At 41.8% G+C, this 72,089-nt stretch overlaps 1 long non-coding RNA gene and 1 pseudogene across 2 annotated transcripts; one reads left to right on the forward strand and one right to left on the reverse strand.

Annotated features, from left to right (window-relative positions):
• Nucleotides 1-995: 995 nt before the first annotated feature.
• Nucleotides 996-45,757, reverse strand: LOC112208007 (uncharacterized). Of its 2 annotated transcripts, XR_008540033.2 has the most exons (8): nucleotides 45,608-45,757; nucleotides 44,781-44,918; nucleotides 44,198-44,313; nucleotides 19,352-19,469; nucleotides 15,894-16,064; nucleotides 13,256-13,398; nucleotides 12,014-12,141; nucleotides 996-1,914 (listed from the first exon to the last, which is right to left on the reverse strand). It is a non-coding gene; the product is annotated as an uncharacterized LOC112208007 (long non-coding RNA). The 2 variants fall into 2 exon arrangements; XR_008540032.2 differs by lacking the exons at nucleotides 996-1,914; nucleotides 12,014-12,141; nucleotides 13,256-13,398; nucleotides 15,894-16,064 and having other exon boundaries at nucleotides 18,457-19,469; nucleotides 45,432-45,712.
• LOC112207973 (actin-related protein 3B-like) lies at nucleotides 23,442-24,808 on the forward strand (annotated as a pseudogene).
• Nucleotides 45,758-72,089: the final 26,332 nt, after the last annotated feature.

The raw sequence follows: 72,089 nt of genomic DNA on the forward strand, positions 1-72,089 counted from the left end.
TCGAACTCCTGGCTGCAAGTGATCTGCCCACCTCGACCTCCCACAGTGCTGGGATTACAGGCGTGTGCCACTGTGCCCGGCCAGGAAGAACTCATTTTGTTTTCCTTATCATCTGCCACTATCATTATTAAGAAGGTTCCAGCCATGTCTCACACAGCTCAGAGCATCCTTTAGCCTCTTCAAGGTGATTTGGGATACTGGGATACTCCTGTGCAGAGAGCAACTTCCCTTCTCTACCTCCAGGGATGTCTATGCAACACTTATTGAATCCACATTACCTCTGACATCTTGAACTTCTCACGCTGGACCTAACAGCTCTGTGCCATCTCATTTTCTAGGTGGAAATGTTTCCTTCAGAGATAGGGTATGTCAACTTTTGCCCATAACCTCTGAGCTCCCAAATTCCAATTTTCTTTCATTCAACAAATTCATCTTACAATCTTTTATTGTGTGCCTACTATATATCAAGTGCTAGGCTTTCTCCTTCTCAGTAGGTCTGTGCCAATCCATAACCCCAGAACTTTTTCTCATTTTGCCTCTTTTAATTTGGCAAAAATTAAAAATTAAATTAAAGAATTAAAAAGAAATTAATTTTTTTTAAAAATTAATTTTTAAAATTTTAATTTTAAAACACAAAGTATCTAAGAACAAAACTGTGAAGACAGTTTATACTTTTATAAAAATTGTGAATATAATAATATAATAATTAAGATAATACCTGAATACTTAGAGAGACATTTCACAAGTGTGAACTAAAAAGCCCCAATTTTACCATTGCCCAACACCACGCCTGGCTAGTTTTTGTGTTTTCAGTAGATACAGTGTTTCACCATTTTGGCCAGGCTGGTCTTGAACTCCTGACCTCAAGTGATATGCCTGCCTTGGCCTCCCAAAGTGCTGGGATTATAGGTGTGAGCCACCATGCCCAGCCAAAGCCTCAATAATATAAAGATGTAATCTCTCCCCCAAATGAATTAATCAGAGATACACCAATCAAAATCTTTGCAGGGACTTTTACTGAGCTTGACAAGCTGATTATAAAATTCATTTGGAAGAATAAGATCTTAGAATGAAAGATCAAGTAAACTTAAGAAAACCAGACACTGTTTTTGTAAAGGTGAAATAGTTAAAACTGAATAATAGTGACATATAAATAGACAAAATAAATTGGGAGAAAAGAGAATACAAAGTGTGGAAACAAATCTATGGGATTTGTTACATCATAAATTGGTATTTTAAATCAGTGGGAGAAAGAAAGAAATCTTTCACAAATGGTGTTGAGATAACTATTTATGTGGAAAGGAATATAGATAGATCCTTACACATAATAAATGTTAAACGCTCAAAAGGAAAAGTAGTAATAAGAAAATGTAGTGGGCTAGGCGTGATGGCTCACACCTGTAATCCCAGCACTTTGGGAGGCTGAGGCAGACAGATCAGGAATCTGAGACCAGCCTGGCCAACATGGCAAAACCAATAGCTGGGTGCAGTGGTGCATGCCTGTAGTCCCAGCTACTTGGGAGGTTGAGGCAGGAGAATCACTTGAACCTGGGAGGTGGAGGTTGCAGTGAGCTGAGATCATGCCACTGCACTACAGCCTGGGTGACAGCAAGGCTCTGAACAACAACAACAAAAAGATGTAGAATAATATATTTGTGATCATGAGGTAAAAAGGACCTTTTGAATGATACATACAAAGGCATTAGACATAAAAAGAGATTTTGATACATACAAAGGCATTAGACATAAAAAGAGATTTTGATACATTCAATTATATTAAAGTAGTACTTCAAAAGCAACTTCAAAAGTACTATAATAAAGTACTACTTCAAAAGCAATTCTGCTCTTTCTCCCCCTTTTTCTCTTTCTCATTTTCAAAGTCAAGTGAACGGTGTTGTGTATTGGCAATTCTGTCTGTTGAAAATAACAAAATACACTTCTTAGAGTGAAAAAAACATCACAAACAAAATTAAATATCTACTGATATTTGCAGTACATATAATTTACAAATGCATATAACAGATATAATTAATAAAGAAGACCAACTCAACAAAAAAATGGACAAAGATATGAACAGGCTAGTTACAGATAAGGAAAAGCTGAAGGACAACACATATATAAAAGATATTCAAGCTTGTGAATAATCACAGAAATGCAAATTAAAATAACAAAAATATGCCATTTTTTCAATTATCAGACTGGAAAACATTATAAAATTTAATAATATCAAGGATTTGCAAGGATTTTCAAGAACAACAGGTATGCTCATAAGCTACTGGTATTAGGGCAAATTAAAGTGGCCATACCGAAAGGATTTTGGCTGTATATATCAAACTAAAAATGCATGTAACCCAGGTAACTATTCTAGACAAACTTATATTTATGTAAAATGAGACAAATAAAATGCTATTTTTGTTATAACATTGTAAATAAAATCTGCTGTTGACATACAATGTAATCTTATACAATTAAAAGGAATAAACTACATGTGTATCCATCTTGAGATGGATAAACCTCGAGACTATTGTTGAGTGAAAAGAACAAATTGTAAAGTAAAATTTTCTTGGGTATGATTACATAAAAATGCACAAAATAATACTCTTTTTTTCTCTGGGTTCACAAATACATTTGTTAGAAGTCCAGAACATTATTTTTAAAGCTCTAGAATGATAACATAAAATTCATGAAGATGCTGCCACTCTGTCTCCAGCGGCACATGAGTGCACCCCACAGCACCATTGCCCCGGCTGGCACGTGCAAGTATGCAGAACACCCCCATCCCACTCCTGCCGGCACTGCACCCCTGCCAACACATGCATACCTGCTGTGTGCTGCTGCTGCTGGCACATATGTGTGAGTGGGGACCTTGCTACAATCACTACAGTGAAGCACTTTGGCTGGCACACCCCATCAGAGTGTTGTTGCCAGTGGACTGGGAACACCTTAGTGCTTAACATTGAAGGGCCAGACAACAAATCTGTGGGTATGGTACCAGACTTGCAAAGTTAGAGCATGCAGTTCAGGAGTGCTGAGCTGAGCCTTTGCCCCCTGAAATCTTCCAGAAATGAAGCCATTTGACTGAAACTACCTTGTGCCACAGTCAAACCCTCAAGGGCATTAAAGAATATAAAAAAGGAAAAAACTCCATCCAAAGGACAGTGAGTCAAAACATTAAAGGAACCTTAGCCCACACAGATGTGAAAGAACCAGTGCAAGAACTCTGGCAATGTAAAAAGCCAGAATGTCTTCCTGTCTTCAAGCAATCATACTAACTCTCCAACAATGGTTGTTAACCAGGACTAAATGACAGACATAGATTTCAGAATCTGGATAGAAACAAAGATCATTGAGATTCAGAAGAAAGTCAAAATCCAATCCAAATAATCTAAGGAATCCAATAAGATGACATAAAAGCTGAAAGATGAAATAGGCATTTTAAGAAAGAACCAAACTAAACTGATAGAGCTGAAAAATGCACCTCAAGAATTTCATAATGCAGTAACAAGTACTAACAGTAGAACGGACCAAGCTGAGGAAAGAATCCCAGATCTCAAAGACCACTTCTTTGAATCAACTCAGTCATATGAAAATAAACAACAAAAAAGAATGAACAAAACCTCTGAGAAATCTGAGATTATGTAAAGAGACCAAACATATGACTCAAGGCATCACTCAAAGAAAGGGAGAAAGAACAAGCAAGTTGGAAAACATATCTGAGGATACTGCCCACAAAAATTTCCCAAATCTTGCTAGAGAAGTCACCATTTAAATCCAGGAAATGCAGAGAATCCTGTGAGATACTATACAAGATGACCATCCCCAAGACAGAGAGTCATCAGATTCCCCAAGGTCAACATGAAATAAAAAAATATGAAAGGCAGCTAAAGTGAAGGGGCAGGTCACATACAAAGGGAATCCCATCAGGCTAACAGTGGAACTATAAGAACTATAAGATACTCTACAATCCAAAAGAAATTGGGGGCCTATATTCAGCATTCTTTTTTTTTTTTTCGAGACGGAGTCTCACTCTGTTGCCCAGGCTGGAGTGCACTGGTGCTATCTCGGCTCACTGCAACCTCCACTTCCCGGGTTCAAGCAATTCTTCTCCCTCAGCCTCCCAAGTAGCTGGGACTACAGGTGCACACCACAACACCTGGCAATTTTTTGTAATTTTAGTAGAGACAGGATTTCACCATATTGGCCAAGGTGGTCTCAAATTCCTGACCTCGTGATCTGCCCACCTCGGCCTCTCAAAGTGCTGGGATTACAGGTGTGAGCCACCACGCCCGGCCTTCAGCATTCTTAAAAAAAAAAAAAAAAAACTTGGCCGGGTATGGTGGCTCATGCCTGTAATCCCAGCACTTTGGGAGGCTGAGGGGAGCAGAACACAAGGTCAAGAGATCAAGACCATCCTGGCCAACATGGTGAAACCTCATCTCTAATAAAAATACAAAAATTAGCTGGGCATGGTGGTGCATGTCTGTAGTCCCAGCTACTCGGGAGGCTGAGGCAAGAGAATCACTTAACCCAGGAGGTGGAGGTTGCAGTGAGCTGAGATAGCACCACTGCACTCCAGCCTGGGGACAGAGCAAGACTCTGTTGCAAAAAAAAAAAAAAAAATATTCAACCAAGAACTTAATATCCAGCCAAACTAAACTTCATATGTGAAGGAGAAGTAAGATCCTTTTCAGACAAACAAATGCTAACGGAATCTGTTACCACCAGACATGCCCTACAAGAGGTCCTTAAGGGAGTGCTAAGCGTGGAAGTGAAAGACTGTTAACGGCCACCACAAAAATACATTTAAGTACATAGACCATTGACGTTGTAAAGTAACTACACAATCAAGTCTGCATAATAACCAGCTAACAACATAATGGCAGGACCAAAGCTATAAATACCAATATTAACTGTGAATGTAAACAGTATAAATGCCCTGCTTAAAACTCACAGAATGGCAGGTTGGATAAAGAAGCAAAGCCCAACTGTATCTGTTGTCAAGAGACCCAGCTCATATGCAACAATACCCATTGGCTTGAAGTAAAAGGATGGAAAAAAATCTACCAAGCAAATGCAAAACAAAAAAGGGTAAACAAAATAGACTTTAAACCAACAACAATCAAAAAGACAAAGAAGGGCACTACGTAACGATAAAGGGTTCAATTCAACAAGAAGACTTAACTGTCTGAAAGATAAATGTGCTCAAAACTGGAGCATTCACATTTGTAAAACAAGTTCATAGAGACCTATAGAGAGACTTAGATAACCACAGAATAATAGTGGGAGACTTCAACATCTCACTGATGGTACTAGACAGATCATAGAGACAGAAAATGCACAAAGATACTCAGGACTTGAAGTCAACATTTGGCTAAATGGACCTAACAGCCATCTACAGAACACTCCATCCAACAACAACAGAATATATCTTCCTCTCATCTGTACATGGCATATATTGTAAAATTGATCACACTATCAGTCTAAAATTATTTTCAATAAATTAAAAGAAGCCCCTGAAATCATGCCAACCACACTCTTGGACCGCTCAGTGTAGCAAAAATAGAAGTCAACACTAAGAAGAACTCTCAAAACCATACAATTACATGGAAATTAAACAACCTGTGCCTGAATGACTTTTGGGTAAACAGTGAAATTAAGGCAGAAACCAATATATTCTTTGAAACTAATTAAAACAAAGATACAATATTCTAGGCTCTCTAAGACACAGGCAAAGCAGTGTTAAGGGAAAAGTTTATCATGCTAAATGCCCATATTGAAAAGTTAGAAGGATCTTAAATTAACAACCTAATATCATACCTAAAGGAACCAGAAAAACAAGAGGAAACCAACCCAAAGCTAGCAGAAGAAAATAAATAACCAAAATCAGAGCAGAATGGAATGAAATTGAGTCATGAAAAGCCATACAAAAGATAAATGAAACTAAAAGCTGGTTCTTCAAAAGAATAAATAAATTTGATAGGTCACTAGCTAGACCAATAAGGAAAAAAAAAGAGAAGATACAAAAAACACAATCAGAAATGGTAAAGTGAACATTACCGCCAACCACACAGAAATACAAAAAACTCTCAGAGACTAAGATGAACATGTTTATGCAAACAAAGTAGAACACCTACAAGAAATGGGTAAATTTCTGGAAACATACAACCTCCCAAGATTGAACTAGGAAGACACTGAAATCCTAAACAAACCAAAAATGAGTTCTGAAACTGAATGAGTAATAAAAAGTCTCTGAGCCAAAAAAAAAAAAAAGCAAGCCCAGGACCCAACAGATTCACAGACAAATTCTACCAGAAGTGTAAAGAAGAGCTGGTACCAATGCTACTGAAATTATTCTGAAAAAATGAGGAGGAAGGATCCCTCCCTAACTCATTTTATGAGGTCAGCATCATTCAGATATGAAAACCTGGCAGAGACACAACAAAAAAGAAAACTTCAGGACAGTTATCACTGATGATCATAGATGCAAAAATCCTCAACAAAATACAAGCCAACTGAATCCAGCAGCATATCAAAAAGCTAGTCCACTATGATCAAGTAAGCTTTGTTGCTGGGATGCAAGTTTGGTTCAAGATATACAAACCAATCAATGTGATTCATCATAAAATAGAACTAAAAATAAAAACATCCCTTCTTGATATAAACCCTCAACAAATGAGTTACTGAAGGAGCATACCTCAAAATAATTGAAGCCATTTATGACAAACCCACAGCCAACTTCATACTGAATGGGAAAAAGCTGGAATATTCCCTTTGAGAACTGGAACAAGACAAGGATGCCCACTCTCACTACTCCTATTCAACATAGTGCTGGATGTCCTAGCCAGTGCAATTAGGCAAGAGAAAGAAACACAGACATCTAAATAGGAAGAATGGAAGTCAAACTATGCCTCTTCATAGGTGAAACACTTTTATACCAAGAAAACCCCATAGTAGCCTCTCGAGAGCTCCCAGATCTGACAAATGACTTCAGCAAAGTTTCAGGATACAAAAATCAATGTACAAAAATCTGCAGCTTTTCTATACACCAACAACATCCAAGCTGACAGCCAAATCAAGAATGCAATCCCATTCACAGTAGCCACAAAAAAACTACAAAATACCTTGGAATACAGCTAAGCAGGGAGCTGAAAAATCTCTAAAATGAAAATTACAAACGAGTGCTCAAAGAATCAGAGACAACAGAAACAAAAGGAAAACATTCCATGATCACAGATAGGAAGAAGCAATATTGTTAAAATGGCCATACTGTCTAAGGCTATTTACAGAGTCAATGCTATTCCTATCATATCACCAATGACATTTTTCACAGGATTAAAAAAAAGCATTCTAAAATTCATTTGGAGCCAAAAAAAAAGCCCAAATAGCCAAAGCAATCCTAAGCAAAAAGAACAAAGTCAAAAGCGTCACACTACCTGACTTCGAACGGTACTACAATGCTACAGTAAGCAAAACAGCATGGTTATGCTCAGCAAAATAAATAATCAGCAGAGTAAAAAGACAACCTATACAGTGGGAGAAAATCTTTACAAACTATGCATCCAGCAAAGTACTAATATCCAGAATCTATAAGGAACTCAAAAACAGACATAGACCAGTGGAACAGGTTACAGAACGCAGAAATAAAGCCACACACCTATAGCCATCTACTCTTCAACAAACTTGACAAAAACAAGCAATGGGGAAGGGAATCCCTACTTGGAAATTGTGCTGGGATAACTGGCTAGCCGTATGCAGAAAATTGAAACTGGACTCCATACGTTTCACCGTTTACAAAAATCAACTCAAGGTAGATTAAAGACTTAAGTGTAAAACCCAAAACTATAAAAACCCTGGAAGATAGCCTAAGAAATACCATTCTGGATACAGGCCATTCTGGACATATCCTAGGAAATTTCAATTCTGGAAAACACTTTATGACAAAGATGCCAAAAGCAATTACAACAAAAACAAAAATTGACAAATGGGACCTAATTAAACTAAAGGGCTTCTGCACAGCAAAAGAAATCATCAACAAACAACCTATGCAATGGGAGAAAATATTTGCAAACCATGCATTCGACAAAAGTCTAATATCCAGAATCCAAAAAGAACTTAGAAAAATCAACAAGCAAAAATCTAACAACCCCATTAAATGCGCAAAGGACAGGACAAGACACTTCTCAAAAGAAGACAAACACGTAGTCAACAAGCATACGAAAAAATATTCAACATCACTAATCATTGGAGAAATGCAAAACAAAAGTGCAATGAGATACAACCTCACAGAAGGCAGAATGCCTATTATTAAAGTCAAAAAGTAATAGATGCTGGCAAGTTTGGGGAGCTACTCCCAGCTCTTTGGAAGGCTGAGGCATGAGAATTGCTTGAACCTGGGAGGCAGAGGTTGCAGTGAGCTGAGATTGGGCCATTGCACTCTAGCCTGGGCAACAGAGCAAGACTCCATCTCAAAAAAAAAAAAATACAGAAAGAGAAAGAAAAACCCACAGCCAACATTATACTGAATGGGGAAAAGTTGAAAGCATTCCCCTGAGAACTGGAACAAGACAAGGATGCCCACTTTCACCACTTCTATTCAACATAGTACTGGAAGTCCTAGCCAGAGCAATCAGCCAAGACAAAGAAATAAAGGGCATCTAAATCAGTAAAGAGGAAGTCAAAGTGTTGCTGTTCCTGATGATATGATCATATAATGAGAAAACCCTAAAGACTCATCCAAAAAGCTCCTAGATCTGATAAGTGAGTTCAGTAATGTTTCAGGATACAACATCAATGTACACAAATCAGTAGCACTGGTATACACCGACGGTGACTGAGCTGAGAATTAAATCAAGATCTCAACCCCTTTTAAAACAGCTACAAAAAAACCAAAACAAACAAACAAAACCAAAGAAAAAAACCCCAAGCAAACCAACTTAGGAATATACCTAACCAAGGAGGTGAAAGACCTCTACAGTGAAAACTACAAAGCACTGCAGAAAGAAATCATAGATGACACAAACAAATAAAAACACATCACATGCTCATGGATAGGTAGAATCAATATTGTGAAAATGACCATACTGCCAAAAGCAATCTACATCATCATTCTTCCCCGAGCTAGAAAAAGCAATCCTAAAATTCATGTGGAAGCCAAAAATAGTCTGCATAATGAAAGCAAGACTAAGCAAAAAGAACAAATGTGGATGCATCACATTGCTTGACTTCAAGCTGTATTATAAGGGTATAGTCACCAAAGCAGCATAATACGGGTATAAAAATAGGCACATAGACTAATGGAACTGAATAGAGAACCGAGAAATAAAGCCAAATACTTAAGCCAACTGATCTTTAACAAAGGAAACAAAAACATAAAGTTGGGAAAGGACACCATATTCAACAAATGGTGCTGGGATAATTGGCAAGCCATATGCAGAAGAATGAAACTGCATCCTCATCTCTCACCTTATACAAAAATCAACTCAAGATGGATCAAAGACTTAAATCTAACACCTAAAACTATAAAAATTCTAGAAGGTAACATTGGAAATACCCTTCTAGACATTTGCTTAGGCAAAGACTTCATGACCAAGAACCCAAAAGCAAAGGCAACAAAAACAAAGATAAATAGATGGGACTTAATTAAACTAAGAAGCTTCTACACAGCAAAAGAAATAATCAGCAGAGTAAAAAGACAACCTATAGAGTGGGAGAAAATCTTTACAAACTATGCATCCAACAAAGTACTAATATCCAAAATCTATAAGGAACTCAAATCAGCAAGAAAAAACCAAATTATCCTATCAAAAAGTGTGCTAAGGACATGAATAGACACTTCCCAAAAGAAGATATAAATGGCCAAGAAACATGAAAAAATCCTCAGTATCACTAATTATCAGGGAAATGCAAACAAAACCAAAATGCGATACCATCTCACTCCTCCAAGAAGAGCCATAATCAAAAAATTAAAAAAAATTGATGTTGCCATGGGTGTGGTAAAAAGGGAACACTTTTACACTGCTGGGGGGAATGTAAACTAGTACAACCACTGTGGAAAAGAGTATGAAGATTTCTTAAATAATTAAAAGTAGATCTACCATTTGATCTAGCAATCCCACTACTGGGTATCTACCCAGAGGAAAAGAAGTCATTATATGAGAAAAACACTTGCACACACGTTTTTTGCAGCACAATTTGCAATTGTGAAAGATATGGAACTAGCTCAAATGCCCATCAATCAATGAATGCATAGAGAAAATGTGGTGTATATATATGTGTGTATATACACACATATGTGTGTATATACACACATATATGCGTATATGTGTATATGTGCATATACACATATATATGTGTATATGTGCATATACACATATATATGTGTGTATATATGTGTATGTGTGTATATATATACACACACAGACCATGGACGGAATACTACTCAGCTATAAAAAGGAATGAAATAATGGCATTCACAGCAGCCTGGAAGGAGTCGGACACCATTATTCTAAGTGAAGTAATTCAGGAATGAAAAAACCAAACATTGTATGTTCTGACTTATAAGTGGGAGTTATGCTATGAGGATGCAAAAGCATAAGAATGATACAATGGACTTTGGGGACTTAGGGGGAAGAGTAGGAGGAGGGTGAGGGATAAAAGACTACACCTTGGGTGCAGTGTACACTGCTCTGGTGATGGGTGCACCAAAATCTCAGAAATTACCACTACAAATATTTTCCATGTAAACAAACACCACCTGTTCCTTAAAAACTAATGAAAAAAATAAAAAAGACATGAGATCAACCTAAATGCCCATCAATGGTGAACTAGATAAAGAAAATGTGGCACATATACACCATAGAATAATACACAGCCATAAGAAAGAACGAGATCATGTCCTTTGGAGCAACGTGGATGGAGTTGAGGCCATTATGCAAAGTGAATTAACACAGGAACAGGAAACCAAATATCCCATATTCTCACTTATAAGTGGGAGCTAAACACTGAGTACACATGGACAGAAAGAAGGGAACAATCATCACTAGGTGAATTTGAGGGTGGAGGGTGGAAGGAGGGGGAGAATAGAAAAACTACCTATTGGGTATTATACTTACAACCTGGGTGACAAAATAATCTGCATACCAAACCCCTGTGACATGCAATTTAGCCATATAACAAGCCTGCTCATGTACCCCTTGAGCCAAAATAAAAATTGGAGAAGAAAAAAACTCCTAAGAGTTGTCACTTTGGGTAGAGTTATGGGCATTATGATTTGAAGGCATAGTTTAAGGTCATTCCTCCTTTATTTATAAAGTTCTAATTTTTAAAATAAAAGTGCATTTGAGTATTTAATCATAAACATTAATTTAAAAATTCACTGGATTTTGTAGTAACTATGTAATGGATGAACTTTGCTATGAGTGTCATTGGAATGGATAAGCAGAGACAAAAGTTGATGAATTAAGAAATGAAAAGGAGTTAGGATCTAGAGACAGTAGCTATAGACTTATTTTGAGGAATTCAAACATAAGATAAATGGATGGTAGATAAAGATGGATGGGGCATTGGATATACGGCAAGAGTTTTTGTTTGCTTGCTTTCTTTAAAATGGGAGAGTTTATATTTATACACCTATGTCTATATAAAATGTTTCTCATATATATATACACACACATACATATATATGAAATGTGCAACTGTATTTACATATAGCTATGAGGAAGAGGCCATTAGATAGACTAAAACATACAGATACGTTATAATACAGATGAAAAGGAATAAATTGATCACGTGAATTTTCTTTATGATAAACATTTAGGGGCTATGAATGTTTGTTAAAAAAATTTCGTGCAATTTGGGACATTCTCTGCTTTTAATCAACTGCTTTCCAAGGATTTTAACACTGTGAAATGAATTTTAATAGAGATTTTCTATACAATATTCTGAATGTTTTAACAGTTTTAAACAAGCATCCTTAATTGAATATTTTCATAAGAAAAAATGAGAAAGAAATTACCCTAATAGAATTGCCCATTGCCAGGGAAATTTCATAATGAAGTGGGAAAAAACAGCAGCAGCACTTGCCTCCATGAGGCATGGACCTACAGCCAATCTGAAACAAACCACCTTCAAATGTCTCAAAGCCTGAAACACAAAACAGTCACATTTGATGCATTTACAATGGCCAACAAGAAAATTATTTTAACAAATGTTGGACTATAAAGTCTTTTTTCATAAGAAGCTTTCACTAAACAAAATCTCATTTCAACAGATTGTCCCACTGGACTTTGAACTCTATTATATTTTATATGTCATCATAGCTTGGATTATAAACAATTTCACCTTTTATAAAATATTATTGTATTTTAATTATTAAAATATCAATTTTACTGTGATTAAATAGCTAATGCTACCTTCCTGAACTTTCCTAATACATAGTATAATAATAGTGTCCTAGTAGTGTTTTCCCATTAACTTTTTGATATGAACTCTTTGATTAACTTAATAAGTATAAATACAATACTAACATGCCAAAGAAAATAACTTAAAAACTGCATAATTCATTTTAAAAGGGAGAACTTTTCAATTTTCTCCTTGGTTCATAGTTTCTGCTGGAGAATATAATCTCATTGGCTATAATTATTTATGCTCTTGAGCTATTTCTATTAAACCACATTTGCCACATTTATTTGAGTGGCTGTCATATTCATGAATAGTCATCTTCTTATAGATGGGATTTATGATCCCTAGAATGTAATATTTTAAGAAATGCTTTAAAAGATTAGATTTTACAATAATGCAAAGATAATCAGGAACATAATCCTGTAGAGAAAACGTCATAAAAAATTACGAAATCCTTAATCTCCCTAAAAAAAGAAAAAGAATTGTATAAGGTTTTTCTTATAAAATGTTTGTTTGTTTTGTTTTGTTTTGTTTTTTGAGACGGAGTCTCACTCTGTCCCCCAGGCTGGATTGCAGTGGCACTATCTCAGCTCACTGCAACCTCTGTCACTCAGGTTCAAGCGATTCTCTTGCCTCAGCCTCCCGAGTAGCTGGGATTACCAGGTAAATGCCACCATGCACGGCTAATTTTTGTAGATTACAGGCATGAGCCATCATGCCCGGCCTTTTTTTCTTTATCTTAGGTGTGTTTACAGACTCCGCTTGGAACAGGTAAATAAAATTTTTGCTTCTTTTTCTTTCTCACCATCCTCTAATATTTGAAATAACCTTACTCGATTTGTAATTGTAAATCTACCTGCGGATCGAGTCCAAGCCCAGCTTGTATTAGAATAATGTTAAGGGCAATGCTTCTTAAAATTGAAGACCATGCGTTAGGAACATGGACATGTTCACTGATGAATGGAACATTCCTAACTGTAAACCCAGCCAGTAACATCCCTTAAAAGAAAGAAAATAAACATACATGACAGTTCATTTTTCTGAGAAAGAAAACAGAAATGTTTACTTTATTTTATAATGCACTATGTCTCTCATTATTTTGGTAAAGGGCAGGTTACAAGCAAGTAGAGAAGGCAGCATGAATAAAGGAATGGCGATAAGAAACAATACACCTAAATGGGGTTCAACAAGTAATTTAGTGTTGCTGGAACATACAGGGCAAGGAAAGGAGGGAGGAGAATGAGCTTGGTGGGCCAGATCATAGAAAGGTCTCCCCCCACTTTGGCAAAGTAAGGCACCATGGGAAGGTTTTAGGCAGGAAGTAATATAATGAGTCTTGCGATTTTTATATGAGGGTCTTGGTGACTTAGTTAGGGATAAAACTGGAGACAGAGACCAAATTGAAGGCTCTGTCACAGTCCACGCAAAAGTTGGAAACAAATAGCCTAAGCTAGAGCAAAAGAGAAAGTTTGGAGCAGAGGAAAATGATTCAATAAATACTTAGAAGGTGCTGTAAGAAAACTGTGGATACAGAAGGGACAGCAGAGATAAGATGTAGAGATTATCTCTACTGACAGTGTACTGAATATATATTTATTTTTGGGGACAGGGTCTCATTCTGTTGCCCAAGGTGAGTGCAGTGATGCAAACATGGCTCACTGTAGGCTTAACCTCCTGAGCTCAAGTGATCCTCTTGCCTTAGCCTCCTGAGTAGCTGAGACCCAGAAAAATTTTTAATATTTTGTAAAGACAAGGTCTGCTATGTTGCCCAGGCTGGTTTTGAACTCCTGGGCTCAGGTGATCCTCCTGCCTTGGCCTCCCAAAGTGCTGGGATTATGGGCATGAGCCACCATGCCTGGCCCACTGTACTGAATATTTAGATATATTTGAATACAGTAAGTTCTCACTTAACATCATCGATAGGTGATTGGAAATGGCAACTTTGAGTAAAATGGTATATAATAAAACCAATTTTAGCATAGGCTAAATGATATAAACAAGAGTCAATTTCCTACAGCATATTTCTGGTCACAAAACATCATCAAACTTCTCAATAAAGATCCAAAACACTTCTAGTATTAAACAATGAAATAAATGTGAGCTCTACATACATTTTACAAAGTTTTATAAAATAAATAAGATAATTCTTTACTTAATTTTTGATGAATCCACGAGTGATGGTGGTTATAGCAGTGATGGTTAAAATCAAAGAATAAATGTTTACAAAGTGAAAATTGTAAGGAGCACCTCCTCCCACTATACAGTTCAAAAACAAACACAAATATGGTAGGCTGGCTGAGAGTTTTCACATCACATTGTTTATTGTCTTGCATTTGTATGGTTATCATATACTTAACAAAATTTTATTTTGCAATAATTTATATTCATTCATTTATTCATTGTACAATCCACTAGTTCAGGGTCATTGTACAATCCACTAGAATACTAGTTCAGGGTCAAAGGTGACTGAAACTTAATCCAAAAAAATCAAGGAGGGACTCCCTCTCTAACACATTCTATGAATCTAGTATCACAATTATACCCAAATCAGGCAAAGCCATACACACACACACACACACACACACACACACACACACACTACTGGTCAATATCCCTGATGAACATAGATGCAAAAATTCTCAACTAGCAAAATGAATTCAATAGTACATCAAAAAGATAATATAGTTAAGTGGGTTTTACTCCAGAAATACAAGGATGGTTCAACATGTGAATCATTCTTCCATAAAGACATATACACACATATGTTCATTGTGGCACTATTCACAATAAAAAGACATGGAATCAACTTAAATGACTAAATAAAGAAAATGTGTTACATATACACCATGGAATACTATGCAGTCATAAAAAAGAATGGCATCATGTCCTTTGTAGCAACATGGATAGAGCTGAACACCATTATCCTAAGTGAAATAACTCAGAAACAGAAAACTCAAATACCACATGTTCTCACTTATATGTGGTAGCTAAACAATGGGTACATATGGACATAAAGATGGAAATAATAGACACTGGGGAGTCCAAAAGGAGAGAGGGTTGGAGGGTTAAGGTTGAAAAATTTCCTATAGGGTATAGTATTCACTGTTTGGTGATGGGTTCACTAGAGCCCAAATCTCACCATTATGCAATATATCCATGTACCAAACCTGCACATGTACTCCATGAATCTAAAATTTTTAAAGATTCTATTAAACAATAAAGCAACAGGAATAATGTACTAAGGATATTAAATTTATTTTAAAAATAAATTTTGGATAAAACTTGTGTGTGTATATATGTAGACAGAGAGAGAAATAAATGGCCCTATAAAAGAGCTATACACACACACACACACACAGCAAATACACACATGAAGAAACTATATAAAACATACTACATTGAAATATTTCTGAATTATGACTAACTCAACAAGAAAATGTTCAAAATTTGCATATAGTCAATAATAAAGAAAAGAGAGCTAATTATATACTTACCAAGAAGAGGTGGAAGTGGAGGCACTAAAGGTATTCTAATGAGTTGTAAAATTTTTCCCCCAATAATGGCACTATAAAAAATAATTAACAATCCAAATAAATTTCCACCAGGGAGAGCTTCAGAGCCTAAGATTGACCAGGTCATACACCATATCACAAACAGTGTAACTCCTGAAATACAAAAAAGTGTACAGCTATATATCCACATACACATAGATGTATACAAACAAAGGATCAATTCTCTTTTATCGTATATACTAATAGCCAGTTCTATAAAATGATACATGGTATAGATCAACATTGCTTACTAGTTTGGTGAAAGAGATATCTGCTTAACATATATTCCAAATAACCTGTCAATTTATGAAGTAGGTTTTAAACAAAGTGTTTTCACTTTAAAAATATTTAAAAACTATATGTGGGCCAGGTGCAGTGGCTCACGCCTTAATCCCAGCACTTTGGGAGGCTGAGGTGGGCTGGATCACATGAGGTCAGGAGTTTGAGACCAACCTGGCCAACACAGTGAAATCCCGTCTCTACTAAAAACACAAAAATTAGCCACGCGTGGTGGTGCGTGCCTGTTATCCCAGCTACATGGGAGGCTGAGTCAGGAGAATTGCTTAAACCCAGGAGGTGGAGGTTGCAGTGAGCCAAGATTGTGCCACTGCACTCCAGCCTGGGTGACAGAGTGAGACTCAGTCTCAATAAAAAAATTAAAAAAATAAAAAAAAAACCTATATGTGAACTCTTGAAAATGCTAACTTATAATATATGATAGTTAAAAACATCATGGCAATATGATGAGATTTACTTCGTTTTATATTTTAAAATAGCTTTTTCATCAGGATGGAAAATAAGAGGATGATTGGCTGTGATAAGAATTCACAACCTTATTGAAGATCACAGTGTCAAGGTGCCAAATCTTTTAACAGGAACCTGCTAAATCTTTTTATTGAAAGGATAATTCAACTGATATTTGGCATAAATGTATTATAGGAGGAAATGGCTGGAAGAAATGAACCTAGATTTTGTGGGAATAAATATAAAGTATCTTAGATTATGTGTAGGAGGTAGAGGTAGATTAAGATGAGTAGATATAAGTTACTAGACATCTTGTTTCTGACAACTAGGTGCTACTCACTGAGGAATCCACAGGTTTCTGTAAAGGACAGACAATAACATGGTAAATTTCCATTTGCTAATTAAATGGCTACCTTTATTTGCTATGAATCATAATTGCTAATGCTTTTAATATTCTTAAAACAGCTTACATGAATTTTTTAGCTATGACCCCTTTCTGGCTGTATAGAATTTGCCAGGGTAGAAGAGGAGGATTTTGACTCACTCCAGGCAGAAAGTTAGAACAAAGTTTTTTTCCTCCTCCCCTCTGATTATTGTCATCCTGCAAAACTGGAAGCCTTGGAGGGCTAAACTCTTACTAAAATAATGGACCAGGCTGGGCATGGTGGCTCGCGCCTGTAATCCCGGGACTTTGGGAGGCCGAGGTGGGTGGATCACCTGAGGTCAGGAATTCAAGATGAGCCTGACCAACACGGTGAAACGCTGTCTCTATTAAAAATACAGACAATTAGCCTGGCCTGTTGGTGCATGCCTGTAATCCCAGCTACTTGGGAGGCTGAGGTAGGAGAATTGCTTGAACCCAGGAGGCGGACATTGCAGGGAGCTGAGATGGCGCCACTTCACTCCAGCCTGGGTAACAAGAGCAAAACTCCATCTCAAGAAAACAAAACAAAACAAAAAACAAAAATAAAAAACACGGACCAGAAAATGTCATCCTACTGACAAATTGAGAAGACAAGGCAGTTTGTCTTAGCTGGTCTCTGGGTGGCAAAGTCTTTTTTGAGAATTCATATGTAAAACCGGACTCATCCAACTTATGCGTGGGGCTCAAATTACATTACGTGCACAGGTTAGGGATCCCAAAGTTCTAAACCTACCATAAAAGTGTCCCTGCATTGAAGTATCCCTAGAACACTTAGTAGATGCTAATTCAAAAAATCTCTAATAGACACTCCTGATCCCAGACTGCATAAAGTCTCAAAGGTAAAGCCAAGTGAATCTGAACTTAAAATAAGAAGAAATATCCCATGAGCAAAAGTTAACAGATAACAATAAAGAATGGGATTAGATGTCTAAAATCCTCAGCTAATAGAACCACTAGATAGACACTATAAAATATGTATTTTCAAAGGGACTAGAGACAATTTTTAAAAATTGGAGACATGAGAAGAAGAAATTACTTGAAAGTATTGTAAAATAATTAAATAGAACATCTAGAAAAAACTTTAAAATTTACTCAACTGAAAAAAACCCACTAAGTACCCAAATAGCAATCTAGACAAAGCTGAAGAGAGAACACAGCAAAGTAGTAGATATGAGGAAATTATTTAAGAGCATAGCACACACACAGAAAAACGAGGTGGAAAATGAGAGATTTAGATTATGGAAAAGATCTAAAACACAACTAATGGTAGTTTCAGAAACATCCATTGAAAGAATGAAGAAGATATAATATTTGAGAAGAAAACTGGCTTCAAATTTTACAGAATTGATTAGGGTTTTTATTGATTTGGACACAGGAAGTCAAATGAGTTCTAATCATGATTAAGTAAAAATAGATACTTAGATAAAATGTTGAGAAACTATAGACTACCAAAGGCAAAAATAAAATCTTAAATAATCTAGACAGAGAAAGAGAGATTAATCATAATTGAATAAACAATAGAGCAGATTCTCAATTCTTATCAGCAACAATAGAAGATGGAAGATAATTAAATAAAGTCTTCAAAGTACAGAGATAAATAAAACATTCAATCTTGAATTCTGTAGCCAGTTAACTGTCACTCGAACAAAAGACAAATGAAAGATATTGTCAAACCAATACATTTAAGAACATATGCCATTTTTTACCAGGGAAAAATCTACTGAAAGATATGCTTTAGAAATATGACATAGGACCAAAAAAGACAGGACAATGTGCAAAGAAATTGGTAAAATGTAGGTTAGTCTAAACAAGTATTTGTTGTGTAACACATTACTAATGAAAATTGTTAATCAGAGGATATAAAGATAAGGTTGGGAGGTGACATGAAAAGGTTGGCAATTTATTTCCACACCAAAACTCCCCCCAAAATTGCAGAAATACCAAAAACAATCATTTCAGGACCCTGAAAACTCATCAAAGGCAGTTATCAAATTTAAGAAGCATTTATTCTTGAAAAAAGTGTTAGGGTTTTGGGTAGGATTGGTAAAAGTCTGAGCCCTTCCTGACTGGGGTTTCTCCCTGATATAGTTTGGCTTTGTGTCCCCATCCAAATCTCATCTTGAATTGTACTCCCATAATTCCTATGTGTTGTGGGAGGGACCTCGTGGGAGATAATTGAATCATGGGGGTGGTTCCCCCCCATACTGTTCTCGTGGTAGTGAATAAGTCTCACAAGATCTGATGGCTTTATCAGGGGTTTCCGCTTTTGCATCTTCCTCATTTTCTCTTGCCGCCACCATGTAAGAAGTGCCTTTCACCTCCTGCCATGATTCTGAGGTCTCCTCAGCCACCTGGAAATATAAGTCCAATTAAACCTCTTTTTCTTCCCAGTCTTGGGTATGTCTTTATTAGCAGAATGAAAACGGACTAATACACTCCCATCTCTCTTCTCACCCCCAAGCTCAGTTGGGAAAAACTGTAGTTTTACCAGTTTGAAGCTGGATGTAAAACCCAGCAGCTTTCCTGTTAGGGCTGGGGGCACGGGTGGATTTGGTATGGAGCAGAGGGAAGAAATCAATGGTTTTGCCAGTTAAATATAGCAGAGTGGTTTGGGAATGAACAGAGAGAATTGCAGATTTGCTAGTCTGAGGTTGCAGTTTCAACTGGGGAAGTGGAAGACAAGACAAAAATTTAAATGAGAGATCCTGAGGGTCAATAGGTGCAGCAAACCACCATGGCACATGTATACCTGTGTAACAAACCTGAATGTTCTGCACATGTATCTTGGAACTCAAAGTAAAAGAAAGAAAGAAGAAAGAAAGAAAGAAAGAAAGAAAGAAAGAAAGAAAGAAAGAAAGAGAAAGAGAGAAACAAAGAAAGAAAGAAAGAGGAAGAAAGAAAGAGAGAGAAAGAGAGAAAGAAAGAAAAAGAAAGAAAGAAAGAAAGAAAGAAAGAAAGAAAGAAAGAAAGAAAGAAAGAAAGAAAGAAAGAAAAGAAAGACCCACATGCTAGGCTAGAGTTTTCCAGTTCCAAGTTCCAATTCTCTCACTGAGAAGAGTGGCTCACTGTGCCTAAACTGTTTATACAAACAATGTGGTTTACTCTGAACAGCTGCTTTTCCTCTGAGAGTCTGGAATTCTGGTACATGTGAAGGAGAGTAACCTCCGTAAAATCCTGAGAACTGAGTCTCTAATGAGACTCTGGTCCTGGTAGATGACATTGCACATGTGCTGTCAAAATTTCATGCTGGGAAAGAGAAACACATCCTTGTAACTCCACAGGAGATGATTCCAGGAAGCTCGTGCCTGGTATCCTCCAGACTTTACCACATACAACTTTTTCCTTTGCTAATTTTGCTTTGTATCCATTCACTATAAAAAATTAAAAACCTGAGTATTACTAAAAAAAAAAAAAAGAGAGAGAAAGAAATCCTGGAAAGGAGAGAATCATAAAAAGTTTGAGAAAAGTTCTCCACACATATTGCCGATTGGAAAAGTATGGAAGTGCAGGAAAGACTCAAGATAGTATGACAAAAAGTAAAAATGAAGTAAGACTTGAGTATTAATTGCAACTTTGAATGCATTCACCCACCCACCCACAGATTATTTGGCAGAGAGTGGAAGCCTTACTAGCTTTAATACAATGTCTCTCAAAAATCAAGCTATGCAACAGACACAAAGGAAATCCCTAGAAAGACAGGCTAAAACAACAGTAACAACAACAGCACAATATAAAAGACATCAATGCTGAAAACCACTGGGCAGAAGGATTACACAGCACAAGTATAGGCCAGTTACCAAAACATAACAACAACAAAGACAATAACAAATAAAAACCAAATCCAGATTTGCTATAATGTGTAATTAAAGTGTTTAGTTTTCAATTAAAAATTATCAGACATGTAAGGAAACAGGAAAATATGGCTCATACTCTGGAAAAAAAGCAGTGAATAGAAACTGTCTCAATTCAGATATTGGATTTAGAAAGAAAGTTTTCAAAGTATATATTATAAATATGTTCAAATTTAAAATATGATAATGTGCTAATATGAATAAGGAGACAGATTATGTTTAAAAATAGAATCTAGAATTGAAAAGTACAACAGTTAAAGTGAAAAAATCACTAGCGAGGTTCAATAGCATATTTGACCTTGTGAAAGAAAGTATCAGTGAACTTGAAGATAGAACAATAGAGGTTAATCAATCTGAAGAACCAAAAGAAAAAAGAATGAAGGATAATAAACAGATCCTCAGAAACTTATGGGATACCATCAAGAGCACTACCATATGCATAATGGGAATTCCAGGAGAAGAGAGAGATAAGAGGACAGAAAAATATTTGAAAACATAATGTCTGAAAACTTCAAAAATGCTATGAAAAACATTAATCTTCAGATATAAGAAGTCCAACAAATCTCAAGTAGGATAAACACAAAGAGATTCACACCTAGAGCCATCCTTGTCAAATTGGTGAAAACCAAGGATAATAAGAAAATCATGAAAGTAGCAAGGGATGACTTATCACATACAGGGGAACAATAATATTATCAATACTGGCATTTTTATCTGAAAAAAATGGAGGCCTTATGAAGCGACATTTCAAAAGTGGAGGGAAAAATAACTGTCAATTAAAAATTCTGTATCCATTTAAATGATCCTTCAAAAATGGAGCTGAAATAAAGACATTTCCAGATAAATAAAAATAAACTTATCCTTGCTAAAGAAACACTAAAGAAAATGCTTTTAAGATAAAAGGATATGACACCAGATGGCAACTTGAACCTATAAGGAATAAACGGCACGGGAAATGGTAAATAAATTTGTAAGTATAAAAGATTGTATGTGTGTATGTGTGTGTGTGTGTGTGTATTCTGATTTCATCTCTTTTTTTAAAAAATCATCTGATTATTATAGGCAATAACTATAACAATACTGCTGAGTTCATAGCATATAAGAGATACATTGATCAAAGTTTCTATATAACACTGGAATTAAGTAAAAATTATTAAACCAAAGTAGATTGTAAAAAGTGAAGATGATTGATTATTATAATCCCCAAAGGTACTTGGGAGGCTGAGATAGAAGTATTGCTTGAGGCTAGGAGTTTGAGACTAGCCCGAGCAACACAATGAAACTCTGTTGATATAGTTTGGATATGTGTCCCTGCCCAAATGTCATGTTGAATTGTAATCCCCAAAGTTGGAGATAGGTCCTGCTGGGAGGTGAATGGATCATGGGGGCAGATTTCTCATGAATCGTTAGTACCGGCTAATTTGGTATTTTTAGTAGAGACAGGGTTTCTCCATGTTGGTCAGGCTGGTCTTGAACTCCTGACCTCAGGTGATCCACCCGCCTCAACCTCCCAAAGTGCTGGGATTACAGGCAGGAGCCACCGTGACTTGCCTAAGCTTTACTTTCTAAAAATTACATTAAAATTTATATTTCTCTATTATCTAATCATAAATTATATCAAATATGCTGTTTTGAATTTTATTTTTCCCTTTAAACATAAAGACACACATTCAGTTCATTGTGCTAGATAAATTACCAGTGTGATCACAAATTAAGAAATGCAATTCAAAGAGTTTTGCATACAAGGAGTCCTGAAAGTGTTAATAATTTTTGATGCAAAGATAATTTTATGAAAGTAATGGAAGACTAAAAAAAGGTACAAAACAATTATTATGTAAGTATCTTCCTTTTTCTGAATCACCCATGATTACTTTTTCCACTAAGCAAAAACTGACTACATACTTCAGACCTGTCTCAAATCTCCCCAGCCTCTTTTCCTAAACCTCCCCAGCCTCTCAGGACAGACAGGATGCTCCTGTACTTTGTGCATTCTGCTATTTTTAGCAAGAGGCCTATTTTGTCGGTGTTGTCTGAATAGTATTTGCCAACTCTCAGACTTTCAGTCACTTATTTGTTTATTTATTTATTTATTTGTCTCCTTTTCTTGTATTTCCCTTTTCCTTTTCTTTCCTTTCTTTTTCCCTTTCCTCCTCCCTTCCTTTGCTTATTTTTTTACCTTTAATTCCCATTCACTATTTCCATGACTGTCAAATAGTAGGTTGATCCTTTAAAATATTCCTTTTTTAAAATTTATTGTACTTTAAGTTCTGGGATACATGTGCAGAACGTGCAGGTTTGTTACATAGGTATACACGTGCCATGTGGTTTGCTGCACCCATCTACAATATATCTTAAAATGAATAAAAGTGGAACACACAAGAGACAGGATGTATGGGGTGAGTGGGTTGCCAAGTGGATGGTGGCAGGGTGCTCCAGGGTGGCCAGTGGGGCTAAGTGTTGTGTATTCCAAGCATGGCGGGGTTCCTGCCTTCCTGTGTGGCAGACTGTGGCATCAGGTAAGAGCCACTCAGTGCCCACCCTGGCTCCTTGCTCTGAGCCCCTGACATCCAGCCCACACCTGGAGATTGAGTTGTACCCACTGCTCTGGGTCTCAGCCCTGTGATCACCTCAGTAGATATTCTGAGCTTGGCTATGCAGGCAACACTGAGCCATAGTTTACTATTCTTTCATGCATTTCTATCAGAGAGTCAGCAAAGGTAGTTGACAAAGCCCAAGGGAGAATGTTGAGGGGAGTTGATGACCTTGACTTTTTCATACAGGATGAAGCCATTGATAAATCTATGTATGCTACAAAGTGGTCAATATGACATGGAATCACTGAAGACTGGGATATTGTGGAAAGGTTCATGGAGCAAGTGGTTTTTAAATATCTTTGAGCAGAATCTGAGGACCATTATTTTTTAATGACAGAACTTCCACTGAATACACTAGAAAATACAGAGCATTTTTGCAGAAATTATGTTTGAACTATTTAATGTACCAGGATTCTACATTGCAGTTCAGGAGGTACTAGCCTTGGAAGTATCTTGGACATCTCAGCAAGTGGGTGAATATATGTTAATGAGTACAGTCATTGACAAAGAAGATGGAGTCACCCTCGTTCTCCCAGTTGTAGAAGGTTATGTAATTGAGAGCTGCATCAATCACATCCTGATTGTAGGTGATACTGTGTATTTCATTCAACGACTACTAAGGGAGAGGGAGGTAGGAATCCCTCTTGAGCAGTCACTGGAGACCACAAAAGCCATTAAGGAGAAATACTGTTACATTTGCCCTGATATAGTCAAGGAATTTGCTAAGTATGATGTGGATCCCTGGAAGTGGATCAAACAGTACACAGGTATCAATGTGATCAACCAGGAGAAGTTCATAATAGACGTCGGTTACAAAAGGCTCCTGCAACCTGAAATATTTTTTTACCCAGAGTTTGCCAACCCAGACTTTATGGAATCCATCTTGAATATTGTTGATGAATACAAAACTGTCCCATTGATGTGCATTGTCCACTGTATAAGAATGTTGTTCTTTCAAGGGGTTTGGCCATATTCAGGGATATGAATCTCAACTACAGAGAGATTTGAAGAGTGGTACATGCCAGATTAAAACTCAGTAAGGAGCTCAGTGGCAGGATAATCAAACCTAAGCTTACAGAGGTTCGGGTGGTAATCCGTCACATGCAGCACTATGCCTTATGGTTTGGAAGCTTAATGCTAGCCTCAACTCTGGAGTTATTTCAGGTCTGTCACACCAAGAAGGACTATAAAGAATATGGCCCCAGCATCTGCCACCAGAGCCTTCTCTTTGGAGTAATGTCTTAGTGTCTGCCTTGAAAGCATCATTTAATAGTGTCATGTTGGGGAACAAGTGTCCTTCAGAACCCAGAGAAGACTACCATTTCTAAATGACATTTGGTGTTGATGTCTGAGCAGCATGCTTGCATCACCTAGTGCATGAGGCACAGGGCAGAGTCATTTCAGTAAAAGCCATTTCTTTATGTGTTGACCGTTGTATGCCCACTCCTTCTTCTCTCACTCCCTTTCTTCATGCTTCCCCAGTTTCCCTCCTCCTTTTCACTTGAACTTTTTTGTTGACAAATACCATTCTGAAGGAATTCAAATGTGACTCTGAAAATTGTTAAGAGGAAAAAAAATTTCAAAAATGGCCCAAAATAGTTCTCCCCCAGGAAAGAATGCAGTGGTATAAATCCTTTTCCCCCAGCCTATTTTAATAAATAAAATGTTATAAACTTAAAATACAAAAAACCAAAAACATAGCAATATTTACAGGATGCAATTAAAGCAGAGTATAGAGGAAAATGTATAGCTTTAAAAACAGAAAGAAAAAATAATCTAAAATTGATAATTAAAACTTCCATCTTAAGACTCTAGAAAAAGATGAGTAAACCAAGCCGAAAGTAAGTAGGATGTATGAAATAAAAATGTCACAGTGGACAACGAGAAATACAGAACAGGATAACATTAAAAACAACCAAAGAAACCCAAAATTGCTTATTTCAGAAAGTCAAGAAGATAAATAATATTTAGTTAAATTGACCAAGAAAAAAGAAAGAAGACACGAATCCCAAAATCAAGAATCAAAGAGAAATATCACCACAGACCCTACCCTTAAAAGGATGTTAAGAAAATAGCATAATAACTTTAAGGCAAAAAATTTGACAACTTAGATAAAATAGAACAATTCCTAGAAAGACACAAATTACCAAAACTGACTCAAGGAAAAAGAAAAAAAAAACAAATACCAATATCAAGTAAAGAAATTGCATCAGTAATTTCAAATCTTCCTATAGAGAAAAAATATACTTCACTGGTGAATTCTATCAAACTACTAAGGGAGGAAATAATACCGATGTTACAAAAACTTTATTCAGCAAATAGAGGATGAAGGAAACTTCCCAACTAACTTTATTTCATTTGATATCAATATTACCCTGATATCAAAACAAGACAAAGACATTACAAGCAAACACAGCTATATACCAATATCCCTTGTGAACCTAGACATAAAAATTCTTAACCAAATATTAGCAAATGTAATTGAGCAACATATGAAAAGGATTTTATACCATAATCAAATGAAGTTTATCTCAGGAATGTGAGGTTGACTTAACATCCGAAAATCAATGTAATAAACTATATTAACAGAATAAAGGACAAAACCATATGATCACCTCAATAGATGCAGAAAAGCATTTGACAGAATTCAACAATCATACATTAAAAAAAATCTCATCAACTTATGAATAGAAGGGAACTTCTTCAAATGATCAAGGCATCTACCAGAAGCCTATAGCCAACATACTTAATGGTAAGAATGTGCTTCCCTCTAGATTAGGAAACATGCAAAGATATCTGTGTTTACCACTTCTATTTAACAACGCACCACAGGTCTTAGTTTGTGCAATAGTCAAGGAAAAAAGGTATGGAAAATAGACAACTCTTTTTATTGTTAGCCTTGTATGCAGAAAATCCTAAGGAACACACCCACACACACACCCACATACCACACCCCCTCCCAGACTTACTACAACTAAGAGGGGGGCTTAGTAAGTTTGTAGAGTATATGATCAATATACAAAAATTGGTTATATATATAGTAGCAACAAACAATACAAAGATGAAATAAAGAAAACAATTCCAATCACAATAGCATCAAAAATAAATGTCTTAGTTTGTTTTATGTTGTTATAATAGAATACCTGAGACTGTACGAAGAGGTTTATTTAGCTCATGTTTCTCCAGACTGGGAAGTTCAAGAAGCATGGCACCAGTATCTGCTTAGCTTCTGGTGAGGGCTTTAGCAGTGCATCACAACATGGCAGAAGACCAAAGAGGAAGTGGGAATGTGCCAAGAGGCCAAACACAAGGTACAACCTTGTACAATGGGTTGCTTTATAACAATCCATTCTCAGGGCAACTAATCTATTTCCACAGGAACCAATCCAGTTTCATGAGAGCAAGAACTCACTCACTATATGAGGACTGCACCAAGCTGCTCAAAATGGCAGAGCCCGCATGACCCAAGCATCTCCCATTAGGCCCTACCTCTTAAAGGTTCCAACATGATTTTTGACAGAAACACGGAAACCATGGCATTTCACCCTTGGAACCCCAAACTCATGTCCCTCTTACACTACAAAATGTAATTATTCAATCTCAATGGTCCCCAAAGTGTTAATTTATTCCAGTAACAATTCAAAGGTCAAAGCCCAAAGTCTCATATAAGACTCAAGGCAAGTTCCTTCTAGCTATGAGCCTGTAAAATAAAAATAAAAATAAAAATAAAAAACAAGTTATTTACTTCCAAGATACAATGGTGGAATAGTCATATGGTAGACAGTCCCATTCCAAAAGGGAGAAATAAGCCAAGAGAAGAAAGAGGTGACAGGCCTCGAGCAAGTTCAAAACTCAGCAGGGCATACACTAAATCTTAAAGCTCCAGAATAATTCTCCACTCTATGTGCTACCGCCTGGGCACAGTGGGGAGTTTTTATCCCTAAAGCCTTGGGCAGCCCCACCTCCATTGCTTTGTTGGGCATAGCCACATGGCTACTCTCACTGGTTGGAGTTGGATACCTATGGCCTTTCCAGGCTGAGGTTGCATGGTGGCAATGGCTCTATAGTTCTGGAGTCCCAGTGGTGGTCCACTTCGTGGATTCACTAGGCATTGCCCTGGTACAGACTCTTTGTGGCAGCTCCAACCCTACATTTCTCCTCAGCTTTGCCCTAGGGGAGGTACACTGCAGTGGCTCTGGCCCTGCAACAAGTCTCCACCTGAGCTCCCAGTCTTTTCAGTACATTCCTTAAAATCTAGGTGGCAGCCACCATGCCTCCACTTCTCTTGTATTCTGCACATCTGCAAAACTAGTACCACAAGGTTGTGAAAGCCATCAAGGCTTACCGCTTGCACCCTCCAGTGTGCTGTCATGAGCTGTATCTGAGGCTGCTTGATCCATGACTACGTGTCACCAAGGTTTATGGTTTGTATCTTGTGGAATGGCAGCCTGAGCCACACCTGAGTATGATTGTGCCATGGGTTGGGTGGCTGCTGAGGGCTGTGCCAGAATTTGGGGAGCAGGATCTCAAAACAGCACAGGGCAGTGATGCATGGGTTCTGTCTCTTAAAACCATTCTGTCCTCCTAGACCTCTGGAGAGGCAACCTCAAAAATTTCTGAAATGTCTTCAGGGCCTTTAAAAAAATTGTCTCAATAATTGTCAACTGGCTTTCTTCTCTCAGTGCTAATCTCTTTAGTATTGGTTGTTCTGCTGCACCCTTGGATTCTTCACCTGAAAATGCTCTTTCATTCTCTTCCACATGGCCAGGCTATTAATTTTCAAATTTTTGTGTTTGCTTCCGTTGTCATTTTGCATTTCACTGAATGTAGTAAGGAGTAACTACATAGCTCCTCTGTATTTTGCTTAGAAATTTCTTCTGCCAGTTACCCTAGTTCATCACTCTTAAGTTTGGCCTTCCACAAAACCTTAGGGCACAAAGCCTTAGAAACAACACAGCCAAATTTTTGCTATGGTCTAACAAGGATGACTTGGTCTCCAGTTCCTAATACCTTGTTCCTCATTTCTATCTGAGATCTCATTAGAATGGCCTTTGCTGTCCATATTTTTATCAGCATTGTGGTAATGACTACTTAACCAATCTCTGAGAAATTCTAAACTTTCTCTCATCTTTTTGTTGTCTTTTGAGCCCTCACTGAAATTATCCTTAATGCTCTGTTTATGGCAATACAGTCTTTTTCTAGTCTGCTCCTTCAAACTTTTCCAACTTCTGCCCATTACCCAGTTCCAATGATGCTTCTGCATTTTTGAGAATCTAAATAGCAACATCCCACTTTCACTACCAATTTTCTGTCTTAGTCTGTTTTGTGTTGCTAAAACAGAATACCGGAGACTGAGTAATTTATAAAGAGGTATATTTGGCTTGCAGTTCTGCAGGCTGGAAAGAATGACACTGGCATCTGCTTGGGTTCTGGTGAAAACTTTAGTGTTGTGTCACAACATGTTAGAATAAGGTCAAAGGGGAGTAGGCAAGTACCAGGAGGCCAAGCATGAAGCGTGACCTCACCGTATAGCAACTCATTCTCATGGTAACTAATCCATTCCTGAGAGAACTAATCTCACAAGAGTGAGAACTCACTCACCAGTGTAAGAATAGTACCAAGCTGCCCACAAAGGAAGAGCTCCCAAGACCCAAACACTTCCCAATAGGCCCCACCTCTTAAGCGTTCCAACATGAGTTTTGGTAGAGACACTCAAACTATAGCAATAATAATTAGGAATGAATTTAACAAAATAAGTGTGAAACCTTTGCACTGAAAACTAAAAAACATCACTCAGATAAATGCCTAAATAAATGGAGAGATATATCATGTTAATGGATTAGATGACTTAATATTGTTAGATGTCAATTGATCTACAAATTAACTGAAATTCCTGCCAAAAGTCTAGAAAGATTATTGGAAAAATTGACACGCTGATTTTAAAATTATATAGAAATACAAAAATACCTAGAATAGCCAAAACAATCTTGCTAAGTAAGAATGAAGTTAGAGTACTTAATACTGCCTTATTTTAAAATTCAGTGTAAAGCAACAGTAGTTGAGACAGTGTAGAATCCACATTAAGAGAGAGAGATAGATCAATGGAACTAAGTGGAGTTCAGAATCCAACCCACATAAATAGTCAATTAATTTTCATCAAAGATGCTAAGACAATTCAATAGGAAAAAGATGTTCTTTCAACAAATGATTCTATAAGAACTGGTTATTCATTTACAAAAACTAAACCTAGATCCTTAGGTCATATACGAAAATTAACTAAAATGGATCATAGACCTAATTGTATTAGCTAAAACTGTAAAACTTCTAGGAAAAAAAAAATAGGAGAAAATATTTATGACCTCGGACTAAGAAAAGGTTTCTTAGATATAATATCAAAAACATGTTCCATAAAAGAAAAACAGATAAATTGGACTTCACCAAAATGATGAAATCTTTGCTTTTCAAATATTTCTTAAATAAATGAAAAAAGAGGATCGTTCCAAGATGGCCGAATAGGAACAGCTCCTGTCTGCAGCTCTCAGCATAATTGACATAGAAGACAGGTGATTTCTGTATTTCCAACTGAGGTACCTGGTTCATCTCACTGAGACGGGTCGGACAGTGGGTGCAGCCCACAGAGGGTGAGCCGAAGCAGGGCAGGGTGTTGCCTCATCTGGGAAGCAGCACAAGTGGTCAGGGGATTTCCCTTCCTAGCCAAGGGAAGCCGTGACAGACGGTACCTGGAAAATCTGGACACTCCCACCCTAATACTGTGCTTTTCCAGTGGTCTTAGCAAACGGCACACAGGAGATTATATCCCATGCCTGGCTCGGTGGGTCCCATGCCCACACAGCCTTGCTTACTGCTAGTGCAGCAGTCCGAGATCGAACTGCAAGGTGGCAGCCTGGGCTGGGGGAGGGACGTCCACCATTGCTGAGGCTTGAGTAGGTAAACAAAGCAGCTGGGAAGCCTGAACTGGGTGGAGCTCACTGCAGCTCAATGAGGCCTGGCAGCCTCTGTAGACTCCACCTCTGGGGGCAGGGTATAGCTGAGTAAAAGGCAGCAGAAACTTCTGCAGACTTAAACATCCCTGTCTGACAGCTCTGAAGAGAACAGTGGTTCTCCAGCATGGAGTTTGAACTCTGAGAATGGACAGAGCTGCCAGTAGGGACTTACTGACACCTCATACAGCCAGGTGTCCCTCTGAGATGAAGCTTCCAGAAGAAGGATCAGGCAGCAATATTTGCTGTTCTGCAGCCTCCACTGGTGACACTCAGGAAAACAGGGTCTGGAGTGGACCTCCAGCAAACTCCAACAGACCTGCAGCTGAGGGTCCTGATTGTTAGAAGGAAAACTAGCAAACAGAAAGGAACAGCATCAACAAAAAGGACATCCACACCAAAACCACATCTGTAGGTCACCATCATTAAAGACCAAAGGTAGATCAAACCACAAAGATGGGGCGAAACCAGAGCAGACGAGCTGAAAATTCAAAAAAACAGAGCACCGCTTCCCCTCCAAAGGATTGCAGCTCCTTGCCAGCAATGGAACAAAGCTGGATGGAGAATGACTTTGATGAGTTGACAGAAGTATGCTTTAGAAGGTCAGTAATAACAAACTTCTCTGAGCTAAAGGAGGATGTTCGAACCCATTGCAAGGAAGCTAAAAACCTTGAACAAAGATTAGATGAATGGCTAACTAGAATAAACAGCATAGAGAAGACCTTAAATGACCTGATGGAGCTGAAAACCATGGCACAAGAACTAAATGATGCATGCAAAAGCTTCCGTAGCCGATTCAATCAAGTGGAAGAAAGGGTATCAGTGATGGAAGATCAGATGAATGAAATGAAGTGACAAGCGAAGTTTAGAGAAAAAGAGTAAAAGGAAATGAACAAAGCCTCCAAGAAATATGGGACTATGTGAAAAGACCAAATCTAAGTTTGATTGGTGTACTTGAAAGTGATGGGGAGAATGTTTTAGACATGAAATCCTTGCCCATGCCTATATCCTGAATGGTACTGCCCAGGTTTTCTTCTAGGGTTTTTATGGTTTTAGGTCTAACATTAAGTCTTTAATCCATCTTGAATTAATTTTTGTATAAGGTGTAAGGAAGGGATCCAGTTTCAGCTTTCTACATATGGCTAGCCAGTTTTCCCAGCACCATTTATTAAATAGGGAATCGTTTCCCCATTGCTTGTTTTTGTCAGGTTTGTCAAAGATCAGATAGTTGTAAATATGCGGCATTATTTCTGAGGGCTCTGTTCTGTTCCATTGATCTATATCTCTGTTTTGGTACCAGTACCATGCTGTTTTGGTTACTGTAGCCTTGTAGTATAGTTTGAAGTCAGGTAGTGTGATGCCTCCAGCTTTGTTCTTTTGGCTTAGGATTGACTTGGCGATGTGGGCTCTTTTTTGGTTCCATATGAACTTTAAAGTAGTTTTTTTCCAATATTGATTCTTCCAACCCATGAGCATGGAATGTTCTTCCATTTGTTTGTATCTTCTTTTATTTCATTGAGCAGTGGTTTGTAGTTCTCCTTGAAGAGGTCCTTCATGTCCCTTGTAAGTTGGATTCCTAGGTATTGTATTCTCTTTGAAGCAATTGTGAATGGGGGTTCACCCATGATTTGCCTCTCTGTTGGTCTGTTATTGGTGTACAAGAATGCTTGTGATTTTTGTACATTGATTTTGTATCCTGAGACTTTGCTGAAGTTGCTTATCAGTTTAAGAAGATTTTGGGCTGAGACACTGGGGTTTTCTAGATATACAATCGTGTCATCTGCAAACAGGGACAATTTGACTTCCTCTTTTCCTAATCGAATACCCTTTATTTCCTTCTCCTGCCTAATTGCCCTGGCCAGAACTTTCAACACTATGTTGAATAGGAGTGGTGAGAGAGGGCATCCTTGTCTTGTGCCAGTTTTCAAAGGGAATGCTTCCAGTTTTTGTCCATTCAGTATGATATTGGCTGTGGGTTTGTAATTGATAGCTCTTATTATTTTGAGATATGTCCCATCAATACCTAATTTATTGAGAGTTTTTAGCATGAAGGGTTGCTGAATTTTGTCAAAGGCCTTTCCTGCATCTATTGAGATAGTCATGTGGTTTTTGTCTTTGGTTTTGTTTATATGCTGGATTACATTTATTGATTTGCATATGTTGAACAAGCCTTACATCCTAGGAATGAAGCCTACTTGATCATGGTGGATAAGCTTTTTGCTATGCTGCTGGATTCTGTTTGCCAGTATTTTATTGAGGATTTTTGCATCAATGTTCATCAAGGATATTGGTCTAAAATTCTCTTTTTTGGTTGTGTCTCTACCAGACTTTGGTATCAGGATGATGCTGGCCTCATAAGATAAGTTAGGGAGGATTCCCTCTTTTTCTATTCATTGGAATAGTTTCAGAAGGAATGGTACCAGCTCCTCCTTGTACCTCTGGTAGAATTCGGCTGTGAATCCATCTGGTCCTGGACTGTTTTTGGTTGATAAGCTATTGATTATTGCCACAATTTCAGAGCCTGATATTGGTCTATTCAGAGATTCAACTTCTTCCTGGTTTAGTCTTGGGAGGGTGTATGTGTCGAGGAATTTATCCATTTCCTCTAGATTTTCTAGTTTATTTGTGTACAGGTGTTTGTAGTATTCTCTGATGGTAGATTGTATTTCCGTGGCATCAGTGGTGATATCCCCTTTATCATTTTTTATTCTGTCTGTTTGATTCTTCTCTCTTTTCTTCTTTATTAGTCTTGCCAGCAGTTTATCAATTTTGTTGATCTTTTCAAAAAACCAGCTCCTGGATTCATTAATTTTTTGAAGGGTTTTTTGTGTCTCTATCTCCTTCAGTTCTGCTCTGATCTTAGTTATTTCTTGCCTTCTGCTAGCTTTTGAATGTGTTTGCTATTGGTTTTCTAGTTCTTTTAATTGTGATGTTAGGGTCAGAAAACACCACAAAGATACTCCTCGAGAAGAGCAACACCAAGACACATAATTGTCAGACTCACCAAGGTTGAAATGAAAGGAAAAATGTTAAGGGCAACCAGAGAGAAAGGTCGGGTTAGCCACAGAGGGAAGCACATCAGACTAACAGCAGATCTCTTGGCAGAAACCCTACAAACCAGAAGAGAGTGGGGGCCAATATTCAACATTCTTAAAGAAAAGAATTTTCAACTCAGAATTTCATATCCAGCCAAACTAAGCTTCATAAGCGAAGGAGAAATAAAATACTTTATAGTCAAGCAAATGATGAGAGATTTTGTCACCACCAGGCCTGCCTTACAAGAGCTCCTGAAGGAAGCACTAAACATGGAAAGGAATAACCAGTACCAGCCACACAAAAACATGCCAAATTGTAAAGACCATCAATCCTAGGAAGAAACTGCATCAACTAATGAGCAAAATAACCAGCTAACATCATAATGACAGGATCAAATTCACACATAACAATATTAACCTTTAATGTAAATGGGCTAAATGCCCCAATTAAAAGACAAAGACTGGCAAACTGGATAAAGAGTCAAGACACATCAGTGTGCTGTATTCAGCAGACCCATCTAACGTGCAGAGACACACATAGGCTCAAAATAAAGGGATGGAAGAAGATCTACGAAGCAAATGGAAAGAAAAAAATAGCAGGGATTGCAATCCTAGTCTCTGATAAAACAGGCTTTAAACCAACAAAGATTAAAGAGACAAAGAAAGCCTTTATATAATGGTAAAGGGATCAATGCAACAAGAAGATCTAACTATCCTAACTATACATGCACCCAATACAGGAGCACCCAGATTCTTAAAGCAAGTCCTTAGAGACCTACAAAGAGACTCAGACATCCACACAGTAATAATGAGAGACTTTAACACCCCACTGTCAATGTTAGACAGATCAATGAGACAGAAGGTTAACAAGGATTTCCAGGACTTGAACTCAGCTCTGCAACAAGCAGACCTAATAGACATCTACAGAACCCTCCACCCCAAATCAACAGAATGTACATTCTTCTCAGCATCACATCTCACTTATTCCAAAATTGACCACATAGTTAGAAGTAAAACACTCCTCAGCAAATGTAAAAGAACAGAAATCACAACAAACTGTCTCCCAGACCACAGTGCCATCAAATTAGAACTCAGGATTAAGAAACTCACTCAAAACCACACAAATACATGGAAACTGAACAACCTGCTCCTGAATGACTATTGGGTGAATAACGAAATGAAGGCAGAAATAAAGATGTTCTTTGAAACCAACGAGAACAAAGACACAACATATCAGAATCTCTGGGACACATTTAAAGCAGTGTGTAGACGGAAATTTGTAGCACTAAATAACCACAAGAGAAAACAGGAAAGATCTAAAATCGACACCCTAACATCACAATCAAAAGAACTAGAGAAGCAAGAGCACACAAATTCGAAATCTAGCAGAAGGCAAGAAATAACTAAGATCAGAGCAGAACTGAAGGAGATAGAGACACAAAAAACCCTTCAAAAAAATCAATGAACCCAGGAGCTGGTTTTTTGAAGAGATCAAAAAAATTGATAGACCACTAGCAAGACTAATAAAGAAGAGAAGAGAGAAAAATCAAATGGATGCAATAAAAAATGATAAAGGGGATTTCACCACTGATCCCATGGAAATACAAACTACCATCAGAGAATACTACAAACCCCTCTACACAAATAAACTAGAAAATCTAGAAGAAATGGATAAATTCCTGGACAAATACACCATCCCATGACTAAACCAGGAAGAAGTCGAATCCCTGAATAGAACAATAACAGGCTCTGAAATTGAGGCAATAATTAATTAGCCTACCAACCAAAAAAAGTCCAGGACCAGATGGATTCACAGCCGAATTCTACCAGAGGTACAAAGAGGAGCTGGTACCATTCCTTCTGAAACTATTCCAATGAATAGAAAAAGAGGGAATCCTCCCTAACACATTTTATGAGGCCAGCATCATCCTGATACCAAAGCCTGGCAGAGACACAACAAAAAAAAGAGAATTTTAGACCAATATCCCTGATGACCAATATCAATATCAATGCAAAAATCCTCAATAAAATACTGGCAAACCGAATCCAGCAGCACATCAAAAAGCTTATCCACCACTATCAAGTCAGCTTCATCCCTGGGATGCAAGCCTGGTTCAATATACGCAAATCAATAAACCTAATCCATCACACTTCAGCCTTCGAGTAGCTATCAGGTGCGCCACCATGCCCAGCTAATTTTTGTGTTTTTAGTAGAGATGGGGTTTCACCATGTTGCCTAGGTTAGTCTTGAACTCCTGGGCTCAGGTGATCTGCTCGCCTTGGCCTCCCAAAATGCTAGGATTACAGGCGTGAGCCACTGTGCCCAGCCAATCTATGTAACTTTTCATGGAAGGCAAATCTATAAAGAAAGCAGATCATTTGTTACTTGGGACTTGGGTAGGTGGGAGTGAGGATTTAATGCAAATAAGCATGAGGAAACTTTTTGAGATTATGTAAGTATTCAAAAACTGAATTTTTGTAATTGTTGTACAACTCTATAAATTTGCCAAAACTCATCGAAATGTGCATTTAAAATAAATAAATTTTGTGCACTGTGTATTATACCTCAAAAAAGCTGATAAAATATAAATTGGAACAAAAGTACTGGAAAACAGTAAGTTGGGGATGAATGAGGGTGATCAAAATTAATGCATCCTTCAAGATGAAACTAGTGATTTTAATTTTACAATTAGTTTTTTTAATTACTTGTTAATTCAAGTACACATATTACATTTCAAGGGTAATCGTGAATAGAACTAGAACATACAACTTTTAAACAAATAGAGAGGAAAAATCTTGATCAATCTAATAGAATGCATTGGGGAAAAGAATTGGAGAAATAATATGGTTAACAGAAAGCACAATATATGATGACAGAAGTAAATATAAATTTATCCATAACCACAATAAACTTAAATGGTCTAAATTAGTTAAAGACAGACACTTGAAGACTGGATAAAAATGTGAAAATCCAGGTATAACCCGTAATAGTTAAAAACATGAAGACACAAAATTCTGAAGGCATGAGATGAGTAAATGATAAATAAAACAAATATTAACCAATATATGGCTGATATAGCTATTTTCATATCAAAAACTATAATTTAAGACAAAAAAATTCTGAGGAATAAAAGTCATTATGTAAAGACATGTATGCATGTAACAATTCAACCGTAAAATATATGAAGCACAAATTGGCAGAATTACAAAGAAAAATGGCTAAATCCTCAACCTTGAAGAAACTTAAACCTCTGAGTCAATGATAATCAAAACGTAGTAAGATTATCTCAGATTTTTACCACTGTATTTAAAAAGCTTAATTTAAAGGAAATATATAGACTTCTGTATGCTCAAATTAGAGAATATATATATACTTTGAAGCCTGATAAAGTCTTAGGAGAACTGAACCTATGCTAGCCTATGAATCAAATCACAACAAATAAACAAACATTATAACATGCGGCCTATACTCTGTAACCAAAATGCAATTTATTAGAGAAAAAAATGTAAATTTCTTTCATCTTCAAACTAAAGGCATACCTTAAATAATTTTTCAGTCAAAGAAGACATGAAAATGAAAATCAGAAGATATTTGGAAGTGAAATACTACATAACAAAACTTGTGAGATAGAGCTGAGGCAGTACTGAAAGGGTAATTTATATCTTTACATGTTTATATTGAAAAATAGGCTGAAAATTAGTTAAGTGTCCACCTTAGGAAGTTTAGAAAGAGAAAAAGAGATTGGGCATGGTGGCTCAGGCCTGTAATCCCAGCACTTTGGGAGGTGAAGGAGGGTGGATTACCTGAGGTCGGGAGTTCAAGACCAGCTTGGCCAACATGGTGAAACCCCTGTCTCTACTGAAAATACAAAAATTAGCTGGGTGTGGTGGTGGGTGCCTATAATCCCAGCTACTCGGGAGGCTGAGGCAGAAGAATTGCTTGAGCCAGGGAGGCAGAGGTTGCAGTGAGCCGAGATTGGGCCACTGCATTGCAGCCTGGGCAACAGAGCAAGACTCTGTCTAAAAAAAAAAAAAAAAAAAAAAAAAAATTGGAGTAAACCTAAATAAAATAAATTAAAGGAAATAAGGCTAAAAGTAGAAATAGACATTAATAAACTATAAAACAAAGAAACAATAGGCAAGATTCACAAAACCAAATGCTGATTCTTTGAAAAGAATAACAAAATAGGCACTCTTCTGGTAACATTGATTAATTAAAAAGAGAAGGTATAAATAAGCAATATTAGGAATAAAAAATGAAGTGTAAGATAAAATATGAGTGAAAAAATAATAAAGCGAATACTATAAATGACTATATGACAACAGTCTAAAAACATAAGTGAAATGAACAACTTCGTTGGCTACTATAACTTATAAACACTTAGTCAAGAAGAAATGGGACACATGAATATTCATGTATCTATTTTTAAAAATTCAATCAGTAAATACTTTCTCATAGAAAACACCCACTAGTATGAGATACTTTAATATGAAAGTTCTACCAAACATTCAAAGAACATATAAATAAGCACTATCATATCAAAATAATTTCAGAGTATGGAAAAAGAGGGAACACCTTCAATTCATTTTGTGAGGCTAACATAAATGCAATATAAATATTTAAGATCATTATAATCCAAGAAAATTGGAGGCCAAACTAAGCTTAGATACAAACATCTAAAATAAAATAATAGTAAATCTAGTAATGTATTCTAAAAAAATTCTGGACCAGTTGGGTATCTCAGGAATAGAAGCAAACGTTTAACAGTTTGCCCAAGCAGCTTTTATTTTATTTTATTATTTTTAAGGAGACAGGGTCTTGCCCTGTTGCCTGGGTTGGAATAGTGGCACGATCATATATCTCACAGCATCCTTGACCTCCTGGGTTCTAGGGACCCTCTGCCTTAGCCTCCTGAGTAGCTGGGACTACAGGCACACACCACAATGCCTAGCTAATTTTAAAATGTTTTTATTTTGTAGAGATGAAATCTCACTATGTTGCCCAAGCTAGCTTCAAACTCTTGGCTTCAAATGATTCTTCCACCTTGGTGCCCCGAAGTGTTGGGATTACAGGCATCAGTCATGGCACCTGGCCTGAGCAGGTTTTAATAAGTCACCCCATGTTTGGAGAATTTATAACATTATTAATATTACTTTCCCAATGCAGAAGCCAGGAACACAAGTTTTTAAACTTCCTTTGTCATGAAGGCATAGACACATGATGAACACACTGCTACTGACATTAATTTCTGCTTTTATCTGCATAGCTGGTACCTCCAGGAAAAGGAGAGGAATGAGGTTGGAAAATAGTACACAGGAAGCTTCAACTATATCTATAATGATTTTATATATAGAGATATATATATATATATTTTTTTTTTTTTGAGGCTGGAGTGCAGTGGCGCAATCTTGGCTCACTGCGACCTCTGCCTCCTGGGTTCAAGCGATTCTCCTGCCTAAGCCTCTTGAGTAACTGGGACTACACGTGCATGTCATGATGTCTGGTTAATTTTGTATTTTTTAGTAGAGATGGGGTTTCACCATGTTGGCCAGGCTGGTTTAAACACCCAACCTCAGGTGATCTGCCCGCCTCATCCCCCAAAGTGCTGGGATTACAGGCGTGAACTACTGTGCCTGGCCAGATAATGTTTACATTAGAAGGTTGCATGCATAAATATGATATCTTGGATATTGAAGAGACCACATAGACAAACTATATAAAAGGAAAAGAGGAAAAGGCTCAGGTCGAAGTCCTGAGTGATATTTCATATTTAGAAGTTAGGAAAAGAAGAATGGAATATGGAAGACAAGAAAGGAAGAAGCAGTGAGGGAAGAAGAAAACCAGTAAGTGGTGCCTCAGAATTAGAAAAAAAAAAGACAAGTGTTTCAATAAGAGAGTGATCATTGGCGTCAAAAGCTGCAAAGATCTTGAATACGATGCAGACAGAAACGTTCACTGGATTTGGTTAATACACTTAGTCAGATAACAAAAAACCAGCAATTTCACCAGTTACGCTCCTTTTCATACTCCAGAGATGAAGGATAATATTCACTAGCCTATATAATATTCTAGGTCTTGAATGTCAAATAACATAACATAGGTGATTGCGTTAAATGTCAGAATATTTAAGGAATAATTATGTTGTAATATACAGGCCAGCGTGCATTTGTTGCTTGCTGGAGTAGTCAAGTTTTATTTCTGACAAGTCTGCAGTTCCAGGGAGCCTCTCCCTGGCTGAGTAACTCTCACCCATCCATCTGTCAGAGAGAGTTTGCTGTGCATCCCAAGTATCTTAGAATTGGGTAGAAGTTTAGCTTTAATTAGTTTGACCTTGAGTCTAGCAACAGGAGAGGGAACAGGCAGCGAAGAGGTCGTGAATGATGTCCCAGCAGCAGGAGACAGGGAGTGTTATTATCATTCCTGGTCTTCTCACAGCACTCTGAATACAGAGAATGAGGAAGATTAGGGGGCCCTGTCTGCTGACTCCCTGATGATCTCAGACCCTCTCTGCTCTTTCTGGATGGTGACCTGTTAATTCTGGCATACTATTACTGATAATATATTTATCCTTTTCAGTGTGATTTGCCCAATTGTTGCTTTAGCACTGGACCTTGTCAAGAAGTTGTTGGTAGTGGATCCAAAGGCACGTTTTATGACAGAAGAAGCCTTAAGACACCGTGGCTTCAGGTGGGTGTGGGACAGTGCCTGCTAGCATAAAATACATGGGAAGCCCTGCTGCCTGAGAGACATGAGACAGAGGACAGAAACATGTTTAGTCTGTTTAATCTAATTGTTTTAGATGTATGGGGGGTATCTTGGAGGATGGGTTGCAACCTGTCTTTTTTTTTCTTTTTTGAGACAGGTTCTCATTCTGTCACTCTGGCTGGAGTGCAGTGGCATGATCTCAGCTCACTGCAACCTCTGCCCCCTGGGTTCCAGTGATTCTTCTGCCTCAGCCTCCCAAGTAGCTGGGATTAAAGGTGCATGCTACCAAGCCCAACTACTTTTTGTATTTTTTGTAGAGATGGGGTTTCGTCGTGTTGGCTAGGCTACAACCTTTTTGATGTTACTCATGGCTGTTGGATGTACAAGCTCACTTTATGTCCTGTTCTGGTTCCACTTGGCTGTCCCAAGTCTCCAGTATGGCCTGTGTTCTTTTGAGGGCTTGTTCTGGCTCTAACCCCAGCCATGTCCACTGCTCTTCATAGGTGCGGTGCATTCCAGCCATCTTCAACCTTAAATCAGGGAAGTGGGGGAGGGGGAGGAGGGCAGCCTCCCTGGGGAGAATCCAGCTATTTCTCAAGCCCAAGTGACTGGGTATAAAGGGTCCCACTGCTTGTTCATTCAGGTGAGTAAATGTGTCCTTAGTGAAGGCCGTCACCTGCACCTTTCATCTGTGTTACTGCTGTGCTCCTGCTAGGGGTTGGGGCTGCCATTATTAAATGCTGACCTCATTTGGAACTGCCAAGAGTTGGAAGTACGTTTTGGCTTTGCTGGATTAATCTTTAGTTTTGGAATTAGCTATGGCATTGGGCAGGTTTTCTGATAGATGTCTGGTCTTCTGTAACGAGCAGTTCCATTCAACACAGCCATGCCCCTTTCTATTAATTTTCTTTTGGTCTGCGTATTAGTCTGTTCTCACACTGCTATAAAGAACTGCCCAAGACTGGGTAATTTATAAAGAAAGGAGGTTTAATTGACTCACAGCTCCACATGGCTGGGGAGGCCTCAGGAAACTTACAATCATGGTGGAAGGGGAAGAAGGCGTGTCTTAATGGCAGCAGGTGAGAGAGCTTGTGAAGGAAGTGAAGGGCGAAGAGCCTGTTATGAAACTGTCAGATCTCGTGAGAACTCACTATCATGAGAATAGCCTGGGGGGAACTGCCCCCATGAGACAATCACCTCTCAACAGGTCCCTTTCTCAACACCAGGGTAATACAATTTGAGATGAGATTTGGGTAGGGACATAAAGCCAAACTGTATCAATCCGTTTTCTGTGGAGATGGGGGACAGAACTGGTAGCTTGAGCTAAAGGCTGTTACTTGAGCTAAATGCTGTTTCTCTGGGGATTACTGGTCCAGAAACTCCTTGGGCAATCCAGCCTCAGCCCCGTACTTCTGGGACTCTAGGAAGACTGTCCCCATTCTCTGTTCTAATCCTCTACACCTAACCCTAACCCTAACCCTAACCCTAACCCTAACCCTAACCACAGTTTGGCTTTGTGTCCCTATGCAAATCTCATCTCAAATTGTAATCCCCAGGTGTTGAGAAAGGGACCTGTTGAGAGGTGATTGGCTCATAGGGGCAGTTCCCCCCAGGCTATTCTTGTGATAGTGAGTGAGTTCTCACGAGATCTGACAGTTTCATAAGAGGCTCTTCACCCTTCACTTCCTTCACAAGCTCTCTCACCTGCTGCCATTAAGACACGCCTTTTTCCCCTTCCACCATGATTGTAAGTTTCCTGAGGCCTCCCCAGCCATGTGGAGCTGTGAGTCAGTTAAAGCTCTTTTCTCTATAAATTACCCAGTCTTGGGCAGTTCTTTACAGCAGTGTGAGAACAGACTAATACACAGACCAAAAGAAAATTAATAGAAAGGGGCATGGCTGTGTTGAATGGAACTGCTCGTTACAGAAGACCAGACATCTATCAGAAAACCTGCCCAATGCCATAGCTAATTCCAAAACTAAAGATTAATCCAGCAAAGCCAAAACGTACTTCCAACTCTTGGCAGTTCCAAATGAGGTCAGCATTTAATAATGGCAGCCCCAACCCCTAGCAGGAGCACAGCAGTAACACAGATGAAAGGTGCAGGTGACGGCCTTCACTAAGGACACATTTACTCACCTGAATGAACAAGCAGTGGGACCCTTTATACCCAGTCACTTGGGCTTGAGAAATAGCTGGATTCTCCCCAGGGAGGCTGCCCTCCTCCCCCACTTCCCTGATTTAAGGTTGAAGATGGCTGGAATGCACCCCACCTATGAAGAACAGTGGACATGGCTGGGGGTAGAGCCAGAACAAGCCCTCAAAAGAACACAGGCCAAACTGGAGACTCGGGGCAGCCAGGTGGAACCAGAACAGGACATAAAGTGAGCTTGTACATCCAACAGCCATGAGTAACATCAAAAAGGTTGTAGCCTGGCCAACACGGCGAAACCCCATCTCTACAAAAAATACAAAAAGTAGCTGGGCGTGGTAGCATGCACCTTGAATCCCAGCTACTTGGGAGGCTGAGGCAGGAGAATCACTTGAACCCGGGGGGCAGAGGTTGCAGTGAGCTGAGATTGTGCCACTGCACTCCAGCCAGGGAGACAGAATGAGAACCTGTCTCAAAAAAAAAAAAAAAAACAGGTTGTAACCCATCCGCCAAGATACTCCCCCAATACATTAAAACAATTAAACAGATTCAACAAAGTAAATATGTTTCTGTCCTCTGTCTCATGTCTCTCAGGCAGCAGGGCTTCCCATGTATTTTATGCTAGCAGGCACTGTCCCACACCCACCTGAAACTATGGTGTCTTAAGGCTTCTTCTGTCATAAAACGTGCCTTTGGATCCACTACCAACAACTTCTTGACAAGGTCCAGTGCTAAAGCAACAATTGGGTAAATCACAGTGAAAAGTATAAATATATTATCAGTAACAGTATGCCAGAATTAACAGGCCCCCATCCAGAAAGAGCAGAGAGGGTCTGAGATCATCAGGGAGTCAGCAGACAGGGCCCCCTAATCTTCCTCATTCTCTGTATTCAGAGTACTGTAAGCAGACCAGGAATGACAATGACACTCCCTGTCTCCTGCTGCTGGGACATCAGTCACTACCTCTTCGTTGCCTGTTCCCTCTCTTGTTGCTAGACTCAAGGTCAAACTAATTAAAGCTAAACTTCTACCCAATTCTAAGATAACTGGGATGCACAGCAAACTCTCCCTGACATCTACAGATGGATGGGTGACAGTTACTCAGCCAGGGAGAGGCTCCCTGGAACTGCAGACTTGTCAGAAATAAAACTTGACTACTCCAGCAAGCAACAAATGCACGCTGGCCTGTATATTACAACATTATTATTCCTTAAATATTCTGACATTTAACACAATCACCTATGTTATGTTATTTGACATTTAATTTTCTACTTTCTCTTCAGGGAACTAAAGTTGCCAGGATAAATTATAAAATACAAGGTAACTAAAGACATCTAGTTTTTACACGCTTGCTTACTCAAAGGAAACCTTGTAACTAAAAAGTTACAAGTGCATTTATTTTGCTCATTAAAATAGGTACCACGCACTTGTGTACATTATCCCTAACCCCCAAAAAACCTTTTAAGGTAGGGATTATTGAGGGTCCCTTTACACAGAAAGAAATTGGAGACAGAGGTTAAATAACTTGCCTAAGGCCACACAGCTAAGTAGTAGCAGACCCAGGACCTGAGTGCATGCTCTTAATAATTTCCAGTGCCTCTCAAATGGTGTGAAACTAACGATAGAAAATAAGAACAGAATTGACAGGAGAAAACACCATGGAATTTGGAGAGAAACTCCCACCACAGGACACACACATTTTAGAATATCACAAATTCTTAACCCTTTCATATTCATACCTTTCTCTGAGACTTCTGCCCAGACTTTAGGAATGAAGTTGTGTTTTCCACTGGAGATCTGATCCTTCAGTGACACTTGAGTCCTATGCTCAGAGAAAGGTGGATACCCACTAAGGCTTAATAATGGTAGAGAGAGAAAGGAAAAGAAATCAAGTGGCATTCTCAGTGGCATTCAGATATAAAGATTTCTTTTTCAGCATAATGAAAAGTCTGATTTTTCTTTAAATCAATGGTCAAAAAGTGAGCTAGGCTGGGCACAATGGCTCATGCTTGTAATCCCAGTACTTTGGGAGGCCGAGGCAAGAGGATCACTTGAGCCCAGGAGTTCAAGACCAGCCTGGGCAACATGGCAAAACCCCATCACTACAAAAAATAGAAAAATTAGCTGGGCATGGTGGTGTGCGCATGTAGTCCCAGCTACTCGGGAGGCTGAGGTGGGAGGATCACTTGACCCAGGAGGCAGAGGCTACAGTTAGCCAAGATCAAGCCACTGCATGCCAGCCTGGACAACAGAGCAAGACACATTTGTGACTTCATCTAATCACCTCCTACCAGTCTGTGAAGCAATGAAAATATTTCTTACCAGATAAAAAGAATAACTCCTAAAACCCAGCAGTCCAACAGAAACAAGAACTTCAGGAGCCAAGCAGGTGGGGGTTCCACATAAGGTTCTCACGAGAGAGGTCTCTCCCAAAATCTTGGAGTGCCCAAAATCAGTAATCTAAAATTCAGTACAAAAGGGAATAATGTTGAACTTGTCATAAAATAAAAAGATTAACATAGTCTGCCAGTCCAAGAAGACACGTAGGCTAGATCAGTTTCTATTGTACAATTCACACCTGCCATTAATCTGGAATCTACAGATTCATGTCTTTGCAAGTTAAGACATTTAACTCTGCTTAAATTAAAATTCCTGAGCCTAGGAATCTCAACACTCAGGCTTTCCAACTTAACCTATGTCCTCTGTAATCTTACAAAAAGCTTATTACCTTTATCACAGACACTTCAGGATTCTAATTAGTTCTACATGGTTCTTAGACCCCACTGTCTCAAACATGGCTGCGCTATGGAATACCTGGGGAGCTTGGAAAAACATGCTTATACCTGAGTGCCACGCTCAGCTTCTGAGGTAAAGCCTGGGTATCATAAATCCTAACAAGAGATTCTAAAGTGATGCCAGGCTTGATAAACAGGGAAAGGCAGGGCATGTGATTACACTCATTCATTCATTCACCTATTCTGCTCAAAGGGAGGCAGTGTCCCCAAGGTCTGTGCTGAGGAGAAAGCTGCTCTGCCTTCGAGGTGTACCCGGGGTCTGTGCTGAGCAGAACGCAGCTCCGCCCTCGCGGTGCCCCCGGCCCGCCCGCCCGGGTCTGTGCTGAGGAAAACACTGCTCCGCCTTCGCTGTACCTCCGAAGTCTGTGCAGAGGAGAACTCAGCTCGCCCTCACGATGCAATCTGGGTCTGTGCTGAGGAGAACGCAGCTCCTCCCTCGCAAAGGCGCCCAGCGCGGGCGCAGGCGCAGAGAGGCGCCCAGCGCGGGCGCAGGCGCAGAGAGGCGCCCAGCGCGGGCGCAGGCGCAGAGAGGCGCCCAGCGCGGGCGCAGGCGCAGAGAGGCGCCCAGCGCGGGCGCAGGCGCAGAGAGGCGCCCAGCGCGGGCGCAGGCGCAGAGAGGCGCCCAGCGCGGGCGCAGGCGCAGAGAGGCGCCCAGCGCGGGCGCAGGCGCAGAGAGGCGCCCAGCGCGGGCGCAGGCGCAGAGAGGCGCCCAGCGCGGGCGCAGGCGCAGAGAGGCGCCCAGCGCGGGCGCAGGCGCAGAGAGGCGCCCAGCGCGGGCGCAGGCGCAGAGAGGCGCCCAGCGCGGGCGCAGGCGCAGAGAGGCGCCCAGCGCGGGCGCAGGCGCAGAGAGGCGCCCAGCGCGGGCGCAGGCGCAGAGAGGCGCACATTTTATGAATAGCAAATCAATTTCTCCCTGTTCCTCTTACATCGAGGCTGGACACACGTTTACAGGGGATCAGTGTGAAGGGAAGCTGGTGAGGCTGCCTGGGAAGCCCCCTGCCTGCGTCTCCCAGTGGACTCCTTGGGAGCGCCCCCTCCCCCGCTCTGCCCAACAGCCTGAACTGTGGCCGCTTGCACTCCTGTTGCCTCCCCAGTGGCTTGAACTCCAGAACTTGCCACCCTTCAGTGGAATTCCTGGAGGAGTGAGGAGCTCTGTGCTATGCTTGGCCACCGAACATGGGCCATCTCTCCTATTATGGTTTGAAATGTACCGTAGTGTCTTGTTTGGTAATTGTATAATAATATGGGGAGACTGTGCGGGTGTCTGCTAGCTTGTCTGCTGGTTCTTACTCATGGTGCCTTCTTCCCTTTCAGACTCGGATATCTTTGTGTGCTTCTTGGGGCCCTTGGAAGGGTGTCTGTGGGGTTTCCGTGAGGCCAAAGACAGAGGTTCCTTCTCACGAGGATGGTGTTTGCTTTCACATGGACAGCCCAGACCACCTGGAACCAAGTGCACAGAAGCCCCACCATCCCCGGGCCTCCCAGGTGTGATGGGTGAGCGGTCCAAGTCCGCAGGAGGCCAGAGGCTCTTTGTGGTTGAATCTGTGAGTTTCCTTTCCTTTTTTCCTCCCACTCCTTTTAATGCTAATGAATTCCATGTTTTGGGGCAGGGGCCAGGGTTATCTCTTCTTCTGTCTTCACCCAAGATGAGGCCTTTCAGGCTCCCAGCTTGATATGGGGGTGAATCCCCTATCAGCCTCCTCATACCTTGACCTCTGTCTACCCCCCTACTCCCTCCAAGGTCGAAGCCCAACTTGCCAGGTTGGCAAATGCTCACAGGCAACAATGGCCCCAGCGCTCCTCCCTAGGTTCTTGATTTTCCCCTGAAACTTGGCCTGGAGGTTTCCCACTAGCTTAGCAGCCCTTTGATGCTTTTAACGTAATTTTGTTATTGTTTTATCCAAAATTCTTGCTTGTTTTCAGAGGGAAAGCAGGTCGGCCATTACTGCACAGAGAATCTGGGACAGTTATTATAACCATAGAAATTTGTTTTCCATGTGCTGTCCCATCTTCTTGATAAGACAGATGTTTAACAGCTGGAGAACTGGACCCCGTATTTGTCCCCATCTTGCCTAGCAACAGAAGGTAGTCACTAATCAGGGATTTTCGAGCCCATTGCTTAAGGCCTTCGTTGACCCAAAGGATAGTGGGTCCCTGCTCCTCTTCCTGCGGAGAGGCCCAGGTGCCCAGAGGGCCCTCCTGGCTTGGCTGCCTACAGAGTGGCTGATGAAGTGTCCACTGTGCGCACAGGACACCCAGCCCCACTCCTCCCCAGGCAGCCCCTCAAACAGCTGTTCCTCTGCCTGCTTCAGCTGTGGACCTGAGGCTGAGAGGCTGAGCCATCGCCCTGAGCTGCATGCAGGGGAGTGGCAGGCCTGGACCCGGTGCCCAGACCTGGCTCACGTGACCTTACTTTTTCTACTGTGCCTGCTTCTCCCTCCCAGGCTCTGTGACCTTGGGCAGCCATGGCCATCCTGTGCCCATTCCCAGCTGTAAAATGAGAGGCTGGGCTGGCTGATCTCAAATGTCCCCTGCCAGCCTGAGATTCTGTGTTGTGTCCTGGGGTGTGACTGTGACATGCCTCCGAAGGCAGCTGCCAGTGCTCATGAGGGAGGCCTTTTTCCTGAGTTAAGGCAGGTGGGGGGACTGGGGGTGAGTTGAGGGACTGGGAGGTGGGGGAAGCACACAGACAGTCCTCCCCAGCTGAGCGCTCGTGGTGAATTACCTTCAGTCCCAGGCTCAGTGCTTTGGAAATGCTCTCAGGCCCAGCACCCAGGCCTGGAACCAGCCTCCAGGCCCCTGGCCCTCCCTTTCTCTACTGGAATCTTCCAGACCGAGGCAGGTCAGCTGAAAGTCACCAACTCTGCCTTCCACAAACTCATAGCTGACAGACCATTCCATGTCCCCTCCCAGCCCCATCCCAGGAGCGGAACTCACTTTGCCTTCCCACCTTCCAGGCCGACTCACTGTCCGTCACTCTCTGGGTCCCACCCACGGTCCCACCGACTTCATTGGTCTAAAAATATGCTCTGGCATCTTCTTGGAAAGCAGCAGGAATGATGGGCCCTGCTGATAAGGTGAAGAAAGTGACCCGAGGGGGCAAACTTACGGACGGGACATACTTTGGCAAAATAACAAAACAGCGGGACCTGAAGGCTGGCTTCCCAAGCGTCCTCAAGGCCTTGTGCTAGGAAGAGGACCCTCGGGCTTAGGAAAGTGAAAACCAGGCTCAGGTCCCTCACCCAGACCCTTCTGCCCGCTTTGGGAGGGAGCCCAAGAAGTCAGCTAGGGAGGGACCTCCCGGTGGGACCTGAGTCCTGATTGGAACTTTCTGGGGGCTTTCTTGGCATTTTATGTGTGTTGTCACAACTCCTTGACGGGAGAATTAAGCATGGTCTGTGGGATTCCACTGGGAGAGGACCCCTAAAAGCCTGGGCCGGGCCTCCTCCCAATTTCACCCCATATGCCTTTCCCTTTGCTCATTATGCTTTGTGTCTTTTGCTGTAGTAAACCGTAGCCATGACTTTTGCAAGTCCTCCTAGATTAACACTGAACTTGGGGGTGGTTTTAGGGACCCTGACGTACCTATGGATGTCAACTTGCTTTAGCACTATTTGTTGAAACAATAATCTTTTCCACATTGAATTGATTTGGCACTTTTGTTCAAAATCAATTGTAAAGATTTGCTACATGAATGTAAACATTTATTCCTGGACTCTTTTGTTTTTTTTTTTTCATGAGACGGAGTCTCGCTCTGTCACCCAGGCTGGAGTGCAGTGGTGCGATCTCAGCTCACTGCAAGCTCCGCCTCCTGGATTCACACCATTCTCCTGCCTCAGCCTCCTGAGTAGCTGGGACTACAGGTGCCCACCACCACACCCGCCACCACGCTCTACTAAAAATACAATTTTTTTTTTGTATTTTTAGTAGAGACGGGGTTTCAACATGTCAGCCAGGATGGTCTCGATCTGACCTCGTGATCCATCCGTCTTGGCCTCCCAAAGTCCTGGGATTACAGGCATGAGCTACCACACCTGGCCTATTCCTGGACTCTTGTTCTGTTTAATTGCCTATCTTTATGTCAGTACCATGCTATCTTGATGACTATGGCTTCTTAGTAAGTTTATTTTTTATTTTTTATTCTTTTTGGGGATGGAGTTTCTCTCTTGTTGCCCAGGCTGGAGTGCAGTGGTGTGATCTTGGCTCACTGCAACCTCTGCCTTCCAGGTTCAAGTGATTCTCCTGCATCAGGCTCGTGAGTAGCTGGGATTATAGGCGTCTGCCACCACACCTGGCTAATTTTTTGTATTTTTAGTAGAGATGGAGTTTCACCGTGTTGACCAGGCTGGTCTCGAACTCCTGACCTCAGGTGATCTACCCGCCTCAGCCTCCCAAAGTGCTAGGATTACAGACGTGAGCCACCATGCCCAGCCCAGCTTCTTAGTAAATTTTAAAATCAATATGTTTTCCAACTCTGTTCTTATTTTTCAAAATTATTTTGCCTATTGTAGGGTTTTTTTTTTTGCATTTCCATTCAGCTTGCCGAGTTTTATTAAAAAGGTTACTGGGATTTTGATTGAGGTTGCATTGAATGAATGTGCCAACTAAGGAGGCTTGACATCTTGACAATAATGAGCCTTCCCATCCGTAAACATGGAATAGCTCTTCTTTTAATATATCTCAGCATTGTTTTGTAGTTTTCAGTTTACATGTCTTGTGATTCTTTTGTTTATTCCTGAGTATTTTATTCTTTTTGATGCTATTGTGAATGGAATGGTTTTCTCAGTTTCAAGATTGTTCATTGCTATTATATAGAAATTGAATTGGCCAGGCACAGTGGCTCATGCCTGTAATCTCAGAACTTTGGGAGGCTGAAGCAGGAAGATTGCTTGAGCCCAGGATTTCTGGGCCAGCCTGGGCAACATAGTGAGACTCCATCTCTACAAAAAAAAAATACAAAAATCAGCCAGCGTGGTGGTGTGCACCTGTAGTTCCAGCTCCTTGGGAGGCTGAGGCTGGAGGATGGCTTCAGCCTGGGAAGTTGAGGCTGTAGTAAGCCATAATGGTGACATTGCACTCCAGCCTAGGTGACAGAGTGATACCCTGTCTAGAGAAAAAAAAAAGAATTGATTTTTGTATATTGATTATACCCTGTGACCTTGCTAAATTTATTAGTACTAATATTTATTTTATGGATGCCTTAGGATTTTCTATATATAAGATAATGCCATCTGTAAATAAAGACAGTTTTATTTTTTCCTTTCTAATCTGGATGCCTTTAATTTCTTTATTTGCCTCATTGATTAGAAATAGCAAAGGTGGGCATCTTTGCCTTGTTTGTGGTGAGAAGAGGAAAGCAGTCATTCACCACAAAGTGTGATGTTAACTGTGGGTTTTTATAGGTGTCTTTTATCAGATTTCATAAACTCTCTTTTATTCCTACTTTGTTGAGAATTTTTATTATGAATCTGTGATGGATTTTGTCATATAGTTTTTCCAGTATCTGTTGAAGTCACCATGTGTTTTTTGTCCTTTATTCTGTTAATATAATATATTATATTGATTTTCAGATGTTAAACCAACCTTGCATTCCTGGGATAAATCCCACTTAGTTATGGTGTATAATCCTATTTATATGTTGCTAGGCTTGGGTTGCTATTACTAGTTTACAGAATGAATTGGGAAACATTACCTCTCCCTTCATTTTCTCATTCATTTATTTTATTTTACTATCATATATATATATATAATTTCATATTATCATATTTTAGTTTTTAGAGAGAGTGTCTTGCCCTGTCACCCAGGCTGGATTGCGGTGGTGTGATCATAGCTCACTGCAGTATCAACCTCCTGGACTCAAGTGATCCTCCTGCCTGGGACTATAGGCATGCACCACCATGCCCAGCTAATCATCCATTTCTTTCTTTTTTTAAAACAAATTTTATGTTTATTTATTTATTTATTTGGATTTCTCCTACCGAAAGGAATCATTCTTTTTTTTTTTTTTTTTTTTTTTTTTTTTGAGAGGGAGCCTTGCTCTGTTGCCCAGGCTGGAGTGCAGTGGCACAATCTCAGCTCACTGCAACCCCTATCTCCCAGGTTCAAGCCTCAGCCTTCTGCATAGCTGGGACTACAAGTGTGCGCCACCACACCCAGCTAGTTTTTGTGTTTTTTATTAGAGACAGAGTTTCACTATATGTTGGCTAGGCTGGTCTCGAACTCCTGACGTCAGCTGATCCACCTGCTTCGGCCTCCCAAAGTGCTGGGATTACAGATGTGAACCACCACGCCTGACCAGAATCATTCATTTCTTTTCAAGTGGATATCTTACGGTATTTTAGGGCATGGCTAGGAGCAGTTTTGTTTTCTCTTCTCAAGACAGAGTTTTTGTAGGATGTCATAGAGTTCATGTCTGCAGCTCACAGTGTCATTGTCTGTGTCCCCAGCTCCACGTACTGGCAGGTGTGCTGCAAGCTGGGCAGGTGCTCTGTGTCCGTGGGATACCTTACCCGACACTCCCGGCCCTCCTCTGCAAGCCGTGCCCTGATCCTCCCTGCAGGGACTGGGGATTGGGTCTGCTCACCCAGAAGCTGGGATACCTGGCTGAGGGCACTTCTCTCCCTCTTCTCTTTGAACAGAGTGGCCGCAAACCCAAAGGTGCGGGAGCAAGTGCGGCTGGAGCTGAGCTTCGTCAACTCAGACCTGCAGATGCTCAAGGAAGAGCTGGAGGGGCTGAACATCTCGGTGGGCATCTATCAGAACACAGAGTAAGTGGGAGCAGCACACCTTCCAGAAGCCTCTGAGCCAGAGATCCTTCATACATCCAGGGTATGAAGAGGTACCTGGGTACGAACCTTATCTGCACAGAGGCTAGATAGGGTTCTAGACTGGGGTATGGCAGCCTAAACTTTGGGAAGTGAGAGAACCATCAGGTTTGGGGTTGAGTGAGGTGCTAGACTGGAAGGGATGAGCCCATTTGTTGGGAAATATCTGCAGTGTTGAACAAAAAGGCATTTGTGAGGCCGGGCACAGTGGCTCACTCCCATAATCCCAACACTTTGGGAGGCTGAGGCATGTGGATCACCTGAGGTCAGGAGTTCGAGACCAGTCTGGCCAACATGGTGAAACCCCGTCTCTACTAAAAATAAAAAAAAATAGCCGGACATGGTAGTGCACACGTATAATCCTGGCTTCTCAGAGGCTGAGGCAGAATTGCTTGAACCCGGGAGCTGGACGTTTCAGTGAGCCGAGATCACACTACTGTACTCCAGCCCGGCTGACAGAGCAAGACTCTGTCTCAAAACAAACAAACAGACAAAAAAAAAAATGAAGACAGTATAAAATCTAGTGTAAATATACGTGATGAACCAAGATAAGTTTAAAAGTTAGATGCCTTGGATTTTATAGTTAATTTTCAGTAATTCTGCATAGTCACATTTCATAGACATGCAAACATTAGCAAGATATGTTATTAAATTCAACTGAACAGACATTGAGCAAGGATATTTTAGTGAGTCACCATAATTTTCCTAAGAAACATTAAAGGGACATTGTTAGGACAATACCTTTCCAATGTTGGCTAATTATTTTCTCATTTATTTGCCAAGGAACAAAAAGCATACGCAAATACTTCGGGATTAAGGCCAAAGGCCAAAATTGACCCTGTAAGGGGAGGCCACTATGCACACACAGAGATTCTGTGCACTGTATTTACGTTGGACTGCAGTCTGTTTCCTAGCTGGAGGTGACAAACTGAAACAGAAAAATCCAAATTAAAACAAAGTAACACACCAGTCTCCTTTTAAGGTTGTATTTCTTTATTTTTTTTTTTTTTGACACAGAGTCTCCCTCTCTCACCCAGGTTGGAGTGCAGTGGCGAGATCTCAGCTCACTGCAATCTCCACCTCCTGGGTTCAAGCGATTCTTGTGCCTCAGCCACCTGAGTAGCTGGGATTGCAGGTGTGCACCATCACACTTGGCTAATTATTATTATTATTTTTTTTTTTTTTTTTGTAGAGACAGGGTTTCATCATGTTGGCCAGGCTGGTCTTGAACTCCTGGTCTCAAGTAATCTGCCCGCCTTGGCCTCCCAAAGTGCTGGGATTACAGATGTGAGCCACTGTGCCTGGCTCCTAGGTCAATTTTGAAGGCACTCTATCATATCATTCTCCATAACTCAATTTTGGAATCGATTTCTGCAAGGTGAAAGCCAACAACACCATCCCTCAGAATTGCAATACATCTCCAAAAATGGAGATCTAACTATGAAAGAAATGCCCCTCTTGCCTCATGCCTGTAATCCCAGCTCCTCAGGAGGCTGAGGTGGGAGATCGCTTGAGCCCAGGAGTTCAAGGCCAGCCTGGGCAACTTAGTGAAACCCCATCTCTACAAAAAATAGGAAAATTAGCCGGGCATGGTGGTGCACACCTGTAGTCCCAGCTACTCAGAAGGCTGAGGTGGGAAGATCACTTGAGCCAGGGAGGTCGAGACTGCAGTAATGGCAACAGAAAGAAGTCCTGTCTCAAAAAACACAAAAACAAAACCAAACCCTAAGTGAAATGCTTCTTTTTAAGGAGAAATAACTTTGAGACAGTTCAAAGAAGGGTTTACGTGCTTTTTCAGTGTGGGCATGAGACTTCTCAAAAAGTAGGTGGGCCCCAGGGGAAACTCAGTCGGAAAATAGCTCCCTGGATTTGGAAACCTTGAGTCACCTATGGAATGTGTGTTTCCTGGTGCTGGTCCTCCACAGGGCACCGGGGTGGTTTCAGAGCTGGAGGGGAAGCGTCAGAAGTGTCTATCGTGGATATTCTTTGAAATTTAAAACTTACATCCTCTTTTATTAATAGTGTATTTTTTTCTTAAATCATGTATCCAGTTTAGGTTATGTCTTTGGAAGAATAGCTAAAGTTTTTTCTCTAACATTTTATCATGAAACTTTCCAAACTTTTCAAAAAATTTTAAGAATTTTCCAGCAAACCCCTGTGTACTCACTTCTTCCAAGAACATACTGTCAGCATTGCTTCCTGACATATTTGTCCATCTGTGTATTCTTGTGTCTGTTAGGTTGGTTTGAATGTAATTGCAGTTTTTGCCATTGAAAGTAATGGCTAAAGGCTGGGCACAGTGGCTCATGCCTGTAATCCCAGCACTTTGGGAGGCTGAAGCAGGCGGATCACTTGAGCTCGGGAGTTGAAGACTAGGCTGGCATGCAATAATGGGGTTCCCTGAAAACTTGGAAAAGCTACCCTCCCCTCTCTGCTGCACACAAAAACTTACTTGTCTCAGATCCATAAGATCTGTGATTTCATCTTCATATAAATAGCCATCTTCACTGTAATGTTCCAGGATAAAATCCTTAAAGAAAAATGAGGTTAGATACTATAAAATGTGATTGAAAACCATGTATGTGCATAACACTAATATGTCAATTGTGAACCTGTTTCTAAAAAGGCAGAATAAAGAAAAACTTAGAGTGATTTTCAAAGTGGGGGGATTTATTTTCTTAATTTATGTAGTTTTTTTTTATATGGAGTCTTGCTCTGTAGCCCAGGCTGGAGTGCAGTGGCACAATCTCGGCTCACTGCAACCTCTGCCTCCCAGGTTCACGCAATTCTCCTTCCTCAGTCTCTCAAGGAGCTGGGGTTACAGGCGCCCACCACAACGTCTGGCTAATTGTTGTACTTCTGACCTCAGGTGATCCACCCACCTCAACCTCCCAAAGTGCTGGGATTACAGATGTCAGCCACCGTGTCCGGCCATAGATTTTTTTTTTTTTTTTAAACAGGGTTTCACTCCTGTTGCCCAGGCTAGAATGCAATGTTGCAATCTCGGGTCACTGCAACCTCCACCTCCCAGGCTCAAGTGATTCTCGTGCCTCAGCCTCCCAAGTAGCTGGGATTACAGGCATGTGCCACCATGCCCAGCTCATTTTTGTATTTTTAGTGGAGATGGAGTTTTACCACATTGCCCAGGCTGGTCTCAAACTCCTGGGCTCAAGCAGTCCATCTGCCTCAGCCTCCCAAAGTGCTGGGATTACAGGTGTGAGCACTGCACCCCATGCCTATGTTTTTAAATGCTGTGTTGCTTCAGTAAAAGTGAGAGTTGAAGTTAATTTTTTGCTTAAAAATGTCTTTGTGTCTGCGCATCATGGCTCACATCTGTAATCCCAGCACTTTGTGAAGACAGGGCACGTAAATCACTTGAGCCCAGGAGTTTGAGACTAGTCTATGGACTATACATTCAACCATACTGCAAACACTGCAGATATTCAGGGGCTCAGACTTGCAATTCTGGGCCTCCCTCAGGACCCAGACAAGTTTCCCAGCACAGACCCTGAGGGTAGGACTGTCATAACAGTCCCCAGATACAGGTTTCCTTTGCCAAGAAGACCCTTAACCATGTTATAAAGGCATTTTATTTTATTTTATCTTTGAGGCAGGGTCTCACGTGGTTGCCTAGGCTGGAGTGCAGTGGTGCAATCGTGGCTCACCGCAGCCTCGACTTCTCTGGGCTCAAGTAATCCTCCTACTTTAGCCTCCCAAGTAGCTGGGACCACAGGCACGTGCCACAAGCTAATTTCATTTTTGTATTTTTTAATAGAGATGGGGTTTTGCCCCGTCACCCCACCGCTGCCCCTACAAGTGCTGGCTCCCCCAAGCTGCAAGAAAGGTGATCACATAGATCGCTCAATTATGTCTTCCCAAGTGACTGTGTAACCTCTTTACACAACTTCTACATTAAAGCTCCTCCTGTTTTTGTGTGTTCAATGTACAGACACACAGACAAACACTTGTCTTACAAAAATGGATTTGTACTAAATATACAACTTTGCTGTGCCTTCTTTTTCTTTTTTTAAGAGATGAGGGTCTCGCTCTGTCGTCCAGGGTGGAGTGCAATGGTGCAATCATAGCTCACTGCAGCCTTGAACTCCTGGGCTCAAGTCATCCTCCCACTTCAGCTTCTCCAGTAGAGGGGACTATAGGTGTGCACCATCACACTCAGCTAATATTGTTATTTTTCATAAAGACAGAGTCTTCCTATGTTGCCTAGGCTGGTCTTGGACTCCTGGCCTCAGGTGATCCTCCCACCTCAGCTTCCCAAAGTGTTGGAATTTCAGGTATGAGCCACTGCGCTCGGCTGACTATGCCTCTTTTCTTTAAACTTGGCCATGGGCTGGGTATGGTGGCTCACACCTGTAATCCCAGTGCTTTGGGAGGCTGAGGTAGGTAGATCACTTGAGGTCAGGTGTTCCAGACCAGCCTGGCCAACATGGTGAAACCCTGTCTCCATTAAAAATTAAAAAAATAAAAAAATAAAATAGCTGGGCATGGTGGTTAAAAGGGGTCAGGTGTAGTGACTCATGCCTGTGATCCCAGCACTTTGGGAGGCCGAGGTGGGAGAATCACTTGAGACCAGGAGTTTGAGACCAGCATGGACAACATAGTGAAACCCCATCTCTACAAATAATAAAAAAACTAGCCAGGCGTGCTGAGGCAGGAGGAGGATCACTTGAGCCCAGGAGGTTGAGGCTGCAGTGAGCCATGATCACGTCACTGCACTCCAATCTTATGTTCACCTCATAAAAGTCAAAGAGGATTTTGATTAAATTATATATGTGATCCTGAATTTGAAACTTAGTAAACTAGGGTAGATTAATGTACTTAGTGGGATAAAAAAAATTATCTAACTGGCCAGGCACGATGGCTCACCCCTGTAATCTCAGCACTTTGGGAGGCCGAGGCAGGTGGATCACTTGAGGCCAGGAGTTCGAGACCAGCCTGGCCAACTTGGTGAAACCCCATCTCTACTAAAAATCCAAAAATTAGCCAGGCATGCTGGCAGGTGCCTGTAATCCCAGCTACTCAGGAGGCTGAGGCAGGAGAATAGCTTGAGCCCAGGATGTGGAGGTTGCAGTGAGCTGAGATTGAGCCATTGCACTCCAGCTTGGATGACAGAGCGAGACTTCATCTAAAAAAAAAAAAAAAATCCTAACTGAAACCCACTGTAAACATTAGGGACAAAACGAGAATTTCTACCATCACTGTTATTACTTAGCCTAATTCCAAACATTCTCTAGCCCACACATTAAGAAAAATAAGAGACATAAAATCTTGGAAAGAAACAAAATAATTTTTTGCAACACAACAGCATGTTTATAAAACCCAATAGCGTCAACTGAAACATTACTAAATTAATAAGAATTCAATAAAGTGGCAAAGAAGTTAACACATGAAAGTCAATAGTAAAAAAGAAAAGTCAATATTTTTCCTTTCTTATACAAGCAATAACCAATTAGAAAAACTTAACAGACAGCCAGGTGTGGTGGCTCACATCTGTAATCCCAGCAGTTTTCAAGGCTGAGGTAGGCGGATCATTTGAGGTCAGGAGTTTGCGACCAGCCTGGCCAGCAAGGTGAAACCCTGTCTCTACTAAAAATACAAAAAATTAGGTGGGTATGGTGGCAGGTGCCTCTAATCCCAGCTACCCAGGAGGCTGAGGCAGGAGAATCACTTGGACCTGGGGGGCAGAGGTTGCAGTGAGCCAAGACTGCACCACTGTACTCCAGCCTGGGCGACACAGTGAGACTCTGTCTCAAAAACAAACAAACAAACAAACAAAACCTAACAGAGAAACAATACCTTTCACAATAGCAACAAAAATACATTTCTAGGGATAAAATTAATACAATTAAGCAGAAAACTATTAAACTTTACTGAAGAACAGATGTGATTTCATTTTCTTTCATTGATTCGAATTTTTTTTTTTTTTTTATGAGACAAGGTATCATTCTGTTTTCCAGGATGGACTGCAGGGGCTCAATCACAGCTGACTGCAGCCTCGACCTCTTGGGCTCAAGCAAGCCACCTCAGCCTCCTAAGTAGCTGGGACTAAAGGTGTGAGCCACTGTCCCTGGCCCTATTTCCTCAAAATAAAACAAAATCAGCCAGCTAGAGTGGCTCACGCCTGTAATCCCAACACTTTGGGAAGCTGAGGCGGGTGGATCACTTGAGGTCAGGAGTTTGAGAACAGCCTGGCCAACATGGTGAAACCCTGTCTCTACTAAAAATATAAAAATTAGCTGGGTGTGGCGGTGGATGCCTGTAATCCCAGGTACTCAGGAGGCTGAAGCAGGAGAATCGCTTGAACCCAGGAGACAGAGGTTGCAGTGAGCCAAGACTGTGCCACTGCACTCCGGCCTGGGCTTCAGAGCGAGACTCCCTCTCTAAATAAATAAATACATAAAATAAAACAAAATCACACTGTGAAGCTTCACTGATTATTAAAAAAATCACACGGACACACAAGTCACAGTTGAAATGGAATTGCCCTAATTCAGTCTGCTGAACCACTTCTGCAGTACCTGTGTTTCTCTCAAATATGGAAGGGAAAAAATACAACAGAAAGTCCCTCAAATGTTCTCATTTTCATATGACTGACATTTGTAGAGTCTCTTTTAGGCTAAAATGACATGGTTGGAAGCCTGTGCCGAATGGCAGTTGGCCATGTCCACAACATGTGAATATTTTCATTTGCTTTAATGTGGAATTTGGAACATGACCCAGTTGAATCCTTAAAAATGCCTATAAAATTGCTAAGTTTCTCCAAGAGACTCTTCCTTTGAAATGCTTGCATTCTTGGCCGGACGCAGTGGCTCACGCCTGTAATCCCAGCACTTTGGGAGGTTGAGGCAGGCGGATCATCTGAGGTCAGGAGTTCAAGACCAGCCTGGCCAACATGGTGAAACCCTGTCTTTGCTAATAAAAATTAGCTGGGTGTGGTGGCACATGCCTGTAATCCCAGCTACTTGTGAAACTGAAGCAGGAGAATCGCTTGAACCCAGGAGGCAGAGGTTGCAGTGAGCTGAGATCATGCCATTGGACTCCAGCTTGGGCAACAAGAGTGAAACTCCATCTCAAAAAAAAAATGCTTACATTCTTGTAGCCCAGCACCAAGCAACAGACAAATTAAATCGTAAAGAAACTTCTACAATAGCAGCAACAGACATTTCCAAACAGGTGGATTGTTTTGAGTCCCACAGGCCAGTGGCAAGTCACATCTATTTTTGCATTTATATATACACACGTATATTTTAAATAAAAATAGAGATGGGGCTGGGTGTGGTGGCTCACATCTATAATCTCAGCACTTTTGCTGGAGGTGGAAGCAGGAAGATCGCTTGCGGCCAGGAGCTGAAGACCAGCCTGGGCATCGTAGTGAGGAGACCCCATCTCTTAAAAAAGAAAAAAAAAAGACAGAGAGAGAAAGAGATGACTGTGCATGATGGCTGACGCCTGTAATCCCAGTACTTTGGAAGGCCAAGGTGGGCAGATCACCTGAGGTCAGGAGTTCAAGACCAGCCTGGCCAGGATGGTGAAACCCTGTCTCTACTAAAAATACAAAAATTAGCCTGGCGCAGTGGCTCACACCTCTAATCCCAGCACTCTGAGAGGCCGAGGCAGGTGGATCATGAGGTCAGGAGTTCAAGACCAGCCTGGCCAGGATGGTGAAACTCTGTCTCTACTAAAAATACAAAAATTAGCCGGTGTGGTGGTGGGTTCCTGAAAAACCCCAGCTACTCAGGAGGCTGAGGCAGAGAATTGCTTGAACCCGGGAGGTGGAGTTTGCAGTGAGCCGAGATCACGCCACTGTACTCCAGCCTGGGCGACAGAGCGAGGCTTCATCTCAAAAAATATACATATATACACACAAAAATTAGTTGGCCATGGTGGTGCATGCCTGTAGTCCCAGCTTCTCAGGAGGCTGAGGAAGGAGAATTGCTTGAACCCAGAAGGTGGAGGTTACAGTGAGCTGAGATCGCACCATTGCACTCCAGCCTGGGCAACACAGTGAGACTGTGTCTCAAAAAAAAAAAAAGAGAGAGAGAGAAGGCCTCATTCTGTTGCCCAGGCTGGTCTCCAACTCCTGGCCTCAAGCTGTCCTCTTGCCTCAGCCTCCCAAAGCGCTAAGATTATAGGTGTGAACCATTGCATCTGGGCATAAGTCTCACGTAAAAGTTCAGGCAGGCTGTGGCAGTGTGGCATAAAGCTGCAATTCTTGGATTGTTTTCATTGCTTTCTATCCAGAACATAAACTTTCCGGCAAACTTGAGTCCTGAAACACTCAGAATACCAACTTCCCTTCTCCAGTCCCAAAATAAACCCCAAACTCACAGGATTTAAACAAGGCAGCAGTCAAAAAGGCCTCTATTTATGTCAAACAACTCACTGTCTCTGAGAATGAAGGTCAAGTGCTTCCAAATTATTAACCAATTGCTTTTAAAAGTAGTAGTTGGCCAGGAGCGGTGGCTCACACCTGTAATCCCAGCACTTTGGGAGGCCGAGGTGGGTGGATAGAGTACGAGACCAGCCTGGCCAACATAGTGAAACCCCATCTCTACTAAAAACACAAATTAGCCAGGCATGATGGCGGGTGCCTGTAATCCCACCTACTCAGGAGGCTGAGGCAGGAGAATCACTTGAACCCGGGAGGTGGAGGTTGCAGTGAGCTGAGATGGCCGTCACTGCCCTCCAGCCTGGGCAACAAGAGCGAAACTCCAGCTCAAAAAAAAAAAAGAAAGAAAGAAAGAAAGAAAAAAAAAGTAATAGTCAAAATGTCATAAGATGTTTTCTTTTCTAAACTAAAAGTAGTCCAAGATGAGCCAACTAAGAGGATTATCATGGAAAGTAAAATAAGCCAGGCACAGTGGCTCATGCCTATAATCCCAGCACTTTGGGAGGCTGAGGCAGGAGGACTGCTTGAACCCAGGAGTTTGAGACCAGCCTGGGCAACAGTGGGAAACTCTGTCTCTACGAAAAATAGAAAAATTGGCTGGGCTTGGTGGCTCACGCCTATAATCCCAGCACTTTGGAAGGCCAAGGCAGGTGGATCACCTTTGGTCAGGAGTTCGAGACCCACCTGACCAACATGGAGAAACCCCGTCTCTATTAAAAATACATAATTAGCCAGGCATGGTGGCACAGGCCTGTAATCCCAGCTACTTGGAAGGCTGAGGCAGGAGAATCGCTTGAACCCAGGAGGTGGAGGTTGCGGTGAGCCGAGATCATGCCATTGCACTCCAGCCTGGGCAACAAGAGCTAAACTCCATCTCAATAAAAAAGAAAGAAAAATGCAACAATTAGCCAGGCACGGTGGCACACGCCTGTATTACCAGCTACTCAGGAGGCTGAAGTGGGAGGATCAACTGAGCCCAGGAGGCAGGGGTTGCAGTGAGCCAAGATCATGCCACTGCATGCCAGCCTGGGTGAAACAGTGAGACTCTGTCTCAAAATAATAAAGAAAAAGAAAAAAAAAGAACATAAAATATTTCTTTGAAGCAATTTTCGTGATGCTAGGATTAATTCCTATAAGCAATGCCTGGGCTGCATGATGCAAACTTGGGCCACCCTGCATCTCATCCCTTTTCCCTTCCTTGATGGAATTTGGAGGCGACTGGTTAAAAACTCAAATTGATGGAGTTGAAGAGGGAAGGAAGAGGAGGGTATTCCAGGCACAGGACGGTCTCCCGGCCCCAGCCTCGGGGCACGGTCTCTCCTGTGTTCTCCATTGAAGCACCCCTTCCACTTCCCACTTGAATCCCCCACTGACCCAAGGGCCCCGCAGGCAGGGCTTGTGGCACCTCTGGCACCCAGCACAGTGCCAGGCACAGGTGGGCTTATGAGGATCTGCCAAATGGGAGAGGAGTCCAGATACGCAGGAACGTGGCAGGGGGACACACAAGCAAAGACTGGTTATTCAAATATTTAATGGGAGTGAATTGACATCTTTGATTTCCTTTGAAATTGCATCACAAATAAGACGGACTGATATTAGCCATTAATTTCATTCTCTTTTTTTTTTTTAGTTTTTTGAGACAGTTTCACTGTTGCCCAGGCTGGAGTGCAGTGGCACAATCTCAGCTCACTGCATCCTCTGCCTCCTGGGTTCAAGCGCCTCTCTCATGCCTCAGCCTCTCGAGTAACTGGGATTACAGGCAGATGCCACTATGCCCAGCTAATTTTTTTTTTTTTTTTTTGAGACGGGATCTCACTCTGTCGCCCAGGCTGGAGGGCAGTGGCATGATCTTGGCTCCCTGCAACCTCCACCTCTACCTCCCGGATTCGAACGATTCACCTGCCTCAGCCTCTCCAGTAACTGGGATTACAGGTGTGCACCACCACGTCCAGCTAATTTCTGTACGTTTGGTAGAGACCCCACTTTACTGGAAGTACATTGAGGAACTTTGATAATCTTAAAGAAGCCAGTGATTTTCTTTTGAACATTTCTCCATTTTCCTTTATTTTCAGCCTTCTACTAGTCGAAAGCGGCCTCCTGAAGGGGAAGCCGAGGGTGCCGAGACCACAAAGCGCCCGGCTGTGTGTGCTGCTGTGTTGTGAACTCCGTGGTTTGAACATGAAAGAAATGTACCTTCTTTCACTCTGTCATCTTTCTTTTCTTTGAGTCTGTTTTTTTATAGTTTGTATATTAATTATGGAAATAATTGCTTTTTCACAGTCGCTGATGTACAATTAAAAACCTGATGGAACCTGGGCTTTGTGCTTCTGCTTGATAATCGGTTCTTTAGTTGAATGGCTTTATTATTTATTTATTTGAGACGGAGTCTCACTCTGTAGCCCAGCCTGAAGTGTAGTGGTGCAAGCTTGGCTCACTGCAACCTCTGCTTCCCAGGTTCAAGCGATTCTCGTGCCTCAGCCTCCTGAGTAGCTGGGATTACAGGTATGCGCCACCATGCCAAGCTAATTTTTATATTTTTTTGTAGAGACAGGGTTTTGCCATGTTGGCCAGCCTGGTCTTGAACTTCTGACCTCAGGTGATCCGCCTGCCTCGGTCTCTTAAAGTGCTGGGATTACACACGTGAGCCACTATGCCTAGCCTGAATGGCTTTTTTATATTTAAAGTTGTTGTGTGCCTTTCATCTGGAGCTACACCTTGGCTATCACTAGGCAGGTTTCCCAGGACGTCACCCTGGTCTCAGCCTGTGAGAGCTGAATGCAAATTCTAAGGGCCCCTTGGAAAGTTCCAGGGAAAGGAGCATAGCGAGGTTGGGGGAGGAGTTTGTAGAGACTGGCTGGCTGGCTGCTGACATCTTCATGAGAACAGCAGGTACCTTGGTGCATAATAACAGGCCAGGTTATATTCTCATCCTTGCCCTCATAAAGATACAGGTCTACAGTCTCTGAAACCTTTGGGCTAGATAAGTTGTGAAATTTAATTACCCAATTTTAGGAAGGTGATGAGGCATATCTACTATGTGTATGTGTAGCACCCCAGTGGAGTCCTACACATGTGGAGTCCTACCCCAGTGGAGACCAAACATGTTAATATTTCCACAGCAAATATTCACAGTAAGAGGGATAGAGAAAGATTATAGGTAGTTGCATATTGATTCATATCAGTCTTTTCTTCCAAATGAGCTACAATGACTCATTTTTGAGAGCTGTTTGGGTTTTGGAAGTGGAGATAAGGCACGGTTATGTCTTGATGACCCAATAATGACTGGGGAGGCCCTGTGCAAAGACTTACCCTTGGCTGCTCTTGTCCTCACAGTGATTCTATGAGGTCCTCTAGCCACTGTCATGTCACAGGTGAGGAAACCAAAGTTGGAGGATGAAGGTAACTTTTCTGATGTCGCGCAGCTGGTAAATGGCAGAGCTGGGACCCAACCCAGGTCTTTTTGACTCTAAAACTAATGTTCCTTATTGTCCACTGAATCTGCTTTTATAACTTTGCTTGGTCGATGCTAGGACACTTTGTAGCTCACTGGCCATGCCATGAATTGAGTGCCGTGGTTCAAAGGCCACTGGTGATTCAGTCAAGGCAGGCTCGAGGGCACACAGCCATTTCCTTAGGAAATAGGGATGGTGGTTGAAAATTTCTATTAAAGGGTATATAAGCATTCTGAGACTTGGCTGGCCAGGTGTAGGGGGTTTGTTGGGAATTTAGGTGGTTTGCATGTTTAAAGGAATAAGACTGAGATTGCCAATTAGATGGGTTTTAGCTCGTTTGAATATTTAATGTGGAGGCTGTGGTTTCCTGGGACATTTTTCCCACTGTGGAGAGTTAGCCACCTTTTCTCTGTTTCTTTTTTCTTTTTTTTCTTTTAATCGAGATGAAGGTGACAATCATCTTATGCTTGTCACCCAGGCTGGAATGCAATGGTGCGACCTCAGCTCACTGCAACCTACGCCTCCTGGGTTCAAGCGATTCTCCTGACTCAGCCTCCTGAGTAGCTGGGATTACAGCCACCTGCCACCATGCCCAGCTAATTTTTGTATTTTTAGTAGAGATGGGGTTTCACCATGTTGGTCAGGCTGGTCTTGAACCCCTGACCTCAGGCAATCCGCCCGCCTCCCTCCCAAAGTACTGGGATTAGAGGCATGAGCTACCATGCCCAGCCGCCCTTCTCTGTTTCCAGAGCATTTTGTATTAACTCCCTCTCATGATATCTTCCATGGCAGGCTGAATAATGGCCCCTCCAAAGTGTCCTCAACTTAATCCCCGGAATCTGTGACTATGTTCCTTTCCATGACAAAAGGGACTTTGCAGATGTGATTAAGCATCTTGAGATGGGAACTTATCCTATGTTGCCTGTGGGCCCAGTGTCCCATCACAGTGCTTTTTTTTTTTTTTTTTTTTTTTTTTGAGACGGAGTTTTTTGCTCTTGGTGCCCAGGCTGGAGTGCAGTGATGCAATCTCAGATCACTGCAACTCCACCTCCCAAGGTTCAAGCGATTCTCTTGCCTCAGCCTTCCGAGCAGCTGGATTACAGGTGCTCGCCAACATGTCCAGCTAATTTTTGTTTTTCCAGTAGAGATGGGGTTTCACCATGTTGGCCAGGCTAGTCTCGAACTCCTGATCTCGTGATCTGCCCACCTTGGCATCCCAAAGTGCTGGGATTACAGGCGTGAGCCACCACATCCAGCCTACAGTGCTCTTTTAAGAGGGACTCAGCAGTCAGTGGAGATGGCAATGCGATGATGACTGAGTGTCTTAGTCTTTTTTGTATTGCTATGCAATATCTGAGGCTGAGTAATTTATAAAGAACAGGTTTATTTCTTAGAGTTCTGGAGGCTGGGAAGGTCAAGATCAAGGGGCCTGCTTCTGGTGAGGGTCTTCTTGCTGTGTCATCCCATGATAGAAGGTATCACATCAAGAGAGAAAGGGGGCTGAACTCATTCCTTTTATTAGGAACCCATCCCCATGATAATTAACCCTCTGCTGAGATAACATTATTACTCTATTAATGAGGGCAGATCTTTCATGACCTAATCTCCTCTTAAAGGTCCCACCTCTCAACACTGTTGCATTGGAGATTAAATTTCCAACACATGAACTTTGGGGAACACATTCAAAGCATAGCACTGTGCAGAGATTGGAGTGATATGCTTTAAAAATGGAGGAAAGGGCCACAATCCAGGGTATATAGGTAACCACTAAAAGCAGAAAAAGGCAAGAAAACGGATTTTCCCTTCAGAACCTCCTGAAGGAATCAGTCCTTTACAACTTGACTTTAGCCAAGTGAAACTGATTTGAGGCTTCTGAACTATAGAACAATAAGATATTAAGTCTGTGTTGTTGTAAGCCAATCAGTTCGTGGTAATTTGTTACAGCAGCCATAGAAAACTAATTGACTCACCAATGGGAGAAATCAGCTGCTGATTGAAGGTTACCAAACATCTACTTCCTTTCCTAACGTCACTTTAATTTTATCTTGGAGGAATTCTTTTCCCTACCCCATTAAGTTATGGGAGATGGGGCCAGGCATGGTGGCTTAGCAATCCCAGCACTTTGGGAGGCTGAGGCGGGTGGATCACTTGAGGTCTGGAGTTTGAGACTAGCCTGGACAACATAGTGAAACCCCATCTTTACTAAAAATACAAAAATTAGCCAGGTGTGGTGGTGGGCACCTGTAATCCCAGCTACTCCAGAGGCTGTGGCATGAGAATTGCTTGAACCTAGGAGGCAGAGGTTGCAGTGAGCTGAGATTGCACCACTGCACTCCAGCTTGTGTGACAGAGTGAGACTCCATCTCAAAAAAAAAAAAAAAGTTATGGGAGAGGATGGTAAAGCTAAGTATCTTTTGCACCTACTCCCCAGCCCCACCACTGCAGAAGCTGAAGGGGTTCCTAGAGGCTTCTTCTGCCATGGAGCTGTTCCCACTGGCCCCTAGCTAAAGGTGGGTGTAGGACTTTGAAACATGAACAAATGGAGCTGGGATGGCAATGGCGGGAACAATATTGTGCTAATCTGAACTCTGCACTTCCTAACTTTGGCTCTTGGTAAATTACCTCAAATTGCTGAGCCTTTGTTTCCATATTTATAAAATGGGTGCGGTAAGAGTACCAACCTCTTCTATGCTATTTGGAGGAGGCAGGTCCATAAGGTACCTGGCATGTGGTAGGGGATTCATGAATGTTGGCTTCTATCATTAAGGGTGGGGGAGCCACATAAGTAGCCAGAGGGAGTCATAGAAAGTTCTTGAGCCAGAGAAGTAAGATAATCTTTTCAGCTTTTTGTGCAGCATAAAAGGCGGGTAATTTGCTTGCCTTTGACCAAGGAAATTTGGGACGTGCCAGGCCTGGGGTGAATGGTGGGAACCCAAGTAGAGGGATATTTCTCATTGGCTGAATTAACTGTGATTCCATTTTGCGGAGCAGCCAGGTTGCTTCATGGTGGACCTGCTGCATGCCTACATGATGGTGCCGTGGATAGCTCCTGTTTGTGCCAGCCCTGTACCTGATACCTCCTGTGGTAATTGCATCCCTATTTTTCAGAAGGAAGCATCCCTCCTCCCACTTTCTGGTTTTCCCCATGTCCTTCTGGAGGGGATGACCCCAACCGCTTCCTGAAGGGGCTTCATGAAAGCCAGGTCTGGCCAGGCTGGATGTGGTGGTTAGCTCAGGCAGGGGCATGTGGCCCAAACGGGTCCAGTGAAAGTCAGTCCTGGGACTTTGGCTGGAACTATTGGGGAACAGCCTCTGCTTTCTTGCACAGATGTGAATTAGGAGCTGCTCAGGCCACTATGTGGAAAGAATTGCTTGAGAATGAAGTAATCAAAGGGAAGCAAGCACTGAGAGATTAGAGAGACTTATCTTGTATAAGTGCCTGTATCCAGCTATGCCTGAAGTGAGGTACCACCCCAGGCCTTTTCAGTCATGCTATCAGTTTTGTTCCTTTTTTCTGTTTTACTCTTGGTGGAGTTATTTTTTTTTCCTTGTTACTTGAATAAGAAAAATACCAAACTAGAAGGCTGGGTGCAGTGGCTCACGCCTGTATTCCCAGTACTTTGGGAGGCCAAGGCAGCTGGATCACGAGGTGAGGAGTTTGAGATCAGCCTGACCAACATGGTGTAATCCTGTCTCTACTAAAAATACAAAAAAATTAACCAGGCGTGGTGGTGCGTGCCTTTAATCCCAGCTACTCAGGAGGCTGAGGCAGGAGAATTGCTTGCATCTGGGAGGCGGAGGTTGCAGTGAGCCGAGATCGTGCCACTGCACTCCAGCCTAGGTGACAGAGCAAGACTCCATCTCAAAAAAAAACAAAAACAAAAACAAAAAAAAAACCAGACTAGTAAATGCAACCATTTACAAATCCCAAGAGACTCTTGAAGATTCTTTTTGTTAGTAGGGAAAACATTCTCCATTTTTCTGCCCACTTTAGGGTTTTCAGAGAAGTTTGGGGAAGAGAAAGGAAAGCAAAGAGGTGGGAAGAAAGAGTCCTTGCAACCCCAAGTTGGGCGAACTCCTCCCAGCTACTTATACCACAGGGTTTTGGGAGCAGAGCCCCTTTCATTAAACTTTTAGGATTCTTGGATGGATAGGGTGGGAATTACACCAGTGAAACTCAGCTTTGTGTGTGCCAGGCATTGGGCCCTGGGATATGCAGTCATGTGTTGTATAATGACATTTTAGTCAATGACAAACCACATGTAAGTCAGTGGTACCGTAAGACGATTATGGAGCTGAAAAATTCCTATTGCTTAGTGACATAGCCATTGTAATGTTAGGGTAATGCATTTCTGTGTTTCTGGTGATGCTGGTGTAAACAAATCTGTGCTGCCAGTTCTATAAAAGCATAGCATGTACAATTACATACAATGTAAAATACTTGATAATGAACAACTATGTTACTGTTTATTTTATTTTTTTGAGACGGAGTCTTGCTCTGTCGCACAGGCTGGAGTGCAGTGGCGCGATCTTGGCTCACTGCAACTTCTGCCTCACAGGTTGAAGCGATTCTTCTGCCTCAGCCTCCTGAGTAGCAGGGAATACAGGCACCCACCTCCACGGCCAGCTAATCTTTGTATTTTTAGCAGAGATGGGGTTTCACCACACTGCCCAGGCTGCTCTCAAACTCCTGACCTCAAGTGATCTGCCCACCTCAGCCACCTGAAGTGCTGGGATTACCCACATGAGACACTGTGCCCAGCCCTGGTGTATTTAGTGTTTTTCATAATTTTAGAATGTATGTCTTCTACTTACATTAAAAAATAGTTAACTATAAAACAGCCTCAGGCAGGTCCTTCAGGAAGCATTCTGGAAGAAGAAGGCATTGTTATCACAGGAGATGACATCTCCATGCATGTAATTGCCCAGGCGGGAGTGCAGTGGCACGATCTCGGCTCACTGCAACCTCCGCCTCCTAGGTTCAAGCGATTCTCCTGTGTCAGTCTCCTGAGTAGCTGGGATTACAGGTGCACACCACCATGCCTGGCTAAGTTTTGTATTTTTAGTAGAGATGAGGGTTTCACCACGTTGGCCAGGATAGTCTTGAACTCCTGACCTCAAATGATCTGCCTGCCTCGGCCTCCCAAAGTGCTGGGATTACAGGCGTGAGACACCACGACTGGCAAAATTTTTAAGATACATTTCAGTAAGCTAAGGTTAATTTATTGAAGAAAAGCTTTAAAAAATTTTGCTGTAGCCTAAGCATATGGTGTTTATAAAGTCTACAGTAGTGTACAGTAAGGTCCTATGCCTTCACACTCATTGACTCATCCACAGCATCTTCCAGTCCTGCAAGCTCCTTTCGTGGTAAGTGCCCTATACAGGAGTACCATTTTAAATTCTCTTATACTCTATTCTTACTGTACCTTCTCTATGTTCAGGTACACAAGTACTTACATTGTGTTACAACTGCTTATGGTACATTCAGTAAAGTATCAGGCGGTACAGGTGTGTAGCCTAGGAGCAATAGGCCATACAGCCTAGGTGTTTAGTAGGCTATACAAGGTTTGTGTAAATGCACTTTGCTGTTTGCACAATGCTGCAATCACCTAAGGAGGCATTTCTCAGAACCATCCCGTGATTAAGAGAGGCATGATCGTACAGTCATCATCTCCCTGAAAGCTCAGTCAACCCTGTGCAGTGCTACTGCCACACTCCCCTTTTGCACATGTAGAAATCAAGGATCTTTGGCTCCTCTGAGTGACTTGTTCAAGGTTTCTCAGTTTCCAAGAGATGGAGGTGGGACTTGAATTGAGATTTCCCTTTCTTGAGAACCTGTGGTCCTTAACCATTAAAACCACTTAAGAGGTCTTCTCTCTTGATCACTACCTACTAAGTGCTAGGCGCGGTGCTGAGGCGTTCTCTTGATTATGATATTGAGTCTTTAGATTTCGGAGAAACAGGCCGAGCGCGCTGGCTCACGCCTGTAATCTCAGCACTTTGGGAGGCCAAGGCGGGAGGATCACGAGGTCAGGAGATGGAGACCATCCTGGCTAACACGGTGAAACCCCACCTCTACTAAAAATACAAAAATCAGCAGGTGGTGGCGGGCGCCTATAGTCTCAGCTGCTCGGGAGGCTGAGGCAGGAGAATGGCGTGAACCTGGGAGGTGGAGCTTGCAGTGAGCCGAGATCGCGCCACAGCACTCCAGCCTCGGTGACAGAGCGAGACTGTCTCAAAAAAAAAAAAAAAAAAAAAAAAGATTTAGGAGAAACAAGTCCCGAAGCCCTGATCCTAACACGCAAGGGTTAGTGGAGATGTGGGACTTCAACTCAGCTTCTCCGTTGAGTCTGGCTGTCTCCGGGACGCAGGCACCTGCTTGCACACCTCCACGGTGGCGATCCCGCCCCCTTAGTAGCGTCCTTAGCTCGGCACTTCTTGCAGGGAAGTTCCTCTTGGCCCAGACCCTCGTCCTAGGCCCCGCGTGGTGGGGGAAGCGAAAGGGGCAGTGTGGGGAAGTGGCCGAAGGGTCGGGTCCGGGGTGGTCTGCAGAGAGGCAGGCGGCGGTGCGGAGCCGGGAACCACGCGCTCACCCGCGGAGTCGGACGGGCCCGGCGGGGGTGGGCGAGACACTGGGAACAGCGGCCAGCTCCAGAGGGCGCGAGGCGGGGCGCGAGGCGGGGCGCGAGGCGGGGCGCGAGGGGAGGGAGGGGGGGCGCGGCGAACGCGCGCGTGCGCAGTCCGTGTGTGGGCCCGCGGGGGCGCGCGCGGTTGGCGGGCAGTGAGGGTCGCCTCGGCGGCGAGCAGCACGGCGGGAACATGGCGCGCGGAACTGGCGCGCGCGCCTAGCTGGCGGGACCGTTAGCTCGAGGCGGAGGCGGCCCGGACCCGGTGGATATGGAGCAGTCGCCGCTGCCGGCGCCCAAGCCGACCCAAGGGCCGACCGCCGCAAGGAGCTGAAGGAGGCGGGAGCCCCAGTCGCCGCGGGCGTCGGCGCCGGAGAGTACGTGAGGGGCTGGGGCCGGGAGACTTTCTTTGTGAAACTCCGGCGGTGGGAGCCGGGCCGGGCCTCAGCGGCTGAAGAGTGCCTGTGAGGCGGAAGGCGTCTCGCAGTCCGGGTTCCATCCCAGCCGCTAGCCGTCAGGCGGCGGGACCTGGTCCGCCGCCTGCCTGCCTCAGTTTCCACGGGAGTGTGTGCGGGTGTGTGAGGGTGTGTATGGGTGTTGGCCTGCGCACACCGGAGGGGGGGGTCGGTATACTGTCAGCGCCTAATGCGCGCGGCGCCTCCCCCCTCCCCCCAGTCCCCGTGGGGCGGAACCTGGGGACTGGAGTCCACCGGAGCAGTAGGCGGCACCCGCGGGGAGACAGGTGTCCGCGCAGCCCGGGAGGCTCAGGTGCTACCTTTCCCTGGTGGGGCTTGTGAGGAGTGAGCTCTTCGTTCCCGGAGGCGAGCAAGTCTGTCGGTGGCTCATCACAGAGCGCTGTTTTGGAAAGCGTTCCACCCACCTCAGGTTCGTGCTGTGTTTGGGCCACTAGTCAGGGGGAAGGATGCTGAGCGACATGGACTTTAGAGGTGGGGCTCCCGCTGGACGGGATGGGTCTGGGCTCTCGAGCTTACCCCCACCCTTTCCTCCCAAACCCGTTAGAGCGTAGGAATCATTGGGAGCACCTGATAAAAATGCCACGGATTGTGGCTCACCTAAGCAGGGAAGCCGATTTGGAACTTAAACAAGCTCCCAAGTTGTGATCAGTCGAGCTTGGCAAGCACTGTTTTAGAGAGTAGGCTTCCCGCAAGCAGGAGCCGATTTTGTGTATACCTCACCATGGCATCTTGGTACCTGGCACACGGTAGATGATCAGAAAATATCTGTAGAAAGTCTAAATTATTAGGGAGAGTGCAGCATAGGAGTTCTTGAGACATTTTCAGGAGCTTCTTGAGATTAATATCTGTCAGATTTGTTTTACAGTATATTTTTCTCAGCTCCCAACTTTTGTGGTTGTTTTTAATGCCATGTCTTCAGTATGTTCTAGGCAAAAGCAGGGTATATGTTGCTTAGTATACACTATCGACTAGGCCGGTTGTGGTGGCTCACTCCTGTAATCTCAGCACTTTGGGAGGCAGATTGCTTGAGCCCAGGGGCTTGAGGCTGTAG

Source organism: Pan troglodytes, chromosome 18 (assembly GCF_028858775.2).
Source record: "Pan troglodytes isolate AG18354 chromosome 18, NHGRI_mPanTro3-v2.0_pri, whole genome shotgun sequence".
Lineage (NCBI taxonomy): Eukaryota > Metazoa > Chordata > Mammalia > Primates > Hominidae > Pan > Pan troglodytes.